This window comes from Phaseolus vulgaris, chromosome 7, assembly GCF_051622355.1.
Source record: "Phaseolus vulgaris cultivar YP4 chromosome 7, ASM5162235v1, whole genome shotgun sequence".
NCBI classification, from domain to species: Eukaryota; Viridiplantae; Streptophyta; class Magnoliopsida; order Fabales; family Fabaceae; genus Phaseolus; species Phaseolus vulgaris.
Window position 1 is genome coordinate 45,453,295 of NC_143504.1, and position 72,089 is coordinate 45,525,383.

The 72,089-nt window shown below is 31.7% G+C and overlaps 3 protein-coding genes, 1 non-coding gene and 1 pseudogene across 4 annotated transcripts in view; 1 reads left to right on the forward strand and 4 right to left on the reverse strand.

Annotated features, from left to right (window-relative positions):
* Positions 1-3,472: 3,472 nt before the first annotated feature.
* Positions 3,473-7,623, reverse strand: LOC137828931 (alpha carbonic anhydrase 1). The gene is made up of 6 exons (XM_068635696.2): positions 7,276-7,623; positions 6,986-7,194; positions 6,634-6,740; positions 4,958-5,063; positions 4,699-4,860; positions 3,473-3,823 (listed from the first exon to the last, which is right to left on the reverse strand). The coding sequence occupies exons 1-6, from the start codon at positions 7,346-7,348 to the stop codon at positions 3,659-3,661; spliced, it is 822 nt and encodes a 273-aa protein (XP_068491797.1). The 5' UTR covers positions 7,349-7,623; the 3' UTR covers positions 3,473-3,658.
* A 15,191-nt stretch (positions 7,624-22,814) lies between these two features.
* LOC137828933 (uncharacterized) lies at positions 22,815-24,173 on the forward strand. The gene has a single exon (XR_016523359.1). It is a non-coding gene; the product is annotated as an uncharacterized LOC137828933 (transcript).
* Positions 24,174-38,654: 14,481 nt separating this feature from the next.
* LOC137828935 (UDP-glycosyltransferase 73C1) lies at positions 38,655-40,581 on the reverse strand. The gene has a single exon (XM_068635701.2). It carries the CDS (start codon positions 40,462-40,464, stop codon positions 38,989-38,991), a length of 1,476 nt encoding a protein of 491 aa, XP_068491802.1. The 5' UTR covers positions 40,465-40,581; the 3' UTR covers positions 38,655-38,988.
* A 1,731-nt stretch (positions 40,582-42,312) lies between these two features.
* Positions 42,313-46,206, reverse strand: LOC137829764 (uncharacterized; annotated as a pseudogene).
* Positions 46,207-71,890: 25,684 nt separating this feature from the next.
* LOC137829315 (secreted RxLR effector protein 161-like) overlaps positions 71,891-72,089 on the reverse strand; it is a 438-nt gene continuing 239 nt past the window's right edge. The window contains exon 2 of the mRNA XM_068636122.1: positions 71,891-72,089. This exon is cut by the window's right edge and continues 76 nt beyond it. Within this exon, the coding sequence (XP_068492223.1) occupies positions 71,891-72,089 (199 nt within the window).

Genomic DNA, 72,089 nt, shown 5'->3' on the forward strand with positions numbered 1-72,089 from the left:
TTGGAGGAACCATTAACATGCAAATTCCATTGAGAGTCCTCCTTCTCGGTCGAACGAGAGCTTAACTCAGCTACAAAATCGACTAAAGCTTGCTTTAATTTCCCTTTTGAGCTGGTACTGAATTTGAAATTATGAGAACTCCACGACCCATCTTATCATTCGTTCATCGAAGTCTGGTTTTGCTAATATCTTCATTATGGGATAGTCTGTTTTGACTATGATGCGATAATTCTGGAAGTACATGCGCATTCGTCATGCTATTATCACTAAGGCTAAGGAAACCTTCTCAATCATTCGGTAGCGAACCTCGACACCGTGAAGTACTCGACTGATAAAATACATCAGTCGCTCCTCATTTTCAATCTTTTGAACCAATGTTGCGCTAATCGCATCCTCTAAGACAACGAGGTAAACTGTGATGGGTTTCATGGCGTTTGATTTATTGCTAATTTACATATAAAATAATCCCTAACTTATACATTTATACCTTTTTACATTTCTTATGATCTTTATTTGAATAAGAGCATTTTATTCTCAAATTTGGTCTTAATTGCAGGTTTATAGGAAAGATTGAATATTTGGATAAAAGATAAATGATTTCAGCTAAAAAGAGAAAGCTGGAAAGTCCCAAAATGGAGAAAAGTGCTGAAAAAGCCAATTTTGCAACAGGAGATTCTCGCTCAAGCGAGAATGCTCCAGAATAGTTTTTGGATATCGACGCCTTTCTCACTTAAGCAAGAATTCCTCGCTTGAGCGAGAATGCATAAGACATATTGGACCTTTTTTTATGTTTTATCACTTAACCCATCAGTGCGACACAGGAAACAACCTAACCCGAGAAAATTAGGTTAAATAGGGGCCCAGAGACTCAACCCTAGTGTACCAGATTGAGAGGAAACCACCATTGAGTGAATTGTAACCTAATTGGGAGAATGGAAGGTGCTAGAAGTATTCGTGGCTAACTTTACCCTTTGGGATTGGGAGTAATCTGCTCGAACTCTTATGTATTGAGGTGATATCTTATATATTAATATTCAGTTCTTGATTGATTATTGGTATTATTGTTTTACTTCTAAATTTTCGTGACAATTGAGAATCTTAAATCTGTCTGGAAAGTATTTTTAGGGTTCTAACCTAAACAACAATACTTAACATATTTGAGTTCTAGGAATAGACTTGAAATGTGAATTGTTATTAAAGTCTGAGCTTTGTTCTAAGTTGTTCTTATAATTATGCGAGGGATCGATAGTTAAGGAAAATTCTTAAGGATTTTATATGCGAGGAACCGATATAAATGACTTTTATACAGACATCAATTTCAATCATAGAACTTAATATTAACATGCTAATCAAAATACATGAGAGTGAGAGAGATGAAATCTAATCCCTCTTTTTCCAACTTGAAGCAATTAATTCTTTGTTTGTTTTCTTATTAATCATTTCCAACACAATCACTTCAACACTCTTTTTAATTGTTTTGTTTCATATTTAGTGATTATTGTACTTGATAATTCATTGTTCCTTGTGGGATCGATATCCGTCCTCAGGGACAAATTATTATTTCTGACAATACGGTGCACTTGTCGTAGAAAGTCAACAAGTTTTTGGCCCCGTTGTCGGGGAATAGGTTTGATTTATTGATATAATTTCCTAAATATTGTGAATATTTTTTTTATTGTTTTATTTTATTTCCAGATTTTTTTTTTTATTGTTTTATTTTTATTAGGTTTATTATGGATCGAGGGAAGTTCACATGTGCATCTTATGTTCATCGTCTCGGAGAGGTAAAGGGCGAAGGTCCTCACCCGGTTCAATGCGAGCTTCGTCGAGCTAAGGATCAAGATCAACGAGAGTTACCATGTGTTCTTTTGTTCTCCTTGTAGAAGAAGAGCTTTGATGACTCCAAATCTCCATGGATTGCTTCAAGGCTGATTGTAGCTTAGTTGTGTGTGTTCTAGGGTAGTTTGAATTTTTTAATTCACTCTTAGTTAGAATCTAAAGTTGGTTTAATTCAAATCTTTTTGAAAAGAGTGTTTTATGTATAAGCAGAAAAACAACCAGTTGTTTTATCGTTTCAATTGATTGTTTCATACTTAGCATTTTTGAAACTGGTTTTAGCAGGTTTAAATTTGGTTGACTTTGGTGTCAAACCAATTCAATCGGTTATTTCGAAAAAACAACCGACTTTTATTTTTAATTTTCTTAACAAAATTTGGTTAAGTTAGTTAAATCTGCTTTAAATGATTTGAAACTAATTTGGCTTTTACAATAAATGTTTTTCAATTGCTAATTGGAGTATAAATGTTTTGTTTTATGCTCCTAGAATTAACACTTACAAGATCAGTTTGTGAAATCAAGTTTTCTCCAAAATTGCTTAAGGCTTTGGATATTTTTCTAAGAGTGAAGTAGGACTTGTTGTGTACTTTGATTTGATTTGTACCAGGTGTGATCAATCCTATTTCTTTCTTCATTTGTAATTCTGTAAGTACTGGTTTTCACATAGTTAGAGGGTGTTCTGATCTGTGGTGTGATTGTGATGTGCCAAAGGAAGTGAGTGTACTTGAGAGGATCAAGATCACTTCTTTGGTGGTTGTGTGTTTGTAACATGGTTTTTTGTTACTTAGTGGATACCCAAATGTTTCTGGGAACTGGATGTAACTCTTGGTGTAAGAGTGAACCAATATGAAACTGTTTGTGTGATTCTTTCTCTCTCTTAACTCTTTTATATATTTTTTAGTTGTTTTTATATTCTGCTGATAAAAACAACCGATTGAATCACAGAAACAACCGGTTAAATTTTTGGAATTCAACTAAAACTGTTTTATAACTTGTGTTCTTTCATTCCTCTGACTGTGATTCTTCTTTGACTTTCTTCATACCTTCAAACTTTGTGAAAAACGTTTAAAAACAATTGACCCCCCTCTTGTTTAAGGCCTTCAATTCTAACACTCCTTTCTCGGGATCGTTCCCTGGTCGACTCCCTGTAGCCTAAAGCCTTGGCCTTGCTCCTCATGGTTGGGCTTGGCCTTCTTGGGCTTGTCCTTCTTGGGCTTGGGCTACTTGCGCTTGGGCTTTTTGGGCTTGGGCCTCATCTTTTGAAAAGACTAATAAGAAGAACTTTAGATGTTTTGGCCCTTGTCCATTCCTCCTATTAATAACATCTTTTTTATTTTCATCAATGAACAACTTCACTCATGAGTAAATGTAGCAACCAGAGCTACCATATTATAAATAAAGAGCTGAGATAAAACAAAGAGAAAAAAAAAGGAAGACAAAGGATATGAGAAGGAATATTCCTTCTATATTATTTTCCTTACTTAGATCAAAACAAAGAATTTGAATATATAAGCACTGCACTCATTATAGGTCTAGTTAAAGAAACATAATGTAAAATAAAAATCAATAAATACTAAAATAAGAAAAGATAAATTAAAAACTAGACATAAGTACAAAATGAAACAATTAAGAATTAAAAAAGACAAAATTATAGAGATCTTGTATCTTATATTTATAAAGTTTACATCCATAAAAAATTACAGAAAACAAAAATGAAGTAAAGCAACAGATATTGTCCAAATATTACTAGCTTTATCAAACCTAGTACAATCGTATTCTCTAATGGAAAAGCAGTGGATATGATGCATGAAGCATGAAGCATTTATTTATGATACTTGGATGGTGGTGTTACATGAGTTCCATGCAGGTGGTAGTACATCTCTATTTTACGTCCATTCATTTGCTGAAGAGGCCTTGCATTGTGCTTGAATTCTGGCTTCAATGGTGCCTTCAGAAGCTTCAGTTGTTCACTGGATAATGTCCTCAACTGCATATTACACATTTCACAAAATCAATACAAATTTTATCAACCATATATATACTCCCAAAATTTACATCAAAATTCGAAACAATATATACTCTTAAATATATTCCTTTGAATAAAATTTATTAGAACCATAAAATATTGTGATTCATTCTTTTTTTTAACTAGAAAGCATCCTATGCATTGCACATTTTTAAATATATATATATATATGTAATGTTACTAACTCCCTTAATATATTAAAGTTATTTTACTTTGTGAATCAATCATGATGTGAAATTTTTTTTACATAACTTTTATAGAGATGAATAAGTGTATAATGTAAGAAGATTTTAAATTAATTGAATGTAAAATAAAAAATATCACTACAAGAAAATCATGAAATAGAAATCAATTTGTAGAAACCAAAAAAATTAGCTGCAATAGTAACTAAATTAGAGACCATTTTAGAAACTAAAAAGAAATTTGGTTTCTAAATTAATTTATATTATTTTCTATTATTGTTAAATAGTTTCTAAATTGGTATCTAATTAGCAACCAAGATTTTTGCTACCAAATTTAGAAACTAAATAATTGATAGTTAAAACCTTAGTTGCTAATTAGATACCAATTTGAAACTATTTAACAATAATATAAAATAATAGAAACTAATTTAAAAACAATTTTTTTTTAGTTTTTAAAATGTTCTCTATTTTAGTTTCTATTGTAACTAATTATTTTGGTCTCTAAAAATTGGTTTATATTTCATGATTGTCTTGTAGTGTATGTGTATATTGTTGGAGATCAAATATCGATCATAAATAAAAATATTTTTTTACAAAAATGGATGGAAACTTTATTTGATAAGTCGGTATTTTAGTTTTTCCTTGTGTATATACCTTTCCAAGAATGATCCAATTGACACCCTCTTTGCATGGTGGAGTGGTGAGAGAGCCAACATATGTATAATACCTCCTGCTGCTTCCATTTATTTCTTCAAAATCAATGGTGCCAATTGCAATTTCCTTTTTCTTACCTAACTCAACCAACTTGTCTTGAAACTGTATCCAAGAGCCACATATTAGCACTAACTTCAAAATTGCATTATTATTGAACCACACGATTTTAAAAATCAAGTGAATGTGACTTGCACTGTACCTGGGATATGAAAGGATCTGGATCACCCAATTTGTAGAGCACTGCCATAACAGTTATATTGCTAAGATCTTGGGTGAGGTGGACTAAATGGAGCTCTGCATCATGTCTGTAGTGGATCCAAAATTTTGACAACCATCATATTTAATATAATCATTATAAAATCTATTTAAATTCCATAACAATATTTTTTTTACTATTTTATTTGCTTATTCAAATGAATAATATTTTATTTTAAAATAAGATTGTATTCTTTATAAGAAGGTTTGTTATTTATATAATTTTCCCTTTCAGAAAAATTTGTCAAAGATTGGACATTGACTATTAAAGTGAAAAATAATACTCTTTTTAGCACCTTTTAATAAAATTATAAAATAGTGAATATAATTCGCTAAAAAAATGAAATTTACCAAATTTTATAAAATAGAAAAAATGAGTTTAAAAGTGTGTGTATCCAACATTTTTAAGCTTATTTTATGAAGACCATATGTGCTAGCCCAAAATTAGGAATTTTTTTTTTATCTTTGATAAACTATTTTTTTTATTCAAAAACTTGATGGGTAGGCTTCTTATCTATTGCAAATATTTTTTTTAGTTTAATTTAATTAACATCCCTAAACACGCTGCACAACTCATTAATTAGGACATGGAAATAAAGTGAAGAGTTTTTTTTATCAGAAAAAATAATAAAAATTATGGAGTAAACCCCACCAATTGCTATAGAAAAACCTGTAGATAAATCATGATAAAAGAATTGTTACTGAAATTTTTAGAATTAAATAGCTTACAAAGATAGTTGTACAATCTTCAAAAATGAGTTATGTTTGGGGAACCAACATTTTTTTTCATTAAAGAGACATGTACTAAGCTTGGAAAATTTAAGCTAAAATTTGACATTCAAAAAGGTTGTATTAAATATAAACTACTTTTTCTTTTCAGAAAGATTAAAATAGAAAACAAAATCGCAATTATATACTTTTCTACATCTATTAATCCAAATTAATCCAAATTTTAGATGTCTGAGTACTTATAGTAAGAAAATTATTAAAATAAATTATTATAAAAAAATATGTGACAAATGAATTTTCAGTGTGAAAGAGGATGTTATACTTCATGTTTAAAATTTAATATAAAAAAATATTGGTAAGTAGTTATTCCAATATATTTTTCTTATTACAAATATCTAGAAGATTTAATGATCGAACTAGGACAACAACTAATTTTGCAATTATAATAAATATAAAAAAAAACATATTTAATCCTATAAAAAAATACATATTTTCTCTATATTTTAGTCATAGTATAGAAGCTCAATTAAAAATTGACATTTGCCGGAAAAAAAATTGACATGCATTGTGGTTAGATCAAATAGAATAACTTTTTCTTTTCAATTTGGTTGAACTTATATATCAAGTCATGTGATAGTAACACAAGCTAAAAAAGATACATTACGCAACTTTGTAGAGCTACCATAAGCCGAAGGTCCATAACCAACTATTTGGCATAAAAAAGTAAGTAATGTCTTATAACACTTAGATTGGTTTAGAGAGAAAATAATAAGATTTTGTAAAGCAAATTCTTTGAGAAAGCTTAATCTTTTTAAAAAGTGTTATGTTGAAAACACACTCTATCATGTAACAATTCTTATTCTTAATTTTAAAAACAACATGTGAACTTACATACTACCGTTTGCCTTGTGCTCTGATGGCGAATGCCAGTGCAGTTGTTTTAAGGAGTAGTTTTTTCCATTTACATTAATGTCTCCTACTTTTCCTTCAAAGTGCACCTATAAACCAAAATATACATATATTAGTTCACACCACAAATTCCTTAACCACCTAATAACTCTAATTTTGTACATCATTACAACAAAATGATTATCTTTACAACATAAACATAAACATAAGTGTGTATTGATTTATATGTAATAAGTGTAGGTTATATGATCCTCAAAATGCATATGATGAATATCCAATAATGCTTATATGAGGCTAAAACAGAAAGAAGTGATTTGGTAGTTGAAGAACAAACCCCAATGTGGAATTTGTTGTTAACCAATGTGGCATTGGTAGGAAGATAGTTTCTTGCAATATTCTTGAACTGCTTGTTGATGACAATGTCAGACTTGATAAGGTCCACAGGACTCTGTGCTTTCCCATTTGAACATGCTGCAAAAGATGGACTCAAGCTTCCCCAGTTGGCAGGACCATTTGGACCAGTATAACTAAAATTAGCCGAAACTAATGCAGAAAGAAAACAAACAAAAAGTTTGAGTGAAGCAAATGAAAGGTAGTTAAAGTGAATGATGAAGGAAATCTTACAGTAATCTGCAGAAGTGCATAGAGCCAAAAGAGCCATGGAAGTGATCGCCAAGTGAAACCTCATCATGGCCATTGTGAACAGCAAGCTAGCTGTGTTTGCTTTGATATGAGAGCCTTTGTTTTATTCCTTAGCTTTATATATTTGTAATAGTATAGTTAAAACTATAAACTATTGGTATGTGCTTAAGGTTGTGATGTGCGTTGCATATATATTATTGCTGCTATGAACTCGTGGGGTGCTCAACTGGGGCGGTGGTTGACCAATTGGTCGTTTCTTTTACGGAATTAATGAGTGGAGAAGCCATTCCTTTCTTGTCTATTTAGGTACATCAAACATATTCTCTTCTTCTTTATTTAATTATGCTTTCTGTGAACCACAATTAAAGGGAACCAATTTTATCACTTTGCTTCACTCTACAAAAATCTAACAATTTTGTTCCCTAGGAGATATCTATGGAAACTCTAGATTTTATTGAAAAAAGAAAAAAAAAATGTAGTTTCAGATGTGATGAATATAAAAAACAAACTAGCGTTTAAGTAATTTTTGGGATATAAATTTTACTGTTTACTGAGATTTGTTAAATTTTGTAGGATTGCTATGTTATTTAATAATCTCATTATACACTTTATTTTTCTAATAAAATAATAAAAAATATTGTAATAGAAAATTTGTGATCTATCATTAGGTCGAATGGTCCTAAGACATACTTATCCGGTACCGACCTACCATAAGAAGAATGTCTTTAAGTGAAAATATATTAATATAGACTAAATCGTACGAAAAATTAAGTGTTACACTTTTTTTTCAAGAGTAAGAGGGTTCAAAAGCCTATAAATAGGCACAACAACTAAGTCAAATATATATTATTATTATTATTATTATTATTATTATTATTATTATTATTATTATTATTATGTATTAAATACTCATCTGGATTCTAGTAAGAGAAGGAAAAGTGAGAAAGTGAGAAGAAATATATCAAAATTAATAATAACTAGTAAGAGATTCTTGTTTGTTGACACTTAATCTTTAAGTAAAATTTTGGACAAGTGTTCTTATAAAAAATAAATTTGTACCCATTTTTTACTATTTTTTTTAATTGTGTAAAGAGGTCCAATTTCCATTATTAGAATAAAATTTTCATTACGCCTAGCATATAGTTTTATTAAATTCATTTTATTTTATATTCCTATTTATTTCCTCCTATGTTAGGAAAAAATAAGATGAAATTACCCAAAAACGAAAAGATATTTCGTGTTCTTTAAATGACCATTCTCATATTTCGGAACATCTATAAACATTGAATCAAATACTTGATGATTAGCTTGTAATAATAGTCCAAACCAAATATAAATCTTATGTTTTTTCTTAGGAGAATTTATAACTTGTTAGAAAAAGCATAAGGACTTTTTAGAAGAAAAAAAAGAAAGAAATGAGTTTGTTATTTAAATTTAACTTATGCACAAGTTAAAAGATAAATTATATGAGACCTTCTATATATTAATTCATTGCATTAATCACTTTATATTAATGCATTTTATAAAATGTTAAAAACTATGGGACTTTCCGCTCCAAAGTTGAGAATACAATGGCCAGCATGGAAGTTAATTAACAATGAGTTCGTTGATTTTTCCGGCATATATAGTTGTAGTTTGTAGTTTCTTTCTATGAAAATTTTGTAATTTTCTTAGTTTGTCCTTTTAGGTTTAATTTTTGTTTTAATGAAGAAAAGTATTTAACGAAGTTCCTTAACTGTTACGGGGAATTTTCAATGCGGATGATTAATAATATTTTTATGAAATTACTTTAGTTAAGAATGCTTTTATGAAAGAGTTAACATTATAGGCAACATAATATATTAAATATTTTGTAAAATATTCTTAATTAAACCCACTTCTAATACTATATATATATATATATATTTCTTTAATATCATTGAATTTTATATTATGTTAAAATATATTATTATAATTTTTTTATATAGATTATATGTACATAATTTTATATTAATATAAAATTAATATGATTTATTTTTAAAAAATGTACTTAAATATAAACAATTTGATTTTCTTTTAATTTTAATAATCTATGAATTGTTTTCCGTTGTGAAGATAATATGATTGTGAAAGGAGAATAATTAATCCGTGTTTTAACAAAAAAAGAAAAGACAGTGCCCTCTTTGTTGTCCCCAGAAAGTGCTTTTTATGTGCGTCACAATCCAATTGTGGAATCTCAATCAGAATCACCCAAAGTGGCATACTTTTATACGCACATGCATTTCAATAATTTTTCTTCTACTAAAAGGATCTTCACTAAATGCTAGCCTCAAACAAAAAGTTTTCTTATATGGATAGGAAATTAGTGGTCTCCTCAAACATTTGTGGCTCCAATTTTTTATTACAGACGTCGATCTTAGTTGAAGAATTGGATATTTGTAAAAAATAATCTGATAGTCAAGTTAAAGAAATTGAAGTATTAATTACTATTAAATGTGTATCTCTGTATTTTTAACGTGTATTTATAAGGATACTGAAATATCTATGCAGGTAAATCATTGACACAGTTTATCAAGTTAATCTTGTAATTAATTTTTTTTATATGTGTATTACTTAATTGATTATCTAAATTAAAACATGATTTATTTTTGGTGACCAACTCGTCTTCGGTCTTTTAAAGAATTGGTGGCATGTATAAACTTTTCCACAACCATATAATTATTGTAATTAAGTGATATGTGGAGATGTCTCTTCAACCATTTAAGTAACTAAAGTTATTATTAGATAAATAATAACATAATCTTATTTGACACTAATTGAGTCTTACACTTACATATTTCGCTTGTATGTCTAGAACACACTCTTCCAAATTCAAAATTGAATGTGTTTGAGTGTTTGAAGTTTATAAAACTAAATATTTGCACGTCACAAACTTTGATATTATTTTACACCTACAAGAAAATCATTAAATAGAAACTAATTTTAGAGACCAAAATAATTAGTTACTATTTGACTAAATTATAAACCATTTTATAAACTACAAACATTATTGGTATCTAAAGTAATTTCTATTATTAATAAAAATTTATAAAATAATTTCTAAATTGATATCTAACCATTAGCTACCAAGGTTTTAACTACTTGTTACTTTATATTTTAAATTAGTATCTATTAGTCTTTTAGACTAATTTAGATTATCTACATATCGTTTTTGTTGATATATGGATTTTAGTGTAATTCTTCCATATTTTCTTGTATTTCCTTTCTTTTTACTTTAATAATATTTTTTTCATGTGGTGACAGATAATAGTTGTTACTTGAGGTGTCAGCCTAGCTGACATATAAAGTTTTATAGTGATGTCTAATATGAGAGCTTTTATAAAAAAAAAATAGAATCTAAAAGATTAGTAGTTAAAACCAAGATCGTTAATTTAGATACCAATTTAGAAACCATTTTATAAATTTTTATTAATAATAGAAATCAGTTTAGATACCAATAATTTTTTAGTCTCTAAATTAGTATCTAATTTAGTCAATATAGTGACTAATTATTTTTTGTCTCTAAATTTGATTGTTATTTAATAATTGTCTTGTAGTGATAATTTAGATTTAAAGTTTAATTTAATTCTATAAAATTAGTTTATAAAGATATTTTATTTTTCACATATATTAGTTTTGTTGTACTATATTAGTTGTATATTTAGTTATGGTAAGATTTAAAATAATTTATAAAAAATATTTTTTTTGAGAAATAAAAAAAAAAGTACTTTAAACTTATTGTGATTAAATATCAATAATGATATTAGTTGGGTAACGATGATGTTAAAGTACTTTAAACTTATTCGCATAAACTTCTTAAAAAAAAAAAAACTTAAAAAAATTATGCGTTAAAACTAATTTATACATTATAGTATGCAGTTCCAAAGAGTAAAAGTTGCTACTATGTTCCACAAAGATTACTCTTTTAATTTTATTATTGTAAAATTTTATGTAGATAATATTATATTTTGTACTACTAATAAATTATTTTGTTCGGAATTTTGGGTTAATGTAGAACAAATTCAAAATTTTAAGTTTCTTTGATCTAAAGATTAAATAAGTATACAATGTCATACTCATATATCAAACAAAATTTGTTAAGGAATTTCTAAAGATGTTTAAACTAAATGATGCAAAGGAGAAACGCTAATACATCCAACAATTTCTCTCCATTTAGAACGCTCATACATCCAACAATTTCTCTCCATTTAGAGTAGGATTCAAATAAAATAAGATCGTCAATTGATAGATTATTGGTTCATTTATGTATCTTACAACATTTAGTTTATACATGTTTAATGTGTTTATGTGCTTGTTTTTAATTTGACTTGAGAGAAATACACCTCAGTATGGTTAAACACATTTTTGTTACTTGAAAAGTAAAACTAATCTTGGTATATGCTATAAAGGATGAGATAACTTTAAGTTTCACAAATATTGTTACGTACATGAGAAAGAGTACAAGTGAAAGTTGTCACTTTATTACTCATAACTTAGTGTCTTGGATGAACAAGAGTAAGGAACAACTACACATTCTATAATTAAAGTTGAATACATATGAGTTTTGTACCTGTATGAAAAATAATAAGGGGCCTAGACAGTACTAGTAACTTGTCGTAAGATGGTTGGTGTGATGACGATGTTAGAATGTCCATGAGTCTCTTGCTCTTTAAGCTGGTAGTCGTTACTCATGATGCTCTTTAGGTTGTTACTTGTTTCAGACGGTCTGTGTCAGGTTTGTTCGGTAGCGACCAGTACACTTGCCCCTGACTCGAAGAGAGTATATTCTTGAAGAGTCAAACAACTAGTGGGAGTCCCGAGGCGAGATGTGACCGTTTTGGAGCATTCAATGCCTCGCAGAAAGTGACACTTGCTTTTGAGAAAAAACCCTCATCTTGGTATGCATTGTGGCATCAGATGAGATCGACGGTGGCAATCTTATGTCGCTTCGTATGCTGAGTCATGTGAGGCGTGGGATGATGTGGGATCTAACGGCGTAGGGCCCGTGTGTAGATAGCTATATATAAGAGCTCCTTGGGTTGTGAGGGGGTTTGCAAGTTGACAGGGTTCATTGAGTGCTCCGAGTGCCGACCTAACCATTATGTCTTCTCTATCTCGTATCCGCCCAAGGTTAGTAATGTCTTCGTCTTCCTCCAATTCTTCCGATAATATAATTCATGTTGAGTCTTCTGTTACACGTAGCATGTCTAACGGTGAGAGAGAGGGGGGTGATTCGGACGGTCCAAGCTATGATTGGGTTGATCCATCTGTTTTGAAAATTCCAACTAAGTTTAGGGATTCCAATATGTTAGATCAATTTTTATCTACCACCTTTTTTAACAAACCTGATTGTCCGACCGATGCGGTGATGGTGGACATTTGTGGTCATACCGACCGTGTGTGCCATGGTCAAGAAAATGCACCACAAGATTTTTGTCTTCGTATATAACACTTTCTTTTCTTACCTGCATATATTCTACGATTTTACCATGGGGGTCCTTCGGATCCTTAATGTAGCTCTTACCCAGTTACACCCTAACTCGTGGCGATCCTTCAAGCGTTCTGAGTCCTTTGCGACCTTTTCCAACTTATCCCCACGCCCCAATCTTTTCTTTTTTATTGTAGAACTCATCCTAGTATTCACGTGAATTGACTGTCGATGCTAAACCCACGGGAAATCGAAAGAGGGGTTGTCCTCCCAAGGCTCAAGCGGGCGCTGGGGTGGGGTATTCTTCCGTGAAGTGACTGTCGATGCTAAACCCATCACTTCAAGTGGCGTAAACTTTGGAGTTTGACCTGTTGCTCGAAGACGAGAGCGTCCTAGCAGTTGTCCTTACCAGCAACCTGATCGAGGAATTGTTTGAGTTGAAAAGCCGCACCACGTTGGCCGGAAAAACTCTTGGTGAGGAGATGAAGAGGACTAATACGACGTTGGTTTCGAATCTGAAGGCGGAGCTAGCCGAGTCAGCTAACTCTCTGAAGGCAGTCGTGCGACCGTGGAGATGTGCAAAGAAAAAATGTGCTAGGATCAGGTGGCGGCAGAGGCCGTTCAAGAGGCCTTGAGAGCAAGTTGTACCAAGGTTGAGGCCGAACGAGACCAACTTTTGAAGGGGAAAGTCGACGCGGAAGAGCAGGAGAAAACGCTTGCAGCAAAACTTGAGAAATGCCACTCGTTCCTTCTGCGAGTGAATGAGGAGATATTCTGGCAAGGTGTCTGGTAGGTGGCCTTTTATCACAGTGTGTCTGCCAATGACCCTAAACCTTAAAGCTTATGGATGGTGAGAAGTTGTCATGCCAATTGGAGGAGGGGATGCTCCAAGATGAGTGGTGAAGAGCCACCACTTGAGGTGTTCTGCACTCAAGATAAGACCCAAAGATAATAGAAGACTCAGCTCACTAAACACTCTAACAGAGTTTCTTTACTTTCAAAATTCAATGTGTCAAATACATGAGGCATGACACTCTAGTCATAGGAGAGAGTGTCTTGAAGAGCAAGATAGAGGGGTAGGGGTGTCATTTGAGAGAAACCTTCTAAAGGGGTAGGGTAGGGGTCCGATGATGTCCATTTCCCATTTCACGAATGGCCGCAAAGAGAGAATGTAGTGAAGGTTCTCGGGCTTCTGATGGTGTAGAGTGTCGTATTCCTGGCACTTTATACATTTTTGCACAAATTTTGTGCAGTCGCCATGTACCGTCGCCAATAGTAACCTGTCCGCACTACTTTAGCTACCATTGTCCTGACTCCTAAATGGGTGCCGCAAATTCCCAAGTGTAGTTCGCGTATGACATAAGTTGCCTGGTCGGGTGTGAGGCATTTGAGGAGTGGGCAAGTATAGCCTCCTCGGTAGAGTTCTTCACCTATTAGCACAAATCCGGTTGCTTGTTGCTTTATTGTCTTTTTGGAATGCTCTACGCATGTTCCATCGATCAAGAATTGTTTAATAGGTGTCATCCAGTTTGGCTCAATTTTGCTCGTCATGCATTCTTTTAAACCTACGCTAGGATTAGTCAAGGTGACATGAATGACTTATCGATAAAGTCCTTTTTTCTTAGTTGTTGCCAGCCGGGAGAGTGTATTTGCCGTGTGTTTTGTTCTCGTATGATGTGGTGGATAGTTACTTCGGAAAATTTCTGAAGTAAGTTCTTCATGTGGTGATAGTATCGTTGCAATAATGCTTCTCGGACTTCAAACTCGTCCTTCAGCTGGCCGACCACCAGTTGAGTGTCGCGCTTACATAACAACTGCTTTACGTCCAGATCAATAGCAAGGTTGAGACCAGCTATGATGGCTTCGTATTCTGCCTGATTATTCGAGGATTTGAAGTCAAATGTCAAAGCTTGTTCAATGAGGATGTCGCATGGCCCCTTGATGAACATATATTTATTCACACTCACTAGCCTTATTCATAGATTATTGAACTATAATAATAAATAAATTCATTGTTTTAATTAATATTCTTGTAATTGGGTTTATTTGGGCATTAACTATTATTTTATGTTTTTAGAGTAAATTATCCGGAGGAAGCATCTACCTTTGTGAATGGGCCAAATATGCAAAAGTCCAAGTTGCTTCTTGAACCAAAACAGGAAACAAATTCTAAGGAGAAGAAAGAGAAAATAAAATCTACAATTAATTCTAACAACTGCTTTACGTCCAGATCAATAGCAAGGTTGAGACCAGCTATGATGGCTTCGCATTCTGCCTGATTATTCGAGGATTTGAAGTCAAATGTCAAAGCTTGTTCAATGAGAATGTCGCATGGCCCCTTGATGAACATATATTTATTCACACTCACTAGCCTTATTCATAGATTATTGAACTATAATAATAAATAAATTCATTGTTTTAATTAATATTCTTGTAATTGGGTTTATTTGGGCATTAACTATTATTTTATGTTTTTAGAGTAAATTATCCGGAGGAAGCATCTACCTTTGTGAATGGGCCAAATATGCAAAAGTCCAAGTTGCTTCTTGAACCAAAACAGGAAACAAATTCTAAGGAGAAGAAAGAGAAAATAAAATCTACAATTAATTCTAACAACTGCTTTACGTCCAGATCAATAGCAAGGTTGAGACCAGCTATGATGGCTTCGTATTCTGCCTGATTATTCGAGGATTTGAAGTCAAATGTCAAAGCTTGTTCAATGAGGATGTCGCATGGCCCCTTGATGAACATATATTTATTCACACTCACTAGCCTTATTCATAGATTATTGAACTATAATAATAAATAAATTCATTGTTTTAATTAATATTCTTGTAATTGGGTTTATTTGGGCATTAACTATTATTTTATGTTTTTAGAGTAAATTATCCGGAGGAAGCATCTACCTTTGTGAATGGGCCAAATATGCAAAAGTCCAAGTTGCTTCTTGAACCAAAACAGGAAACAAATTCTAAGGAGAAGAAAGAGAAAATAAAATCTACAATATCTCAGAAACAGAATTGGAAGCAAATCTTCTGCAAAATACAAGAATTCTGGAAAATTGGAAACTTGGAAACTGTTAACAAAATATAAACTACAATATTTTCCCAAGATCCTTAGAGCAGAAAAGCCTATAAAAGGACACAAGCATCAAGGAGAAAAGGGAGAGTTTCATAGGGTTTTCTTAGTTTATTTTCTTCTTAGTAATTTTTTTTTTGCCTATGCATGGAAGGCTAAACCTTTTTGGTTGATTCCTTTGTATTTTTCCATTGAGTTCTGAGGTTTTGTTCAATAAAAGTTTCGATTTAAAAAAAAACATTATACTATGGTCAAGTCAGTGCTCAGTTTAGGGAGGTTATGGTGAGATCTGAAAACGTACTTTTCTCCTTTCTCCAGCCCCCTTTATATGAGTTTGTTTCATGTCTTCGTCTGTTACACCTTGGAGATGCTACATTCTTCCTAATCCAATGCTAATGGTCGCTTATTAATGATATTCGTTACTCATTTAACGCTCATGAAGGCTATTAATGATGCATGTTACTTATTCAATGCTGATGGTAATCGCCACTAACACCTGTTACTCATGATACTCTTTATGCTGTTACTTGTTTCAGACGATTGGTGTCAGGTTCGTCTGGTACCGACCGATACAAATTCCAAATTTTCTTTTCACGAATTTTATAAATTAAAGTCCTTAGAAACTATAATATCCACCATGGTAACATTCAAATTTTATATGATAACAATGTTGTTATAAGTCTTTCAATGATTCATATATTGTATTCTAAGGCAAAACATATTGAAATCAAGAACTACTTCATTATGGACCTTCAAAGGAGAACTGTGGACCTTCACTTCGTACTTGTAGGAGATTAGTTAATTGATATTTTCAAAAACCCCCTACTTAAGGAAAATTTATTTTTTCTTTTTGCAAACTTTATTAGACATGATTTTTTTTAAATATTGAATGGTTAAGATATGGTTAAGACATACTGCCTACAAGTTTTTTGTGACCATTAATGTTAGAGTAAAGTTCAAATAGACTTTGATTGATTTTAATTAAGTGTTGATAAACAATAAAGTGTGAAATGATTTTGCTTCGTTTGTAAGAAAAAAAGTCTTTAAACAGATCATGTGAGACGCAAACTATTTTATCTAACAGACGATATAATATATGTGTTCTCTTGCTTCTTATGATAAAGTTAAGCTCTTATTAGACAATATGCACATAGTCTCTAAGCTAAGTTTGTATATGAGCTTATTTTGTGTTGCAACTAATGTTCTCATTTTCATATCTAACAAGAAGATCTCTTAAAGGACGTGTTAAAGATGCTTCACTCCAACACACATTTTGAGGTCCCTCATGCCAACTATAGGAAGAATTTGGTTGAAATCTCTCTAACTGAGGCATAATAAGTCATGTCATCCATCAAGATGTTGCTTAAAGAATAGATAAGCATTTAATGTTACTTATAGCGCATTTAATGTATCTTAGTCATGCATGAGCAAACAAATGCTTGAAGATAGAGATCAAAAGTGAAGTTTCTCAACAAGCATAAAAGAATTTGTAACAATTCTTTTCTCAACTCTGTATATAAAGAAATATTCCAAGTTGAAGAGCATAACAAAGTGATCAAGAGTTGTCAAAACATTGCTAAATTTGTTGCTCAATGCTTCGGTACCCAAAACTTCACAAGAACATTTCGTATTCATGTTCCTATAGCAAACTAGTAGAATGTTCAAACCTTGTATTCATTAAAAGACGTGTTTTCTTTACCTAGTGAGCAAAACATTTTTTTATATTTTAGATCACTCCCTTTCTTCACAAAACCCTTAGTCAAAACTGGTTTTTTTCCAAACATTACTCGTATCTAGCAAGGAGTGGTTGTGTTCCAAAGAATACTATACGTTGTCCTGGTTGCGTTCAAAAAAATACTCAGGTTTTTAGCCAGGTGTGAAGAAGGTCTAACCAATACCATTTGTCTCTCCGTAATGTTAGTTTACTTAGTGATACTTGATCAAGTTGATTAGGAACTAGATGTAGTCTACCTTCACAAATGAACCAATATAAAAATTTATAGCGTAACCTCTCTTTCCTAAGCTTATTTAAATTGCATGTTATATAAATTGCACTGACAAAAATAAGGAGAGCTTTTAAAATGCCAAGCTTTTATAAACATTTTTTGTTAAATCATCTATCACTACAAGAAAATCATTAAATAGAAACTAATTTTAGAGACCAAAATAATTAGTTACTATTTAACTAGATTAGAGACCATTTTATAAACTGAAAAAATTATTAGTATATAAAATAGTTTCTATTATTAATAAAATTTTATAAAATAGTTTTTATATTGTTATCTAACCATTAGCAACCAATATTTTAACTACTTACTTCTTCATGTTCTAAATTAGTCTCTATTAGTCTTTTAGAGACCAATTTCAAATCTAATATATTAGTAACTAAATCCTAGGTAGCTAATTTAAATACCAATTTAGAAATCATTTTATAAATTTTTATTAATAATAGAAACCACTTTAGATACCAATCATTTTTTAGTTTCTAAAATAGTATCTAATTTAGTCAATATAGCGACTAATTATTATTGGTCTCTAAATTTGATTACTGTTTAATAGTTTTCTTATAGTGTCTAAAGATTAACGCTTGTCATCACCTCATCATATACAAACTTACGAAATTTGGGAATAGTTTTGATACACAGTCCAACCCTTGTTAAGACCTTAGACAATCTACACCCCACTAGACAATGTAATGCTAGTAGACCATGTTAGAATGTATGCCTTTAAACTAGAGGGGGACTGAATGGTTTAAAGAAGGTTTTCGCAAACTTTTTAAGATAGAATGAAATTCTTTGCAAGAAACCAGATTTAGGAATTCAGTTTGTCAAAAACAAAGTTCAAAACAGAAAAACAATCGGTTGTTTCGCAGAAACAATCAGTTGTTTATACAAGTAATATAACAACAACTAAAATTAAAGAGTTTAAGGAAGAGAGAATTGCACAAACAGTTTATACTAGTTCACTCTTAACCCAAGAGTTACATCCAGTTTCCCAGAAACCATTGGGGAATCCACTAGGTAATCAAATCTAGATTACATACACACACCACCAAAGAAGTGACCTTGATCCCCTCAAGACACACATTTCCTTTGGCTCAGCACATACACCACCAAGAATGTTGATCTTGACAACCTCAAGAGCACACAACCCTTCTTGGCTTTACAACACCAGAATGTTCACAAATCACATAACGAATTACACTGTTACAAAATCAACTGAAATCAATACAGAGTAATCCTATTCCACTTCTCTCTCGAATAATCAAAGCTCAAGTTTTAAACTCAAATGCTTCAAAACTCTTTGAAAAACTCAAATCTATTTTTCTGTCTTATTGTTTGTTATAAAACATTAACAAACTATTTATAGTATTCAAATCTTGGTCAAAGCATTTAAAGCAGGAGCGTATTCAGTTATGAAATCAATTAAAGCTCTTTTAACAAACAAAACTATTTTATGTTAGGATTCCAAACAAACAATCGGTTGAAATAACGAATCAATTGGTTGTTTGGGTTTGACAGCATGTCAACCATCCAAAACAGTTTTCAAACTTTTTCAAAAACACCTAAGTATAAAACAATCGGTTGTTTCGATAAAACAACAGATTGTTTTTCACTTAGCTTGAAAAACACTTTAATCTTAAAAGATTTGAAAACACTTAAGCTTTAGGTTCAACAAAGAGTGGATTACAAATATAATCTACCCCAGATCCTATTCTAAAGCACCTCAGCAACAACAAGCACATCCAGCCTTCCATCAAACACAAAGGATTTGGATTCTTCAAAGCTTGAACACACTTGATTCAACAGACCATTCATAATTTTTTTATGATAACAAATAATTTAAGTGTGTTACATACTTGTTTAAATGTGACTATTTTGTAGGAATATTTTAACCTATATTTCGTGTAGCTGAAGGATTATATAGATCACTCACTATCTATAAAAAGTATAACGATAAACAATCCAACAGATGATAATTTGAATCAAAGATGAATAAGTCGTAATGGTCAATTTTTCTAGATATATATTAATAGTTTGAAATATTTTTCCAATGTTTATAAAATTTGTAATTAAAAATGATCTCATGATCAATAGTCTAAAGTTAATTCTATAAGGAAACGATTTAACGTTTTTTCAATTTGAAATCTTATGTTTTCTTCTTAATGGATGACTTTATATAAGTGTTGAAGAAAATAGTCATTGTAGATCCTTTTCTACCATTAAGCAATTCATATTCACTTAAAGTTCTTTGATGGAAAACTAACCTCGTACATGATTGTTTCCAACAATTTCTACTAAACGATAAAAAAAATTAAAAATGTGAAAAATACCTTAAACCCTAAACTTCAATCTTCCTTAATTGATGCAACAATCAAGAGAAATTGATGAGTAGAGGGAGATCCACCATTTTGAATTGGACATTCAAAGATAAGGACCAAACGTTCTAATGAAGAACTAAGAGAGAATTATCACTTCAAGAAAATTATTCAAATTCCAAAATAAGAAATTGTGAGTGCAAGAGTCTTCAAAAAGGTTTTATATACTATGAACCTTATACTCTGGGTCCAAACACTATTAATGTCCATCTAATAAGCCTCTTAAAAACGAAGTCCAAAAGGTTTCTAATTACAAGAAAAAAAAAACACATACAAGGCCCAATAAAAATCAGTCACAAACAAATATACAAAATAAGTATAAAACCCAAAACAAAAAATTATACAAAAGTACACCAATTCTATTTTAGCTCCAAGCCTACTCTATAGTCCTTAGGAAGGTCTCATCTTTGATGCCATCATACCCTCTTTCTTGAAGAAAAAATTAATATCCAATTTAGCTCTTTATTACCTACGAGCAAACTACAAACATAAGTTCTAAAAAGAACTCAAATCTAAATAAAATAATCCAAAAGTAGAAATATATCTAAATTGATATTTGGATTCTATGAGAGACAAATCTCTTATTATCAATGTGCTTGACCATTTTCCTACAAGATCAAATACCAACATGAAATCAAATAATTTCAAAATAAATGTTCCATTTAAAAGTACACAAAGAGAAAAATCATCCTTAGAAGCAATAGAAATATAGATGAAATGTTCTTCAATATTTATACAATCAAATGAAAAAAAGATGACAAATTATTAAAAACATAATTATTTTTTTCGAGGTTTTTTTTTATCTACTTTTCTTCTCCAAATTGTATTTGTCATTGCTCCTGGACATGTTTTCTAGGCAAACAAAAGGGAACACGTTAGTAAGTTTTTACAATGAAAAGTTAGAATCATGATTTAAATGAGAAGAATCAAAGTTTTGCAATCCTCCTATAATAATTCTTTCTGGATCATACTTGTAAAGGTGTTATTAAAGACTCTCTTCTTTGGATTTTTCTTACTTTTTTTTCTTCTTTTTTTTTTCTTTTTTATCCTTTCTTTCTCTTCTTTCTTTCTCATACTTTTCTCTCTTTAAACTTTTTTCTCTTGTTTTGTTTTTTCTAACTTCTCTAGTTTTTGTGATGCCTTCTTTTCTACCTCTTTCAAGTATTTACAATAATTCTAAAAGCTTTTACCTTGGATTTCAATTAGGACACTGAGTTTCATATCCATAAACTTCACATTTAGAGCAACTAAGAGTATTTATTTTTATCCTTGAAATTGATTTTTTTTATACACTCGTATTCCTTTCTGTGATCATAAATTTTGTTGTTCAACTTTATTATTATTGAAAGAGTTGTATTGATATATTCTACCAAAATCAAACTCATACCTAAAGTAAAAGTTGGAAAAACAAGAACCAACACAAAACAAATAAAAAACAATTCACACAAATAATATAGAAAATTAAGATGGATCTCATCACTAAATCAGTAAGTGTTTACATTCAATCCACTTGTGTCACTCTTAGAAAATTATGCAATCCTACTCAAATTTCTCTTTAGTTCTTAATCAAATTCTCAATCAATCTATCAATAATTTTATATTTAAAGTGAAAGATGTAATAAATTCAAACTCAACAAAAAAAATTAAAAATCTAAGACAAAACTAAAGATAAGCTAAAAAGTAAACAAATAAAGTAAACCAAAGAGTAAAAATATGACAAAAATTAAGGATGTGACAAAGAGAAACACTTTAGAATCACTACTGGGAAATTATAAAACAAAGTAAGGTAAACAATAAAAAAAAAATCAAATTAAGATTATTTTAATAACTTATCTTACAACTATGTAAGAATCGAGAAAAATAAGAATTCAAAGGGATATTATATATATATATATATATATATATATATATATATATATATAAAAGTCAAATAAAAAAGCTAAAATTATAAAGATTTAAAATGACAAGAAATCCAATCCAGAATAATCGCCAATATGTGGATCACGATTAGGAGCAATAACAACACGTCTGAAGCCCAAAATTCCAATAAAATGTTGCTCGATTATGCAGTCATGTCAAATTCTACACCACGTTCCTCACTCAATCATAGCACCGTGAATTCAATAAATAGGTTCAATCTAGTACCTAGCGTCTTCTGCTTTCAATTCTTCAGCATCAAACTGTTTGATGAATTTCCAATCAGACAAAAACCACCAAATCAAAATAATTGCACTTCATCGAATAAAAGGTAGCACCGAAAATTGCTTTCAGAGAACTCACGAGAAATAACTCTTATTCACTTTGCAGTGATTCTCTGTTGTACAACCATTTAAAAATTTCATGAACAGTTCTTGAAATTTCAACACGCCAGTGCCTGCTTCAACCATCAACAATGGGAATGATTCATGTAATTTAGTTGGATAAAGGTTCAAGCAGTGTCACAATTTCAGCTGCTATATGTGAACATGTCACCATTTCAATTGTTTAATTTCCTCACAGAATTCTACAATTAACTTGCATATGCTTGTACGATTTTCACAAATCCAGTTACTTTTCTACGATTTCTCATGTATTTATAAATACTGAACGTTTGGTTTTACGCAGGAATGCGAAGTCATTTAAAATGTGAGTTTTATTTATAGTAGCATCCATTTTGCTATGACAGTGCTTTCTAACAATATAGCAAGAGACTCCAATATTCACCAATCCCTTCCTACGTATAAATAAATGAACCACACTCACTAGCCACCAACATTCAAACAAAAATATCTCTAAACAAACTTTTTTTTTCTCTCTCTCTCTCTCAAATTACTATTATGCCACAGCTCGATTTGGAGACGCTGGTTTCTGCATGCACCACCGGTTGCTCTGACCAAAAAATCGCCTGCGCCGATAACGACCATTCAGACTTGCCGCCGGAATCGTTCTGGCTCTCCGGTGACGCCGAGTACGACTGGTGGGACCGCCACGCCGTTTACCAGAGGAACGAATCCACTAAAGGAAACTCAATTTCCTCCAAGAACTTGAACGCCGGCTCCAACAACAACTCGCAGCGATTCTCCGAGAATCTGAAATCCAAAGCCGCGATTATCGGCTTGCCTAAGCCACGGAAAACCTCCTGCGCCGACGTAAAGAGCCGTCGCAATCGCCGACTTGAAAACGCCAGGCTCTTCCCGAAACGGAGCGCGTCTGTCAGCGGAAAATCGGAAAACTCCGTTGTGGAACCCTCGTCGCCGAAGGTCTCCTGCATAGGGAGAGTGAGATCCAAGCGCGACCGGAATCGGTCACTAAGAACTCGCCAGAGATCAATCTCCTCCACCGCCACCGGCACTACCTCCGTCACCGCCGTTACCGTCACGAGGCAAAAATCCAAGCGGAGCCAGAGGAAGAAACCTGGATTCTTCCAAAGCGTTCGCGCTATATTCCAAACTGGTCGCAGGGGAAAATCAGTTCAGAAACCGGACCTTCAGCCCGGGGATTCAGCTTCGAAGCAGAAACGGAGCTTTGGCAAGAAAGCGAGTGGGAGCACTGGTGGCAGCACGGAACGACGCGTTGTTTGAAGAATCGGCCTCGAGTGCGCCGCTCGGTTTGGGTTCCGTGAAGGGGTTCGTGTTAGGGAGAAGGTCGGAGTCGTGGGTAGTTGGTTAGTCTCAATCCACGTGTCTCATTAGGATTCGTTTTTCACTACCATACAATTTCGGTGACGGCGGTGGTGAGCGCTGACATTTTGAATATTTGTTAAAGGGATGACGTGGCAAATTGAATAACGGTCTGAACGCTATAATAAGCGTGGTTGATTTTGCTGCTTCTGTCTTTTTTGTTCCTTTCTGCTCCGGCGATGACAACGACGGCGTGTGTAAACATAGACACCTCTCTTTTCGCCCAAAGTTAATTTAAATATATCTTTACAAAATTTTAAATATAAAGAAATATGTATACAATTTTCACAATATTAATAAGAAGAATAAATTTCTAAAATTCTATTTTGAGAAGTAATAAAGTCTTTTTCTTTAAAACCTCATCTTCTTTTATCTTCTTATAATATGATTTTATTTTAAAAAAATCATCGCCCTGTTTTATTAACTACGTCCACTTTTATTAACTACGATTTCTGTATATCTATCATAGAAAAACGTTATACATCACTGATTTCTGTAGATTTATTATAGAAAAACTTTATAAATGACTTATTTTGGAGTAATGTTTTCTCTTACATATATTAATATGAACTATGCTTGCATAATTTTAAGAAAATAGAGAATATTTTAATTTTTTAAAATATTTTTGGTCATATTACTTTGGATAAAATTTTATTAAAGTCTCTATATTTTTAAATTGAAAAAAAGAGTCTTTCAATTCCAAAAACATATAATTCTATTAATGATAAATATAGACAAAATTCACATAAATTTAGAGGTTGGAAAAAATATTTCATCAATTAAAAAATAATGAGACTAAAATCAAATTTTTAATAAATAATATAGGTTCATAAGCATATTTTTCTAATAGATAAATATGGTTTTATTAATTTTAATTAATTATTACTATTATTATAAAACTACATGTTTACTTGATTTCCATTTATTATTTTCACTTTTCAATAAAACTCCACCATATTTTTAATTTTTATTTTATTTTCAAATATTTGTACGTTGTACATACACTTTAAAAACCATTTTTTCATTTTTAAATATTTTTTAAACTTAAAAATAATCTAACGATTTTGTAATTAGAAAATAAAATCATAAAATGAAGAAACAAGTAACTCTAATCTATTTGTTTACCATAAATGTCAATGTATTAAAAGATATAATATTTTATAACTATATTAAGAAGAAGATATTATTTAATTTACACATTTGTGAAAGTCATGTAGAGAAAGAAAGAAAAAAAAGTCTTACAATGTGTTTGCGTCCAGGTGAGTAGTAAGAGGACTGATATATCAAAAACTGTCACGTGGCACTTTACAACCAATTATATGACATAAAAATAATATTTTATTATAAAGGTTCGAAGTATTAGGGTTGAGAGCTTTCACCTTTAATTTGTATTTTCCGAAAGGTGATGTTAGGGTTGTTTGATTGCGTTTTCAATTCCATTTTTTGAAAACTAGTTTTAAGGTTGAAAGATTATGTCTTTAATTCGTATTTTTTTTAAATATTTGGAGTTTATTTTACGGTACGATTTGGGGTCTTCAAAAGGTTTGTTTTCGTTTGATTTAAAATTTTATTGCATTATGGTTGTGATTTTTTTATTTTTTATTTTATTAGTTGACATTCATTTTCGATTTCATGGTATGTATTTTGTATTTTCGTTTTGGATTGTGATTTTAAGGTTTTGATAGGATTTCAATTTGAGTTCTTATTTTAGGGTGGTATAGGATTTCGATTTGGGATTTAATTTTATGTGCAAAGTTGTTACAGCATTCACATGTCACCCACCCAGTCAAGAAATTCTTTGATTTAAGAGCAACAACAAAAATTCACTTCCCCCAGCTATTTAGTCACAGCATACATTGTATTTTACAACATATGTAACATATTTTAATGCATAAGACACTCGAATGTTAATTTTTCTTTACACTAAACCCTGTCTTCTTAAGATGAATATACATTAAACCAGTCAACATTCATAAACAAAGACATCATCAATGTATATTGACAAAACACACAATTCTTTGTGCTACTGGATAGCTTATTTATCATTGATTGTATAGTCTACCCAATCAAATTAGCTTACTCAACTATTTCTAATGTTCATTATTGAATAATGAAGACAACACGTCATTCTGAAACAAAACAGGGTTTTCATTATTGAATAATCAAGACACCACGTAGTAGGGTTGTATACAGATAAAAGATAATCAGTTATCCTTAATTAATACATAATCAAGTATGAATGTTTTCTTGAAAGATAATCAATTATTTTGGTTTCTTAAACGATTATGGGTCATTTTGTTCTAGTGTTATCTAAATGGAATTGCAAAACTTGAGAAATTTTAAAGCTGGTTATCATTCAACATGAAATTGATTTCAATTTTTTTAAAAGTCATCATTATTTATTTTTATTTTAAATTTTAATTAAATTAGTCATTTTATAAATATATAAAATAAATCATTTATATTATTAATTCAAATTTTATAATATTTTGTTAAATGTAAGTTTTATTCTAAAAAATATGTTTAAATATTGAATTAGTTTAAAAATATATTAACATAATAATAATAATACTATTATTATATATATAATATAATTGATTATATTATGTATATAATAATTATATTGATTATATATAAACAATCGATTATATAATATAATATAATGAAAATAAAAATATTAAATACTAGATAAGTTTATGAAATAAAAATATTTAATAATATTATGAATAAAAATATAATTATAATATAATAGAAATAAATATTTTTATTTATAAAAAAATTCTATAAAATAATACTAATTATAAAAACTATAAAAATAATATTATTATTTAAATTTAATATAAAAATATTTTTTATTATGAATATTTAAATATTATTTATTTTATGTAACAATTTTTCATATATTAACCATATTAAATAATTCATATTTTTTTTAAGTTAGATATTCGATCATATAGTGAGAATCATATTTTAATTCAAACATTCAAAAGTTACATAAAAGTATAAAAAGATAACGAACCTTAATATCAACACATATGTATTGATATGATCCAGGAAAAATTAACAAATTATAATATGAATTTCATGGCTTTCCGCAACTTTTTTTGTTGATAGATATTTGATTGTATAATTGTTATTATTCTTCAAAATATTATTTTAATATAAATTTTTTTTTCTATTCATACTATGCATTGTACCATACAGTTTAATATTTGTTACACATACTTTATGAATCAATTTTAATTTAATTATTAAAATTTATTGTATTTCTAAATTTTCACACACATTTTTTACAATTAAGAATATTAAAATTTTATTTTTAATTGAAACTATACTGGTCGGACATGCTTCAGTCCTCGGCTCAAACACTTAAGTGTAGTAAGCTCGGTTAGATGAGTTATACCCAGTTCGGCCTAAGAAAGGTATGGGTCCAAAGATGTGTTGAGAGGTCGACCTAGATGTTTGGTAGTCCATACGAAAAAGATATTTAAAGTAAAAATAGCAGAAGGAATAACTGAATTAATTAAAACATACATCTTTTAAATGTGAATAAAAGTTATTAGGGATGATGTGACATAACACCCAAAAATAAAGGTGCATGTTAATAGAATGTTCTACTGTTGAAATTATATTCTTGTTGTTGAGATTATATTCTTTTTGTTGAAACAATATTATGGTTGATGAAAATCATTGAACGAATGTCTATAAAAGGGGTTTAAGACCCTGAGTAAAGTAAGTAACTTTGAACCATATAGTGATACAGAATCATAGTTTGAATGCTCTCATTAACTTGATCGTCGAAGTGTGATCAACAGGTGGAGCCCCCTTCGTCCCAAAGCGTCCCCAACTCGGTTCGACACCCAAACAAGGACACTTCATATAGGAGTTCACCCTTGAAACCGACCGAGGTCAACCAACAAGAACATTTGGCGCCCACCATGGGACCCGATAAAACTTGATCTCACCCACATTCGCGACTGAGCATTCTACGAGATGAGAAACACGAGGCAAGTACCATTGGGGTCTGAAAGAAGTGAGGCCCCCACCTTGAAACAAATCATGGAGGCCATGAGGGCTCTCAATGAGGAAAATGAAGAATATGGACGAGGGCAAGAGCGAGTTCCAGAAGAAGCCAAGGCAAAGCAAGAACGGCTATGAGCAGAAACCCGAGCTGACCAAGAGCGCTTACAGGCTCGCCTTATGGCAGGGAGTGAGGCCTTTCAAATAACTTTGGAAGAGCATGCACAAGCGAATGAGGAGTTGCTTAAGACCAACGGGGAGCTGTGGAGTAGCTAGCGCCAATAGGGTCGACGTCTCGCTCGGGAACGATCTCTCAGCAAATCATGGACGAGTTTATGCCACCCCATTACATAACACCCAAGATCGCCTTTTTCTTTGGTGTAGAAGATCCTGAAAGTCATCTAAAGGCGTTCAGGACTCAAATGATCATCTATAGGGGGTCTGATGCAATTCAATGTAAGATGCTCATAGGAACATTCATAAGAACAGCCCTGCAATGGTTTAGTGGGATCCCAGATGGACACATAACCTCTTTCCCTCAGTTCTCTAAAATGTTTAAAGAGCATTACTCGGCTAATAAGGTTAACCCCCCACGACTATGTGATATGTTCAATGTCAGACAGAGTGAAAGGGAGTCTCTCAAAGGATACTTGAATAGATTTTGTGCAGTCTTAGTAAGACTTCGAACCCAAGAAAAAAGAGATGGTGGTTGCAGCTTTTGTACAAGGCATGATAGAAAGCCCGTTCAGTGATTCACTAATCTGGAATCTGGCAGAGATGTTATCCGAGGTGTGTAAACAAGCTATTGCCCATATCGAGGCTAAAGAGGTCGTGCTCAAGAAGAATGGAAGCTCAAGATCGAAGCAACCCAGGCACAAGGAAAGCAGTCGAGATCATTCCATGAGGAGGAATGAAGCACTCACCGGGAAGAGGACGAGTCTGAGGCATGTCCCGTATGTCGCCAAGAAGGATGAGCCTAAGGTGAAGGCCAGGGAGAAGATGACGATTAGACCCAGGTTCTGAGTATCCTGCAAAGAGCTCATAAATAAACATGCTAGGAGTAGCGGACAGGTTGAAATTTCCCAAAAGACAAATTGATTTTTGTGATCACGAAGAGATGCATGGTGCGACTTCCATAAGGCATTTTTGAGCATAGCATCAAACGATGCATAACCCTAAGTTACCAACTGTCTAGTTTAGTCAAATAGCGTTTCTTGAAGGAATACCTTGAGGCCAATGAGGAAGAACCAAAAAGAAGAGGCTACGACCACGGATCAGACACACGAAATCCCAATCCATGGGGACTTGAACACCATCGCCGAAGGATTCTCTGGAGGTGGAAACTCAACCTTCAAATGCAAACGATACGCGCGAGCGGTGATGTCCTTAGATACAAGGAGGTCTGACCACCCCACAGAGCAGCCCCCCCCCCCCCCCCCTTCTATGCTTTACCAATTTCGACTTGGAAGATGTGTTTCCCCATAAGGACGACCCAATAGTGATATTTGTTGTCACGGTAGGACGGAAGGTGCACAGAGTCCTGATCGACCAAGGAAGCTCAGCCGATGTGATGTTCTGGGAAACGTTTACAAATTTTCAAATATCCTCCAATCAGCTAAGGCCTTATGATAGTTGTCAGGTCGACTTTGCAGGAGACCAGGTGGAGGTACGAGGATATGTTGAGCTGAGGACAACTTTTTCAGATGAAAACATAGGCAAAACGATTACTGTCAAGTACATCGTCATCAATACATCCTCTGCATACAACTTGCTTTTGAGGCAACCTTTCTTGAATAGGTTGGGTGCAATAGTCTCAACCACCCACATGAAGATGAAGTTGCTCTCGTCGTAAGGAGGGGTAATTACTATAAAGGTCGATCAGAAGATGGCACGAAAATGTGCAGTTTGAAAAATCGTAGGAGAACCTACACAGTTACCATCCAGGCAGGAGAGCCAGGATGGATAGCAGAGGTGGATATTAGCGATGAAAGACGATTTGGGCCTACTGGAGAGGTTCAGGAGAGGGAGATAAAAGGGAAGAAATTCAAGCTCGACACCTCACTATGCAAATAGTTAGAGGATAAAATAGTTGATGTTATCTCGGTGAATATGGGCGTTTTCGCATGGTCGTTTGCAGACATGCTTGGAATATATTAAGACTTCTTGTGCCACCGACTTACCATGGATGAAAAAGTCAAGCCTATGGTCCAGAAATGAAGAGAAACACCTTGTTATTTGAGAAGAAATTCAGAAACTTTTTGATATTGGCCACATAAGGGAGATCCAATACCCTGAGTGGTTGGCGAATGTTGTATTGATGAAAAAGGCAAATGGGAAGTGGAGGATGTGTGTTGACTTCACTGATTTAAATAAGGCTTGTCCCAAGGACTCATACCCCTTACCGAGCATAAAATCCTTGGTAGACAGCGCCTCGGGATGTCGGCAATTAAGTTTTCTAGATGCATTTTTAGGGTACAATCAAATTCATATGCACCCTAAAGACGAGAGTAAGATAGCTTTCATGGTTGAGGTTGCCAGTTACTGCTACAAGGTCCCTTTGGCCTGAAAAATGTTGGGGCGACCTATCAAAGGCTCATGGATCAGATCCTTTCAAGCATATGTGGATGATATGGTTGTCCTGTCGGAAAGGGAATACCAGCATGTTGCCGACCTAGAGGATCTATTCGCAACTATGGCAAGGTACAATCTAAATCTTAATCCTGATAAATGCATATTTGGGGTAGAAGCTTGGAAATTTCTTGGTTTCTTGCTAACTGAAAGAGGTATAGAGGCAAACTCCGACAAATGCGCGACGATCATAAAGATGAGAAGCCCAACTAATGTTTAGGAAGTGTAGCAGTTAATTGGGCACATGGCCACCCTGTCTCGTTTCCTGTCAGCAATGGGGATAAGGGGTATCCTTATTTCCAGTGTCTTAAGAAGAATAACCGCTTTGTATGGACTAGGGAATGTGAAGAAGCCTTTACCAAGTTGAAGGAATATTTGGCTAGTCCCCCGTTCTTGGTAAACCAATCCCAGGAATTCCTGTTCATCTCTATTTTTCGATAACAGATCGGGCTATCAACTCAGTCATTTTGAAAGATCAGAGTAAGATCCAGAAGCCAGTCTATTATGTAAGCAAGGTGTTGTAGGGACCAGAGACCCAATATCAAGCTATTGAGAAAGATGCCCTAGTTGTGGTATTCACAGCTCGACGACTTCACCATTAATTTCAAAGATTCACTGTGATTGTGATGACCGACCTAACCATCCGTAAAGTCCTCCAAAAACTTGATATAGCAGGTCGGATGATCCGTTGGGCGGTTGAGTTGTCTGAGTTCGACGTACAGTATGAACCACAAGGGTCAATTAAAGGCCAGGTATATGTAGACTTTATGGTAGAGCTTTCATCCAAGGACTTTCAGCCCAATCCTAACAGTTTCCAATGGGTCCTCTCAGTTGATGGATCCTCCAACCAACAAGGAAGTAGAGCTGGGGCCATTTTAGAAAGACCAAACGGGTTCTTAATCAAGCAAGACCTCAAGTTCACGTTTAAGGCGAGCAACAATCAAACTGAGTATGAAGCCTTGATAGCGGGAATGTTGTTGGCCAAGGAGTTGGGTGCTCAAAGCTTGTTGGTGAAAAATGACTCATTGCTCGTAACCGAACAAGTCACAGGTGAGTATCAGGTCGAGGACCCACAGCTAGCCTTATACCTCAAGTATGTAAGGATCTTAAGAGTAGCTTTCTCTACGTTCGATCATTTCCATGTTTCCAGATAGCAGAACTCTCGAGCAGACCTATTGTCTAAGTTAGCTAGATTGGGGAAAGGAGGTCGACAAAGGTCGGTAATCCAAGAGACCATGAAATCACCCAGGACGACCACATAAGGGTTGTCCGAAGTTGACCATTTGGAGGTCTTAAAGATCAGCTTAGAGAAAGGGAGAAGGCATCGGTCGATGATTCAAGAAACCCTGAAAATCTCAAGAATAACCACATGAGCTACCTGAGGATGAATCTTTTGAGGTTTCGCAGATTAGTACCACAGAAACTTAGGTAACACCTTATAAGCGTCATCTTGCTAATGGATTACTTCCTACCGAGCATTTAGAGGCCAAGATTGTCAAGAGGAATGCGATTCAGCATACCCTGATAGATGGGAACTTATTTCGCCATGGTTATATCCACCTACTCCTCACCTGAGTAAGTGGAGACTAATGCATCCGTATAATGGTTGAGCTTCATGAGGGTGCTTGTGGCGGTCACATAGGCCGACAATGAAGGAAGATTGCACTGTGAGCAATGTCAGAAGCATGCTGATTGGTGCAATGCACCAACAGAGGAGTTGCGATCAATTTATAGCCCATGGCCTTTCCACACATGGGGAACATACATTTGGGCCTTTTCCCTCTGGTCATACGTCAGATGAAATACCTCATCATCTCCATTGAGTACTTTACCAAGTGGATTGAAGCTGAGTTGGTTGCGCAAATAACTGCTCACAAAGTTCAGCATTTTGTATGAAAGAATATTGTGTGTTGCTTTGGGATTCCGAGGCACTTAGTATCCGACAAGGAAACTCAATTTACTAGTTAACAATTGGGAAAGTAGTGCACATAGCTCATAATAAAGCAAATATTTGCGTCGGTAGAACACCCACAAGTGAATGGGTAGGCGAGTCGTCCAATAGGGTCCTATTGAGAGGACTGAAGAGAAGATTGGAAAAGGCAAAGAGAAATTGGTCAGAAGAAATTCCAAGAATTTTGTGGTCTTATCACACCACTCGACAATCGACAACGAAGGAGATGTCATTCAGTTTGGTATATGGGTCAGATGCCATGATACCAGTAGAAATACAAGAGAGTTCTCCTAGGTTCCAAAGTTTTGTCGTTGAAGAATCCAACGAGGGAAGAAAGGTGAATCTAGACTTGCTGGACGAGGTACATGATCACGCCCGTATAAACTTGAAAGCTTTAAAGAGAAGGATGGAATTAAAGCACAAGACCAAGACGAAACCTCGACAGTTCAGGGTTGTCGACTTGGTGATGCGGAAGACCCACCCCTACCAGATCGAAAACAAGTTGTCTCCAAAGTGGACTGGCTCGTGTCGCATAGTCGAGGTAGTAGGAAATGGTGCATATAAGTTGGAAACCCTGGAGGGAGGAGTTATCCCACGAAAGTAGAACACGACAAATCTCATGTTTTATTTCAGTTAAGACATTTGGATTTTTATTCTTTTCCTTTGAACGTTATGTGTTTTGGGGTGATGCTTTTTCCCCCAAAGGGGTTTTTAACGAGGTCACATAGTCATAAATTTTTTCTTGGAAGATGATGTATGAAATAAGTTAGCTCGAATAGAGTAGTGTAGATGGTACATGGTAAGACGACCTAGCTCGGTGCAAGTACGCCATGTGAGGTGAATTGATCTAATGAATTATTTGGTTTGGTGCATGGTAAGACGAGCTAGTTCGGTAAGTACGATTACTCGAGTATAGACGCCCTTTGGGACGAATTGACCTGGTGAATTATTTGATTTGGTGCATGGTAAGACGACCAACTCGGTGTAAGTGCGATTACCTGAGTATAGGCGCCATGTGAGATGAATTGATCTGATGAATTATTTGATTTGGTGCAAGGTAAGACGACCCAACTCGGTGTAACTGTGATTACCCGAGTATAGGCGCCCTGTGAGATGAGTTTACCAGATAAGTTATTTGATTTAGTGCAAGGTAAGACGACCTAACTCATGTAAAAGTGAATACTCGAGTATAGGCACCCTGCGATAAGTTAAACAAGTGAGTCATTCGAGATAACGCATGATAAGACAATCGATCTCGGAGTAGATGCAACTATCCAAGTAGGTGCCCTATAAAGTAAGGCATCATGGAATTGATGTAGTATTCATACTGCAAGACAGCCCGAAACGGAGGCCATGGTTGCTCGTCAAGTCAGAGTAAAAAGTTGTTCCGACCATGAGGATGACATTCATTAAAGGTTATACTGTCTATTAAGAGAAATATCTTGTTACTCTCTACACTTAGTTTCACCTAAGTTAGCAAAAACCGGTTAAGTTAATTATGCTATGTTTAGGGTTGGAAAGGGTGAGTTAGTTCAATCTGCCAAGTGTTGGTACATGCATTTGTAAGTGATGTAAATAAACCCTTTAAAATCCGAAAAACAGTATGCATCCAAAAACTTAAAAGTGCTAAATAAAGAAGGGCAAAAGGTTCAAAGTGTTAAATAATTTTGGTAGGCAAATAAATATTACAGTCCATAAAGAGTTCAAATTAATCCCCCCTTAGTTGGCCATCAACCACGATTTTACCCGAATCAAGTTCGGAAAGATCCATGGAAGGGTGAACAATCGCAGCTTGCTCCAAGGCAGCTTCAAATCCTACGAGGTAGGATGGAGAAGCATCTTGCTTGAAGGAATCAATGGCTTTGATGAGGTCTTCCCCTTTGCAGGTCAGCTTCTTCTTCAGCTCGTCAACTTCGGTCAAAAGCTTGTTGTTCTCTTCGGCTAAGTTTGATGCCTCTTGGGTTTTCTCTGCTCTGAGCTGCTTAGCCTCTTGGTGCAAACCACTCAAGCTCTCAACCGAGAGGCGTTCTACCTCCTTATGGAACTCCATGTTCTCCTTAACCTTTTGGTCATCAGCTTCCTTTCGACCTTTGCCTTAGCATCAACCAGGCAAGTCATGTCAAATGCCTGTCCAAATAGCTTCAAGGTATCATGATGAAGGTGATCTTCGTTATGAACCATAAGCCTAGCTCTATCCTTGCTAGGCAAGAAGAAGGCTTCACCATGGATTGGGACATCGAAATCAGGGTCCTACAGGCTTTTCCCCCTCATGCTCTCGGTCTCGCACTCTTGAATGGTGATGACTTCTTGGTGTGGTGCTCGACTGTCTGAGGGTGAATGCTCGGTAGAGGGAGTGGTAACTGGTCTTTTCCTTTTGAAAACGAGCCCTGAAGTGGTCTGCTCGTCCGAGTCAGTTGGAGTCTGGGTAACAAGAGCTTTCTTTTCTTGTGTCAAAGACTCCTTAGGCAGGCTAGCAGCTGCCCTCATCTTCCTAGTAAGCTCGGCTAACTTGATCTTATTGATGTTGGAAAGCATTCTTTCTGCAAAAACGAATGAATAATTAGTGACAATGATATAAGTTTTTTCATCAAAGGTAGGAAAGGAGGAGTGTCGATGTAGGCTTTCAAGGCATCAGAAAGGTATTCTTTGGTCAACAAAAAGGAGGTATCAAAGACGACTTTCAAGCTTGTCAAAAACTCGCAAATCCCTTGGTCCTTTGGAGAAAGATCTTCCAAGCACCGAACACTTTGGAATCTAGGTTCGGGTGTCTAATACAAGGGGAAAACCGTCCAGTAGGGATGAATCTCTTGTTGAAGCTCAGATTTTAAGGAACCGCCCTTTGAAGTTTTTGTAGGACGACTAAAAGAGGGTAAGTAAACCTCTCCCAGGGGCACCATTTAGGGAAACCCACAATTGGCAGCCTGAGTGCTTGGCCTAAAAAAATATAAGAAAACTTCCACAATTGGTGAAATGCCAAGCTGTGAACACAGGATTATGAAAGATCGGAAAAATGCCCAACTATTTGGATGTAAATGGGCAAAAACTACATTTAGCTCGGTTAGCAATTCCTTTTCAAAAATAGGCAAGGGTAAACGGAGAAGGACCTTTTAAAAAAAAGGCATAGAAAAAGTAAAATGGACCATTAGGGTCCTACGACTCATTACTGCATATGGGCTCATCCTCCCTACAAGCTACAACCTTTACTAAACCTTGGTCTTTCTTACTAAGTGCCATCGATTCTATTAACTCTCTAATACGCAAACGATTGGTATAATATAAGGTTTCTTTTAGGAGCTTCTTCTTAGCCCAATGGTATGCAGGACTATAATCCATTGTCGATGTAACTAAAACATAAAACAAAGATAAAATAACAAATGCAATCCAAAACAAGGCAGAGTGAATCGAATCGACGTAAGCCAAGATACTATTATCGAAATGCAATCAATAAGGCAGATAACAATCATTCAATGAAGACAGGTGGATAGAGCATACCTGATTTTCCGATGAGTAGCGGTGGTGCGTGGTGGCGCGAAAGAGGAAATGGGAATTTTTGAGAGAGCTCGAGCAGTGGTGGGCAGCGTGAGAAAGTGAAGAATGTGAGAACAAAAGGAGGGTATTTTGAAAAATGAAGAAGTTGAAACAGTAGGATTTTCCCACCATTGATGCAGACGCCACGTGGAAGCCCCTAGATTTAGTAAGGTGAAACGTCTTTTCATGGGACGCTTCGATAACCGCGCCCTAGCTACCCCCTGAGGAAACATCATGTCAATTGCCAGTACTAGAGATCCTCTTCGCCTTGTCAAGCTCGGCTCGAGCTTGAGAGGCTTGTGTACTAGTCAGACATGCTCAAGTCCTCGGCCCAAGCACTTAAGTGTAGTAAGCTCGTTTAGATGAGTTATACCCAGCTCGGCTTGGGGAAGGTGTGGGCCCAAAGACGTGTTGAGAGATCAGCCCAAATGTTTTGTAGTCCATAAGAAGAAGATATTTAAAGTAAAAATAATAGCAGTAGTTGAATTAATTAAAACATATATCTTTTAAATGCGAATAAAAGTTGTTAGGGGTGATGTGGCATAGCACCCGATAATAAAGGTGCACGTTAATAGAATATTCTACTGTTGAAATCATAGTTTCGTTGTTGAGATTATATTCTTGTTGTTGAAACAATATTATGGTTGATGAAAATCGTTGAAGGAATGTCTATAAAAGGGATTTAAGACCCCAAGTAAAAGGGAAGTAATTTTGAACCCTATACTGATACAAAATCATAGTATGAATGCTATCACCGACGTGATCGTCGAAGTGTGATCAACAGGTAGAACCCCTTTCGTCCCAAAGCGTTCCCAACTCGACACCCAAGCAAGGACACTTCAGATAGGAGCTCATCCTTGAACTGACCGAGGTCAGTCGGGAAGAACATAAACAAAAAAGTTTATGATTTTTTTTCCATATTTTGACAATTTTACTTATTTTGTAATTTATTTTCAAAATTAGTAAATTACTAGAAAAAAATTATAAATGTTTTTAGAGCATAAAAAAAAATAATATATTGAAAATAATTTTCTAGCTATAGGAAGGTACAGTGAAAAGAAATAGTAATATTATTGAAAAAGAAAACAAAGAACAAATATGGAGGCAAAACTTCTTTTCTTAGTAAATTTTTTTTTTACTTTACCTTTCAACTTAAAAAAAATTTAGGTCAAAAAAATCTTTAATAATGTCAAAGTATATTTTCTTCTAATTAGATTGATAAATTTAAGAGAAATGAGTATAGCATCTATTCAAAGAAGAGAATTAGGTGTAGATTTCAAAATCAGAAGAATTTTACTTTTCGAACTCAAGTAAAAATAAATAAAAAAAGTTAGAAAAAAATATTTTAACTACAAACAACTAAAATTACAGATAAATACATTATATATTTTTTAATTATTTGTAAACAAAGACAAATTTATAATCTTACTTTGATACAAAATTAATTTATTAATTATATTTATCACATTAGTAAAAAATTTATAATTTTTTTTTCATTTTCTATTTTATTTACTTTCCTCTTAACAATCTCATTTTTGCTTTAAATCAATTATTTTCCACTTCTCCGTTCTCTTGTGAATACAAACAAAACATTAGGTATGAAAAGAAGTGATATAAAATAAGTGTTTTTAGTATTTTCTTTTATTTAATGTTGGCTTCCGCAATTTACTATTAAGAGTAGTAGGTATAGAATTTCCGCGAAATTTCCTGGCAACGTCAAAATCTTATTCAATGTTTTGAAATTTTCAGAGCGCGCCTTTAGAATTGCGACAATCAACTACTAAATATTTTTAAAAGAAAATAAAATAAATTAATTTCTACATAAATTAAAATTAGCTAATGTGTAAATTAATTTCTAAAATTTATCTAATAAACTTCTTCCTAATAAGTATAAACAACAAAAAACAATTTGTTTTTGTAAAATTTAAAATTAATATTTATAAATAAAGAAGTTTATAAAAAGTATTTATTTTTATTCTATTTTCATTTCTAACAGCTTCTATGGAAAAAATTGTTCAAACATAACCTAATACTTCTCCAAAAATTGATTTTTAATAAATATATAATCTATTTTTAAGGTGTTAAAATGACTGGATCTACCGGTCCATTTTGATGGATCACCTATTAAAATTATTTTGACCAGTTTAAGATATATTTTAAAAGGTTGTTTTAGATTTAATTTTGTGTGGGACCAATTTAAAAATATACAATTTAAAACTACCAACGAACCATCTTGATCTATTTTACAATAATTTTAATTTAAAAAATTAACAATAAAATATATATGTTTAAAATTTTAATTATTTAGTCAAATTAATTTTAATTTTAAAATAATGTTTTGATAAATAAATTATAATACATCAATATGTTTTAATAAATTAATCTTAACAAAACCCAATTGTATAAAAGCTAATTGATTTTCCGTCACTGCTTAAACCCAATTGTATAAAGCTAATTTAATTGTTTTCTTCTTAAAAACCTAAACAAAATGTTTCCTCCAAACAAATTCTAAACATCTAATCCATATACTTTGTCCTGAAATTTTGTAATTTTAGTTTTTAATTTTTAAAATTAATCCTTTTTCTTTTTATTTGAATAAATTATATCAATATTTATAATACATCTATTAGAATTGTTTTCAATAAATAACATTTTTAGTTGATTTAAACAATATTTTAGTAAGAAGATAGTATATAAATAACGGAATCAAATCTTGGAAAGGAATGGTAGATACTACATACTAATACAACACAAAATATTCTTCCAGTTTCAGTGATTTTACTTTTAGGGCATTAAAATAAACAATTACTCACTGATTTAGGCAACATCACAAGTGTGTAGATGATTTGAGTAACATGGTGAACAGTGGAGGTTTTGTCGGTCTGGGGCACCCTGCATAAAGCACTACAAAAAAACTAAATAATTTTGTGCTGCATCATGAGCTAATGGAGTGGAATATACTTGATTCATTGGTGCTGAAAATCTAGGGAAGGAATGGAAAGATGGTTTATGCATCTCTCTTGGTTTGTTGCATGATATCTTGGATAAGGAATGTGACATTGGAGTGAGAAGATCCACCTTGTTCTACTGCTTTCTTAGCCTTATCTGCAAGTTCTTTAACCCTTTCTCTGATTTCTTCACTTTCCCTACTCTCATCCATCAACTCATTAATTGCTCTCTCAACATCTTCTTTCTTCACCAAAACGCCTTTTTCCTCTTCCTTACCCCATTCCACAGGAACCTCCACCCCAACCTTCACTCCCACTCTTAATATTTGCACAACAAGTTTCTCATTCAGAAACTGGTCCCCAAATAGAGGCCAAGTGACCATTGGCACACCAGCACATATTGCTTCCAAGGTTGAGTTCCAACCACAGTGAGTTAAAAACCCTCCAATTGCTGGGTGTGACAGAATTAGTACCTGAGGAGCCCAACCATGAATCACAAGACTTCGACCTTTGATCCTTTCCTCAAAGCCCTCTTCCTTCATCCACTTCTTCACTTCCTCTAATTCACTCCCTTCCCTCATAACCCAAATGAAGGGTCTATTTGAGGCCTCCAAGGCTAAACCCAGCTCTATCAGTTGCTGTGGAGTCATGTTACACATGCTTCCAAGGCAAGCGTAGATCACACCCCCTGCCTTCTGCAAACCAAGCCACTTCATGCAAAAATGTTCATCAATTGAGGCTTTCTTCCCTCTTTCAGCCTTGTCTAATTCATCCTTATTGCTGAGTGAAACAGGACCAATACACCACATTCTACCTTTTTTTGACTTCTTGTAAGCCCTGGCATAATCTGGTTCCAACTCCTCAAAGGAATTCATTACCACCCCAGAAGAAACCCCTTCAGCTGCACCTGTTCTGGCATAAAACTGTCTCCATCCTTCATCTGTTCTTTGTGCTGGAAGCTGTGCTTTGGTCATCTCAACCTGGTCAGGCAAACCAGGCAAAACGAAGTACTCAGTTTTTGAGGTTATGCCTGACAGAACTCTGGAGACTCCCAGGCTGTACATACAGAAGAGAGTGAAGCAACTTTGTCCCAAGAAAGAGATCCTAGGGATGTTGAATTTGGTAGCAACGTTGGCTGTGTAATGCAAACACATGTCTGAAACTATGCAGCTAGGTGGGGGCGTTAACTCTTGGAACAATTTTTCTACTTGTTCCCTTTGGGTGTCGCTGTTAGCAGCATTGAAGAAATTCAAGCTAGTGCCTAGTGTAGAAAACATGTCAAGATTCTCACACCCTTCTGGCAATCCAGCTTCTTGATATGGGAAATGGAGTTCAAGTAGTTTGATTTGAGACCCTGAATCGATGGAACGGGCCAAAGTTGCTTTGAAACGTGATGCGTTTTGGTGTGTGGTGATGACTGTGACAGTGACACCCTGCTGTGACAGAATTTTCGCTATGTCCATCATGGGGATCATGTGCCCTTGGGACATCAGAGGAAACAAGACGAAGTTGAGTTTCGATTTTTGGGAAGACATTTTGTGAGTGCTTTATGGAGATGATTGAACTTGTATGTAAAATGCTGAGATGAGATGGTGACTTTATTGGTGATGAAAGTGTCTCAACCAATTTATATAATACTATTATATTGACGCGTGCAACGCACGAGAATATTTTGAATATTTACTATTTAAATAATAATATTATAATAATAAATCTATATATCAAAATTAAGAATTATTAGAGTAAATTAAAATTATAAATCAAAATTACATTAATTATTTAAGTATTAGTAAAAAATTAAGAAAAATCAAATCAATCAATTATTCAATTTACATAAAAAAATAAAACTAAAAAATTGAACCAAATTACAAATAACATTGTGTATTATATTTATTGTCATAGCAATATATAAATATATTTAGATAGATCTTTTCTCAAATTTAAAAGGCAACGCAGACTTGATCCATAAATAGTAAAGTTTTGTTGTGAATCACTCTGCTTCAGCTTTTTCTTTATCAAATTGGCAAGGGGTGTTTTGTAGCTTGAGCATTTTCTTGTTCATCAAATTGAGAAGGGGTGTTTTGTAGCTGCAAAATATAAAACATACAGAATTTTTAGATACAATATCTATCTATGAGGTAGTCATATATTCATAATTTTATAAATCATATATTCATGTAACTGTCTTATACATGTTAACCACATAGAAAATGGTAAACACATTGTTCCAAAAACAGCAAGCCAGAACTTAAATGTATACACCTACATGTATGCATAATATTGTAACTCACTGTATTCTATTTTCATATTATTAAATAAAGACTTTTGACATAGTAAATTGTAACATAACGTAATATCTCATTAATTATAAGAAATACTATTATAGAATAAATATGAACTTCATTACTTGTGGCCAAGTGTATTTAAGGCTCAATTCAGACAACAATTTTTCAACAATTTCATGGGAAATGTAAATAAATTCCATAACAAAAGAAGTAAAATGTATTGTTAAATTTAAAGCTTTATAACAGAAAATATACTCAGTAAAAGAACAAAACATACTAAAATTAATACAAATGGACTACATAGTTGCTTTTCTTTAGGTGCTATAATATGAGGGTTGATCAATATTGTATTCAATGTCAACACATCTCATTTTGCATCTTATGTTAATTGCATCATTGCAAAAAATAATAAATAAAAGAGAAATGTCAATAAAAGAATGGACAATTAATAGAATTATGTAAATATTGAAAATGAATAAGAATGATTTTGTACATGTCATAGGTTTTTGTCTCAGTAGTTTAAAGAAATGTACTGCTAAAGTTAATAGTTATGAAACAAATAAGATAGAATAATATGATACAATAAATTTAATTAGCAAAAGTTCTATTGACTTTTGGTGATTATGCTGCTTGTTTTTGTAAACAAAGAATCATATACCTGTCTGAATGCAGCTGAAGTTTGATCACTTTATTTAGGAAGAATTATGTAACAACACATGTGTAAAATATTATAATATAGAACCTGTGTAAAGTATAATAGCTTCCTATTTTGTGTACTAAATATCCCCTTCTTTCTCACTAAGTACAATGGAGTTCTTGTATTAAAAACCTCCCAAGAAACAAATTCATCAAAACAAAATTATACACAATTTAAATTATGAATTTTTTTAAGAAGATATAGATGAATACCTTTCTTTGTAATGCATTATAGTCATGAAAGATTTACTATGGAAATTAAGAGGAAACCTGTAAATACCAAAAAAATATTAATTTACTTTTGCTATATTAGGAGATGTATTAGAAGAAAAATATGAGAAATAAAAATAGTTTTGTATTAAAGAATTTTCATACCTGATAAGTATTGCTGTAACAATATTTTCAAACATTTTCAAATATTTCTCTGTAAACCACATTAGTAGTTGAATTAGTAGTATTTCCATCATCATCCAAAATTAATATTTTCAACCCTTTCTTGGATTTTACTCTAGAAATAGCAACATATAACTGTCCATGTGTAAACACTAGACGTGGTAAATATAAACCAACTTTATTAAGGGTTTGTCCTTGGCTTTTGCTTATTGTCATAACAAAGCACAAAGATATTGAGAATTGTCTTCTTTGGAACTTAAAAGGCAAGCCTGAGTCAGAAGGAGTCAAATTCATTCTAGGAATTAATATGTTATCACCAATATTTTTTCCGGTAATAACTTTGGCAGCAATCACATTTTTCCCCAAGTGAATTACTTGTAATTTGGTTCCATTGCAAAGTCCATTGGCTTGATCAATGTTCCTTAGAAGCATTATTGGAACTCCAACTTTTAATTAAACACTGTGATTAGGAATTCCGGAACATTTGATATCGTTCAAAAATTCAGTTGTAAACCACTCAGCTTGAGCATTTTCTTGTTCATCAGATTGGCAAGGGGAGTCTGAACTTAAATAAGTAACTTCTTCTCCGGGGATTAAGGTTAGAATGAAGTCATTCACATGGTCCACACATTCAGTAGCAGGACACAATATTGCACCATCATCAAAAAATCCATCTGAGTTCAGATTCTGTATGTACCCTGGATAAACAAATTCAACCAAGTCCAATAAAGGTTGTTCAACATTTAGAATTAGAATGTCTTGTGGTATTTCAATAGTTGCTTGTCCCAACTCATTTAATTCCATATCTCCATCTCCAATGTGAAGTATCCAATCTGCAAAACCTTTTATTTTTGATGCAGTTTGCTTTGATTTTTCACTGTTTAATCTCATATTTTCTGTAAGTTTGAAGACTTTGCAATGTTTCCACAATTCTGAGTAGTTCACTATTGCCTTCACAATGTCATATCTTGATCCCTTTTTTACAACAGGCAATATCTGCCTAAAATCACCTCCCAAGACAATGACTTTGCCACCAAAAGGTTTAAGGGCATTTTCTTCACTTACAACCCTCATGATATCCCTTAGAGTTCTATCCAGAGCTTCAAAACAAAACCTATTGATCATTGGAGCTTCATCCCATATAATTAAATTAGTTTCAATCAACAATTTGGCCCGAAAACTTCCTTGAGGTATGTTGCAGGTTGAATGTTCATTTATTAACAAAGGAATGCAAAATGTAGAATGAGTTGTTTTTCCTCCAGGTAGTAACAAAGAAGCTATACCGCTAGAAGCTACATTTAACACAATCAACCCTTTTTATCTAATTGCAATAGACAAAGTTTTCCACATAAAGGTTTTTCTTGTGCCACCATAACCGTATAGGAAAAAAAAAACCTCCAACTTGTGACAGTACTGCTGTCATTATATTCTCATACACAACCAGTTGCTCTGCAGTTAGAGATTGAAAAAGAGAAAAATGAATTTCAGACATATTTATCTTGTCATAATTTAATTCATCAATAATGAATCTATTCTTATAAATAAAAGAATATGAATGAATAGGTTGTGGAAGACTGTTAAAGTCTTTTAAAGATTTACCATTAGAAATCAATAATTCTTGTAGTTGTAGAAGACAAAGGTTTTGTATTTGATCATCTTCAATTGTAAGACCTAGCAAAAGAACAACATTTCATATTTTGAACAAAATAATATGTTATAATGTTTGAAGAAAACAAAAAGTTATACTTGGTAGGTTAAACTCTTTCCTTTTTTGGTATACAATGTCATCAGATAACAATTTCCAAGTTTTGTTCCAAACTTCCTCAGGTCTAGACATAGCATTCATGAGTAGCAGTGTAACAAACAATCTTCTCAATTGAGTTCCTGAAGCAAGGGTGTTGGCCTCTATAATGGCATCAATAAATTCTTTATCCTCTGCCAACAGCCCCATGGCATAGCAAGCCTCTTTATAAGTTTTGTAAATAAACACCATTAATAGTCATGATGTTATCATAATTACAACAACCCTTTTTAAAATTCAACAATAACCTGAGATAATATAATTCCCCTGAGCAAGGAGGAATATATGTTAGCCTTCCAATACTAACTCCCCTTTTCCTTGGTTTCCATTCTCTTTGTTCTGCCATCCACACAAAATGGTTAGGGTATTCAGAATAAGTCAAAATTTTCCCCTCTGGATAGATTTTATTAGCTTCAAACCAAGCTAAAAACATTGTTCTTTTATGTTCATTTGTTTGCAATATTTCATCAATATCTTCATTGCCCTTAGATAGAATGGGTTGCTCGTATAACAGATGAAAAGTCAGCCTATGAACTGGAGGCCATCTATGATGAATGTCAAAGGCAAGTATTCTCCAAACAGCTTCACAGGGAGATATATATATCTACAATCATAATACTGTTTAATTTCATCTATAACCGGTGTCTCAGTAGAGTCTTTATGAGGATTAGTAATTTTCAAATTTGCTCTATCTGGACCTTTGTTGACATATTTAAACAAATACTTGATTGAATTTGATTTGTTGCAATATTCTGTGTTAACATGAGCCTGGTACCTCAGTAGTAGCAATGGGCTATATGGGACAACATTCCTATTGTCTAACTTAATTCCATTTTTAAGAATGAATATTCCTTTATCTCGACGTTTGTAACATGGATATCCATCCTCATCAATAGTAGTCAACAATTTAAATTTCTTTGGGTAAAATTTTGAACATTTACTGTTAGTCATGCAAGGTGAGGAAAACCAAGCGGCTCCGCCCATGTATCATGTACGTTGCAACTGCCTTTGACAATTTAGGATATAAATCTGCCTGCGGTAATTCTACTGAAATCACTCCATCAATGTCTGTTGGAGTTCTTAACTTTTTCTCTCCATCCAACCACAATAATATGTGAGCATGAGGCAAACCCCTTTTTTGAAATTCCACAGTGTACATACCTATAATAAGATAGAAATTGATTGAATTATAATGCAAAAAATCTGAACATAATTTTAAAATATGGATTAATGTCATTACCTGCATTAACTTTGCCAAAATATTCATCTTTTTTGAAGTCAACCATCATTTGATCTAATTTCATCTTGAATACTCTGCTAACTATATCTGGCCTATCAGCAGCAATTAATCCTCTTGATGTAACAAACTCACAGATTTCAGACCAATTTACGTTGCAGGTAATAGTGATAAATAAATCAGGATATCCAAACCTTTTACAAATTGCCATTGCATCTTGGTAATTGTTGAACATATACCTCATTCCTCCTGTGAATGATGCAGGTAAAACTATACGCTTCCCAACTGCAGAAGAATTTGTTTCTCCTCTATTCATTGCCTCTTGTACACCGTTGAGAATATCACAACGTATTGTTTTTTGGTTTCCTCTTATGAACGAAAATCTTTGAGCTTCAACCATAGTATATGCATCAACCAAGAATTGTTGAAACAGACGACGTAAATGAACTATATTTCCAAACTCAACACTTCTTTCTTGAATTCTAAATGCAATGAATTCTCTTAACGATATACGACTTCTTTTACGTTCTTTGCTATTACGTATTGGAATATCTTCTTGATAACCATCTTCTCCAAAGGGGAATATTAAAGGATACTATAATGGGATGAAGGTTGTATGTGTCTCATGCAACCTAAACAATTGTCTAGAAATTTTTTTCACTATGATATCTCGTCTTACATCCATGTTGCTCATATCACCTACAATTAACGTTGTTATCTCATCAGTTGTAGGGGTATTGTACACCCTTGGATCTTTGAAACGATGTCTAAATAACCTCAATCCAAAATCTGAATGTACCTTAGAATTTACAAAATCTTTGACCCTTCTAAAACTTTTTGCCAGAACATTGTTATCATCAATCATCTTGGTAAGATCTTGAATCAATGATTTATCAAACTTCAACTCTTTGAAATTGGACCTAAATAAAATTTATATAAATATTAATTCAAAATAATCTTATAAATGAATCTGCTGAAAAGAAACTAACCTAATGTAACACATACCCAAAGTGAGATACTCTGTTTGAGAGTTCATTTTGTGTATCATATATGTAAAGTTGTGCGAACTTGGGCATTTCTCCACTGTGAGGTAGTAAGCTTCCAATCCTATGATAGTTTTGTCCATGCATAATAAAATCCCAAACCCCTCATTTACGGAAGAGTGAACCTTTCCTCCAATTGAAGTAAATGAAAACATACTATTGTAACTTTTGATATGTTGTAAATAGTGTTGGCTTCGTCGATCTTGACCATTTAATAACTCTAGCATCAATTTAGGAGGTTGTTATAGGAAAGGTAGTTGTACTTTTCCTTTTTGGCAACATATAGAAAAATCAACCTTTAGGCAAGTCTTTGCTTTCAAGGATCTTTCTTCATACCACACCTCGGCCAAACAATATTCACATTGTATATTGGGTTGTCCAAATGAAACAATATCTATATTGAAATAGTAAATAAGGTTATATATTACATTTACATTAATGAATTTAATTTGAATACAGAAGTTAAAGTTAGAGACATGCACCTTCATTTTCAGCTTTTGAATACAATTCAGAAGTGTAAACTTCTATGCTCTCATCTGAACACGAAACACAGTAAATCAAAGTGCTTTTGAAGCAATTAACTAAATTAAAAATAACATTTAAACTCTTTTTTATCACCATTATTTGCTTCGTTTTCCTTGTCTTCTTCAAAATTCAAAGTCTTAGTAACTGATTGTAGGATTTGAACACTGTATGTACTGGAGCTTTTATCTAACCACATTGTGTTATTACCATTATTTGCTTCATTTTGCACATATTCAAAATTCAATCTCTTAGTCACTGATTGCAGGATTTCAGCACTGTATGCCCTGGACCTGTTATCTAAGCTCAATTGTTTTATTAACTACACTTCCACGATTGTAATTACCTGTAGAAAAGTGCATTTAATAAGTATTAAAACATTTGGTAAGTTACAAAGTCAATATCAATTTGTAATTACTTTTTGTCACAAATGTATCAAAAATAGTAATTTTTTAAATTTATAATTGTAGTACCTCTTCTTGGATGATATTTTTCGCGCAATCTAACAATTAAGTTTTTGTTATTTCCTCCTGTATTTTTGTTCACATATGGATTAATAGCAACAAAATAACATTTCCTATATTAGTATATGTTCTACTCTGTATTATCAGTATCAATTTTAATGAACCTAATTACATGAGGAGTTGTGAACTCACCATCAAGGTATTCTGTAAGGCTATTTTGTCCTTTAGTAATTGTTCCCATTGATGACACTACTTTTGTAGTTGAATGCATGGTGTTGACTTCTTTGTTTGTAGTCATGTTTTCAGAAACTGCGTAATCTCTTCCCGTAATAACCGATGATTGAGAAGAAACATAATGAATTGACTTGACAGTATTTTGACCTACAAAAAATAATTTCAAATAAGTTATTTGAATTATCTTCAGTACTGTAGTAGTATAATTAGTACACAATTCATTGTAAGAACATAATGTAATTAACAAATATAGGAGATAATTACATTCAATGACATAGTGTGTTAGTTAAACAAAAAACAAAATGTCATTGTTACAAATAAATTGATTCTATGGTTTAAATTAATTGTTCTTTTACAAAATTCAATTTAGTTGAACAATAATTTTAACTGTACTTGGAATACAGAGAGAGGTAGAGTACCTGTTCTTTTGATATTTGTATTGTGCAATTCAGACTGTATATTTTTTCTTTTTCTTGTGGCAGAGTTTGCATCATCAATATCCAAAACTAAAACATAAGTAATTAGTAAATATATATATATATATATAACATATGGTAGTTTGAAGTAAAAAAACAGATAAAATTAAGTTTACCATGGCTTCTCCCAGATAAGGATATTGTTTTCTAACTTTGATGATAAGATTTTGTTCTTCCATTTCTTGCATTTTCAGGATGACAACCTAAACAAAATAAATTATAAAATAAAGTTAAAAAATTTACACTAAGATTTCTCATTTAAAGCAAAACAAAAAATAAAATCAACTTACCATTACTTATCTCTGTTAGGAATGACTTGTTCTGCAAATAGCAATAAATTATATTATATACATATATGTGAATATGAAATAAAATAACATAGATTCAATTCAAGCTGAATTCCTTATCTGAGTTAATGTTATTCCATTTACAATTTCTGATGCTATAATTAAAAAAAAAAAAACTAGATTTATTTGGCGGAAACAGAAAAAAAACATATAAGAATATTTTCTCATTATTTTGGCTAACAAATAATATTTACGAATTCAAACTACACTGATGTGCATGTTCAGAAAAACAATGAAGAACATATATGACTCAAGAAACGTAAATATAAATATAGTTGTATTCCATGATTCATTACCGTTTGCTTGAGAATGGGAACCAACTCCATTTGTTGTAGTAAACTTTGGCCTCAGTTCCTCCATAACTTCAGAGAGTTTTGTACTCAGAAATAACTATTTTCAGGTATACAAATCCTATTGTTATAATTACTTAGTGTCTACACTATCTTTCTTTTGCTACCAAATTTTTTTAGAGATTTGGAGGAACATTAGTTCCTTATTTCTCATTACTTTTGCCATAATACATTTAATAAAAATACTTATCTTATTTGTTACTGTGCAAAATATATACATGTCAAAGTAAGAAGTAAATAAATTTTTAAAGGATATGAAGTTAAAACCAAAAATCAATTAAAAATTTAATTGAGTATAAGTAATACCTAAAATCAAATATAATATTCGATGTCATTGATCATTAATAAAAAAAAGGTTAAACAGACAACTCCTTTAAAAAGTTACCTTTCACCAGGGAATCGAGTTGTACTCTTGTCCTTCATTTGGAAATATAACCTAATTAAAAAATTATAATGACAACAAAAAAATTGAATTAGCAATTTAGGCAGTATAAGTTTTCAATGAAGAGAATGGAATGCATGAATGCAATGGATATCCAAAATGTGATGTTAACTTTTTAAATGTGGAAACAAATTTGCTTTTCTATTGAAAAGAATGTCTTTCTATTTTAAGCATTGTCATTAATGAAATTCTTGTTTGACTTTAGAAAGAAACCACATGCAAGTAAATATATATTTGTCAGGTTGAATACAGAACAAATTTAAAGTAGCAATTATTTGTAAAGAATAACCTTAAAGAATGTCCAAGTTAGAGGTCAAAAAGATGAAAGCACAACATTTAAACATGGATAGCATTATTTTGAGAATCGTTGTAAGCAAAAAAATGAAAACTTTATGTATGTTTGTTCTGCACAATTCAAAAAGCGGTCTTCTATTTAACACAAAAAAGGAAACCTTGCAAGAAACCCTAAAATTTGTCAACGACCCAAAAAAGCTCCCATTTTCTTACATTGTCGGTTTCAATGTGTTGTAATGCTTAATTCCATGAAAAAGATAAATGAACAAACAAAAATCATGCATAAGTAAATTGTTAATAAAAATGGGTTGATTTTTGAATGAAATTATTTAACCTTGAATTTGTGAACTGAATGCATGTAAAAAATAGAACTTTCATTAAAATTTGTATGCATAATCAACAAACAATGAAATTTACTTTCACTTCAGAAACCATGCATACCTCTAAAGTGGGTATGGCAAAATAAAAGAGAAATAGGGTCTTATGTTGTAGAGCTTAATAATAAAGCATTAACAAATTATAAATGTAAAACACAAAACCCACTAGATTCTGCTAATATGGAGAAAGGAAGAAAGCAAACCTAAAACAAAGGATGGAAGAGCAGACATTTGCAACAAAGGTTGTTTCTCTGCTAGAAAAAACATGGCTTTGCTTTGAAGATTGAAATTGAAAGAGATAAAAAGTGAATAATGAATTGGGAAGTAAGATTAGGAAACCCAATGGTTTATTTGGTGTGTCCAGAAAGTTCCAGTGCCTACCTTTTTTATTTATCATTATTATTTTACGTAAAATACTTTTGAAATTGATTTTTTTTTAATTTGAAAATTTTATTCAGTTTGATTATGATGATTAATTTTTTGACTTTTTAAAGTGTCTGTAATATTATTTTAATTTTGGCAAATAAATTTAAAAAGTAATTTGTTCAAATAATTCGAAATTTCGTACAATACTTCGATGGTATATAAAATTTCATAGATAAAAAAAATTTAAACTAAAATTTAATAGACAATTTACTATATTTAATTATCATTATTATAATTATAATTATGATAATTAATATTAATATAAATATAAATTACAAATTGTTAATAAAGACAAATTTACTTCAAATGTGAATAATTCAAATTCAAAATAAATATTAAATATAGTAGATAAACATTAAAGCATTCATGAGCATATTACATTAGTTTACACTGGAAATAGTACAGGTATTATAAAAGAAAAGGAGGAACTAATTAATTGTCCCCAAAACATTTAAATTATAATTACAATGATGGTCATTCAAAAAAATTTTAGATCCAATAAAAATAATATAGGTAAATTTGATTGTTGTCCACAAACTTCATCATGTTGGTACATTTCCAAAAAGATCTTGAACTAATATTTGCAATTAAAAAAATTATGTAAAAAGTATAATTAATTACATTATAGAAACACATTTAAATAAATTGTATAAAAGAATATGTTTGTTCCTTAAGGAACATGTTTTAGGTATGAAGCATATTGAATTATGTAACAACCTTCTTTGCTAGAAATTGAAATCAAATATATGAAATATATAATGACAAAGGATGAAATATTAATTAAAACATAGTGCTCATACAAACAAAAGAAATTTAAAAGTTCATATAACAGAAGTCTAACTGTATGCCAAAAGAGGTGAAAAAAAATCAAAATGTAATACGATGAACAATATAATAACAAACCGTATTGCAGACTATATTAAAACCTATTGAATACCAGATAAAAAATAATGAAAGATTTCTGAGTTTAATGTACTGACAAGGGTTATAGTGTTAAGCATATGTAACAATGCTAACACATTATAAACACGCTTGATAATGAATGAAAGTTTGAAGTAAAGCCTAGAATAAATAAAAACAAATATATTCAGATAAACATTAAACATAATAACAATAAAATAAACATAAATATTAATAATAATAAACTTTTCTGGTTTCCAACAAAGGGAAACTTAAGTAAACCACAAAAGGTAACTTTTTTCTCCTTTCAAAACAAAAGAAAGGATTATCCAAAAAACATTAAGAAATCTAATTATAGAGTTTGGGCTATCTTTTATAGTGACTTTTCATGAGTAGCAGAACTCTGATATCAGAAGAAGGCATCATCATATGACATTCAAATATAATTTTGTCATCTTCATGGAAGGAATGAAGACTACAAAAAATTTTCCAGCCACTCGCAAGCTTGATGTTAGTGGAAGAAAACCTTCCTCTTAACACTTTGCATTTAACATCATGTAGCAGTCCATGTAGCATAACGTTTATGAATTTCGTTTTCAAAAGATATTCCGCATAGCCACCGCGGAGATCCTTCAACAAAATAAGAGTAAGTATTGAAGAAAAGCAATAGAATATAAACAAAGCATTTAAAAGAAAGGATTCTTAAAGTTACCAGATAATTTCTTTTGATATTAAAAGAAGACAACGTAACATAAAAATTTTCAAAGGGACCCTTGGTCAGTGGTTCCCTTCCTTGAACTTCCTTCAAATAACGATTAACACCAATTTCACAAATCTCTCCCATAAAAACAATTATTTTGAAACAACTTTGACCCCGTAACAGAAGAGTATAGAGTGGTCGCCTTTAAAGTCATAAATGGAACTCAAAGTCGACCATCCATCCAAAATTTGGGGAGACAATATATCCTGGTTATAATATAATTATGGACGTTCCCTACACTATCTGCGAGGGTCCACTCCTTAGAAAGTTCTCCTTGAAACTCAACAGCGAAGGCACGATCAACATAACCATTGTATACATTGTGAAAAAATAAAATAAGTAAACAAAATGCATTGATAAAAAAGTAGGTATTGAAGAAAAAAAAAACTACATACTTGCCCGCGAATGTACATTGAACAAAAAAGACCTCGTGTATCAAGTTCATTAATTTCTTCAGCAGAAAAAGCCATCTAAGTTAATAATAAAAAGTGGAGATTGAATGACTTAGGAAACCGTAATATAGAAACGTAGATAGAAGAAAAGAGTAGGATTATGAGTAATGAAAAGGCAAGTTTCTTACGTATTTATAGCCAAATATGAGTCGTCACACTTTCATATCCATTGTCTCAAACAACATGTTGTTTCATTTCAAGAAAATCAATACATAATTAATAATGAATAATGAATAATAAGAGTACATAAAAAAATATTTATAAATAATAAAATAGTCAATCATGAATAGAAGATAAGTACGTTAACTGTAATTATTGCTACACCATTGTATTTGATGACCTTTCAACTTTCCATTGCATTATACAACAAAATACTTGTCTTTCAAGTATCTTATTAAACAAATATTGAAATAATAATTATTACAGTTTTCTAAATTTTATAACAAATGATAATAATATTAGTAAATGGTATAATTTTATTTACTAATAATTAGTATTTATATGAAAAAAACAAACAATTAACATAATTGAAAATAATAATATATTTATATAATTTTGACATATCTAATAATTTAATAGTAAAACGAATAGACTTATAATTTTTACCTACTTTATGTATATATTGAAATGATTAGTTGTTGCCATATCTAAGAGAAATCCTAGGAAAACTAAAAGTCTACATTGAGAAGAGTGTATAAGGGATAGAGAACGACCACAATTCTGACATCTATTTAATGCACATTATTAATTAAAAATAAAATAGTTTACACAAAAATGTGAGTACAATCAGAAATATAAAATAAGAATTAAAAAGGGTAAAATTAATATGACTTATAAAAAAAATATATATTAAAAACACATCAAACATAAATGTGAAAAATAATTGAATGGGAACAATAATTTTGAACCACGTATAAATAAATAATTGTTGTAAATCAATACACATACCTGTAATAATACCTCATCTGAAAGCATAATATTATTGTAATAATCTTTAAAAAAATGGAAGAACAAATAAGATATAGAATTTGATAAGTAATATCTTGAATAATTATAACACTATAACATAATTGACAAACCTGTAAGATTATCTGCCTAAATTCTTTCAAAAAATAAGCCATTATATTAATTACACACAAACTAAGTCAAATTCTTAAATAGAAGGAAAAATTAACTATAAAGTAATTACGTACCTTAAAGATAAGGTACAATGATGAATGATGAAATAAACAATGTTGTGAATAGAAATTAGAAAGAGTTAACAAAATTACAAATACAAACTAAAAATGCGCAAGAGTACAGAAATACATCAAAATTCATCTTTCATAGTACTCCTTTTTCAAGCTGAAATGGTTATCTGAATTAATGGTATTCCATTTGGAATGACATGTAGGGGAAATAACAACAAAAGTACAATTTATCATGCTATAATTAAAAAAAAAAGCTGGATTTATATAGGGAAAACAGAACAAAAACATATAAGAATGTTTCAAGTATTTTGTATCATAAACTGTTTGTTCATTATTGTGGCTAACAAATAATATTTAAGAACAAAGAACATATAAGACTCAAGAACCATAAATATAAATGTAGATGAATTTCTTGATACATTACAGTTTTCCTGAGAATGGGAACGAAATTCGTTTCTTGTAGTAACCTTTGGCATCACTTCCTCCATAACTTCAGAGAGTATTGTACTCAGAACAAACTATTTTTGGGCATACAAATCCTATATTATTATAATTATTAAAAAAAGGTACCTTTCAACAGGGAAAAAAGTTGTATTCTTCTCCATCATTTCCAAATATAACATAATTATAAAATAATAATAAGAAAAGGAAGTCGTGCAAGAAACCCTAAAATTTGACAACGATCCACAAAAGCTCACCTTTTACTTACATTGTCTGTTTCCATAAATGTGCATTCATTGTCTGTAATGACTAATTCCAGAAAAGAGATATCAACAAACAAAAATCATTGATAAGTAAATCGTAAATAAAATATGGATGATTTTTTTGAATAAAATGCTTTAACCTGAAATCTGTGAACTAAATGCATGTCAAAAACAGAACTTTAATTATCATTTCTGTGCATAATCAACAAAGAAGGAAAATTACTTTCAGTTTCGAATTCATGAATACCGAATACTAAATTCCTTATTCTCATGTAAAAATAAAAGAGAAATAGAGTTCTTATGTTCTAGAGCTCAAGAATAAAGAAATAAGAAAGTACATATGAAAAAAAAACTCACCAGATTCTGCCAAAATGGAGAAAGGAAGTAAAGCAATATGAAGAAAAGGACGAAAGCAAAGACATTTGCAACTAAGGGTCTTTCTCTGTTGGAAAAAACATAACTTTGCATTGAATATGGACATTCCAAGAGATGAAAACTGAACAATGAATTGGGAAGTAGGCTTAGGAGACCCACCCTTAGTTTATTTGGTGTTTCCAGAGAGTTCTAGAGATTAATTTTATTTTAATTTGTAAATTTGAAAATTGTATTGATTTTGATTTGATGTTGATGGTAAGTTTTGATAATTTTTATACTGTTTGTAATATTATTATAATTTTTGGAAATAAATTTAAAAACTAATTTCTTCATCTAATTCAAATTCGAATTTCAGACAATAATTCAAGATTTAAACAATAACATTTCATACACAATTTACTATATTTAATAATCATAATAACAATTAAAATTAAGATATATTAGAAATGGTTGATAAAGACAATTTGACTTCAAATGTGAATAATTGAAATTCAAATTAAATATAGTACATAAACATTAAAAAAATTGATGATTAGACTACATTAGCTTACAATGTAAAGAGTACAGGTACTATAAAAGAAAAAAAGGAACTAATTTATTGTCCCATCTAACATTTACATTACAGCAATTTCCTAATTTGAGATTCCAATGAAAATGATATGTGTAAATTTGATTGTTGCCACAAACTTCACAATGTAGGTACATCTTCACTTAAAAGATCTTGCACTACTTTCTGCAAGTAAAAAAAATATGTAAAAAGTATAATTAATGACATAATAGAAATAGAAATAAAAATACATTTAAAGTAAAACTGATAAAAGGGAAAGGTGTGTTTCTTAACAGAAACATGTTTTAGGTGAAAAGCATATTAAATTATGCAACCACCTTCTTTGAAATAATTTGAAATCAAATATATGAAATATATAATGACAAGTGAACAAATATTAATACAATGAAATAATGCTTATAGATAGAAAAAAAAAATTAAAAAACCATATAACAAAAGTCCAAATGTATGCCCAAACAGTTCAATATAATAATGAACAATATAATAACAATCACCATTCCACAATATATTAAAAAAAATAATAACAAAAAATAATGAAAGTTTTTTGAGTTTAATGTACTGGCAACTATTTTAATGTTAAGCATATGTAACAATGCTAACACATTACACACAGGCTTGATAATGAATGAAAGTTTAAAGTAAAGCATAGAACAAATTTAAATATAAATAAGAAACAAAACAGATAAACCTTAAACATAATAACATTCAAATAAAGATAAACATTAATAACAATAAATTGTTCTGGTTTCCAAAAAAGAGAAACCTTAAAACCAACTGGGAAAGATAAAAAGTAAAAATGTTAACTAAACAACAAAAAGTAAATAGTTCTTATCCTTTCAAAACAACAGAAAGTAGTATCCCAAAACATTAACAAATCTAATTATAGAGTGTGGCCTGTCTTTTGTAGTGACATATCTTGACTTGCAGAACCCTAATATCAGAAAGAGGCATCATCATATGACATTCAAATATAATTTTTTCATCTTCACGGAATGAATGAATACTACAAAATTTTTTCCAGCCCATGCCAAGCTTGATGTTTGTGCAAGGAAACCTTCCTCTTAGGACTTTGCATTTAACATCGTGTAGTGGTCCATGTAGCGTAACGTATTTGAATCTCGTTTTGCGAAGATATTCTGCAAGTCCACCACGCAAATCCTTCAACAACATGAGAGACAATATTGAAAAAAAGCAATACAATATAAAACAAAACATTTAAAATAAAAGATTCTTAAACTGACCACATAATTTATTTTGATCTGAAAAGAAGACAACTCCATGTAAAAATGTTCAAAGGGACCCTTGGTCAGCGGTTCCCTTCCTTGAACTTCCTTCAAATAACGCTTAACACCACTTTCACAGATCTCTCCCATAAAAACAGTTATTTTGAAACAACTTTGACCCCCGTAACGGAAGAGTATAGAGTGGTCGCCTTTAAAGCTGTAAATGGAACTCAAAGACAACCATCCATCCAAAATTTGGGGAGACAATATATCCTGGTTATAATATACTTTATGGATGTTCCCTGCACTATCTGTGAGGGTCCACTCCTTAGAAAGTTCTGATTGAAACTCAACAACGAATGCACGATCAACATAACCATTCTATCCATTATGAAAAATAAAAGTCAATAAAATGCATTGATAAAAAAAAGTAGGTATTGAAGAAAAGAAATGAACTTCTTACTTTCTCGCGGATGTACATTGATGAAAAAAGACCTCGTGTATCAAGTTTCATAATTTCTTCAACACTAAAATCCATCGCAGTGAATAATAGATAGTGGACAATGAAGGAAGTAGGGAATAGTAAGATAGGAACATTGAAAGAACAAAAGAGTAGGATTCTGAGTGAACAAAAGCCAAGTGTCTTACGTATTTATAGCCAAATATCAGTCGTGACCCTTTGATATCCATTGTCTCAAACAACATGACGTTTCAGTTGAAACACAATATTCAATAATAAGGAGAGGAATAGATAATTAATAATTAATAATGAATAATAATACTAAATAATAATAAAAAAATAATTAATCCTACACCATTCTATTTTATGACCTTTCAATTTTCCATTGCCATATACAACAAGAATTTTTGCGTTCAAGTATCTTATTAAAAATAATTATATGATTAGTAAAATTAATCATAATAATTAATAAATAAGAAATTAATAATAAAACAAAAAAGACTTATAATTTTTACCTACTTTATATATATATATATATATATTATTACATATATTACACTATATAATATTACATATATTACACTATATATATACTATATATTATATATTATATTGAAATGATAAATTGCTGCCATATCTAAGAGAAATATCTAGGAAGATTAAAAGACGACATTGAAAAGAGTGTATAAGGGATAGAGAACGGCCACATTTCTGACAGCTATTTAATGCACCTTATTAATTAAAAATAAGTTAGTTTAAACAAATTTAGGTGAGTACAATGAGAAATATATTATATGGTTTAAAAAACCTAAAATGATATGACTTCTCCCAAAAAAACTATTAAAAACACATATATAAAAAGGGTGTTAAAAAAATATACATACTTGTAATAATACGTCATCTGAAAGCAAAAAATTATTGTAATAACCTTAAAAAAAATAGAAAAACAGATCAGTTATAGAAGTTGATAAGTAATATCTGGAATAATTATAAAATTATAAAATAATTCACAAACATGTAAGTTTTGTGCCCAACATTCTTCCAAAAAATAAGCCATTATATTAATTACACAAAAACTCTTTAACATTCTTAAGTAGAAGGCCAAAATTAACTATAACGTAATTACGTACCAGAAGCATAACGTCGAATGATGAAATCAACAATATTAAATAAACAGAATCAAAATGTACTGATACATCATAAAATATTCTGAATAGAAATTAAAAACAGTCAACAAAATTACAAATACAAAGTAAAAATGTCCAACAGTGATAGAAATACATCAAAAATCATCATTCATAAAACTCCCTTTTCGATCTTGATATTTTTCCTTAATACCCTTAATGGAACATCATCATCGGCTGTGTGTGATGGTCAAGCAAAATCTCTTTTAAGTCTTAGAGGAACAACTTCAGCATTTAACTGGCTGTCACTCGCTAAGTCAACAGTTTCAGAATGCAATTCAACAACTTCATTGGCAATTTTTTTAAACAAATCCTGCAACATGAAGTACAAATATTAGTAAGATTTATATTTTTAAACTAATTATTTAAATATAAAATACCTGAGGAACTTCTACAGAGGAATCGTCTTGTTCGACATCTTTAATACTGCATAGTCTTTTCTTCTGAGTTTGAAGTTCCTTGACAACATAAAAATTAAAGTAAAAGATATAAATAATTAATTTAGAAATAAAATGCAACACAAAATATAAAAAAATAAAAAATAAAAATACATACCACACTTTCAGAACCACCATTAGAAAATATTTGGATAATACTATCACCAGTACAAATTTTTTTGACACAGAATGATTGGTCAAACCTGTTAGTTGATCTTTAACACAACCGACTTTAAACAACACAACTTTGTCTATCAAAGACCAAATTCTTTGGGTAGTACACCAGAGTCAGAGTTCTAGAAATTAAAAAAAAAGAGTAAATATTACTATATATTAATTTATACAATAACATTTTCATATATGCATCAATAGACATAAGCACTATTAGAAAATTACCTTGTCATTACTTTCAAATAATTCCGCACAAGATTTATTGATCAGTGTAGTTGCATCTCTGTCAAAAAGAACAAAAGTGGTGGAGTCTGTTTCATCCATTACTCGCACCTTCAACTTATACCTGAAATATAAAATATAAAGAAAATGTTAAGAAATATAATATAATAGATTTTACTAATATAGAAAGTAATGAAAAGAAAATTATGGTGTTTACAAAGAATACTTTGGTTGCACTTTCATAACATGGTTATTACATTTTTCACAAAAAAACATCTTCGAATTCGGGTAAACGGCTTTATTGCATAAGCAAGCCGTGTACCACCATTCATCATTAGCTACAATATGTTTTATAGTAGCTAAAACAACAAAAGTGCTTTCCTGAAAACAAAAACAGGTTCTGCAGTTGAGGATACATAATTGATTTAATTAAATTTTGCTAAAAAAATATAATTATACCTCCTTGCAATCTTTCAGGCCTTGAATAGTGTTTCTTGGAATGAAGTGGATAAATTCATCATCAACATTCTGTTTTCCAGAATCACACAACTGACTGAGTCCTTAAGTAGGAGAATCTGTATTTTCCATCATCCTACAAATTTTAAATTTGTAGTTAGAATGTGTCATAATTTTCAAGTAATGAGTGACAAAACTACGTATTGAAGTAACCTTTTCTTAAGTTCATTTGCCTCTTTAGAATGTAAGTTATATTTTAATTTCGTACAATCCAAGCAGTTTTGTAGACAAACCTTGTCTACAATCAAAATAAAATACATTAGGTTATAAGTACATAAATTTAAGTAGAATAATAAAAAAATAAGTTATAGTTGCATGAGTAAACATACCTTGGAAAATCTTGACTTTAGCAAACTGCACACTGATGACCACATTTTGCAACTCTCCAGATGACAAAAATGCATTGAGCTCATCAACGTAATTGCCAAATAATGTACACTCCATGTGCAAGCTGTTGTAAATAAAATTTGAATTGTTTAAAACAAATTTTCGAATGGTTGAACTACAAAATTTTAGCTTACCCATCAACTTAAATGGAAATCACATTTAACTTAGTTGATGAGCCTATTCTATTACTCTCCCTCTTAGTGCCTACACAAACCAACAACATCTGAAAGAAGAAAATTATGTAAGCACATATGGAAACAAATATGTTGAACCAAAACTATTATAAGTAAACTTACCAACTAAATAATCAGTATCAAAACCAGGGGCTCTTATCACAGACATTGGGGTGTACTGAGGTATTGCACATGATACCAGTTCATTACCTACACAGGTTACCTTAGTTCCAAACTGGAAATTAATCTTGTACTTGTGACGGGTTGTTCTATAAGATCCTGAATTAGTATTCACACTAAAGAAATTAAAGGAATAAACCTATCCTCAAAAATATGATTTTGAAATTTATAAATTAGTGTTTTTCTAACAGAAACATGAATTCTATCACCCTGGAAAAGAAGAATCAAGATTAAACATGATTAGAATAATTGATATTAATATTTAGTACAAAACAATAAGAAAGGAAATGATAAAACAGTTCACCTCTTTATCTTGAATCACCATTTCCATTGAGAATGGAAACTTGCTTTTCTTGAAGTCCGACACAAACCACAATCGAATCACTCTTGCTATCAGAATCCAATTTTCATTCTCTGGATTAATATCTTTGATTGAATTTGTATTTTGTCTTAACAAAGACATTGTGAGATATTCCTTTTAAGAAAAAGGAAAATGAAGACTGCAAATGTTGATGCTAAATGAGATTCCAAATAACATACCACGCATCTATTTATATAGAAGAATTGGTGCTTAATTATTTTGAAAAAGTAAAAAATAAGTAAAATCTATATTTTAAAATGAGTACGAATAGTAAGAAAAAGAATGAGTGATGATTGATTTATAGAATGTTTCACGAAAAGGAAAAGATTTTTGAAAGAATCAAACCATAAAATTGCTTTTCCAATCAAAAGAATATCATTCTACTTTAAGCATTAACATTAATGAAAATGTTGTTTGACTTTAGAAAGAGAAAATGCTGCGAAGAGACTTTCACAGAAATCTATCTATAAAAAATGGCGTTATACAAACTGACGTACATGCAATATGCAAAACAGATGAAAACCAAAGTTCAAAAATTGGTCCATTTACAGAAAGATGTTCCAAAAATAGAAACTTCACATGCGTTTTTTGCAGATTTGCAAAAGACCTTTTCTAGTTTACAAAAAAAAGGAACCCTTGCTTTGGAAACCTATCTATAAAACACAGATTGAAAGCTTACAAAATTGATACTACGAAGATTGAGAATGTAAGTTTCATGAAGAAGGTAAAATGTCATAAATCTATACATAATCGTACAAAAGAACGAAAAAATCGTACCTCGGGTTTCATATACAGTGCAATCAGTTTCACAAAAATGGAAAAAAGGGAACCCTATGAAAAGGTTTAACACAGTTTGGAGAAAAAATCACTATGTTAAGCAAAACATCACAATAAAAATTCTAACAAAAGGTAATGTGGGGTTTAGGAAATGACGAAGTTCTTACCAATTTCATTTCATGATACAGTATTGCTTTCCCATGCATACAAAAGAACGAAAAAATCTTACCTTGGGGTTCATATACCGTGGATTCAGATTCACAAACATGGAAAAAAAGGAAAAACTATCAAAGTAGCGGTGGCTGGGGCAGAGCAAATGTGATGAACAAATAACACAAAATGGAAGAGAGGCGGTGAGTTTAGGTAATTGCATCTTTTAAGAAAATCCTTGTATCAGCTGCAATAAAAATAAATTCTTTAAATTTCTTTAATATTTTTTAAATATTATTAAAGAATTTATTATAAAATAATTTAAAAATGAAAAAAATAGGCCCTTTGTGAAGAATGAAAAAAACCATCCACCTTCTCCCCCATCCACTCCCCCACTCTCAAAACCATGGAAAGAAACAGCAAAAAAAATCCTTCCCTCCTCAAACTTGATTGTTGATGGACTTTTAGACAAAATTGATTTGACATTAACTTTACAGACTTAATCCTTCATTTGTTTAAATAGCATTACAATTACATTATTTTTTTTATTTGAATTCATTTTCAAGTTTAATATTTTCATTAATTTAAAAAATGGAATATTGCTATTTTCAACTTTGTTAAATAATTATTTAATACTATTAAACAATTTTCAATTTGTCTTATTTTACAATCTTTTCTATTTGAATTCATTTTCAAGTTTAATATTCTTTATGTTTATATTATTTAATATTATTAATATTATTATACTTAATTTTTCATTGTTTTAAATATTAAAAATATGGAATATTGCGATTTTCAAAATTGATAAATAATTATTTCATGCTTTTCAACATTTTTCAAATTGTATTTTTTTAAATAAAGTACAAAAAAATCTTTTGTATTTGAATTAATTTTCAATGATAATATTTCCAAATTCTATTATTTTTAAGTAAAGAAATGATAAACATGTAATTTACAATATTTTAGAATAAAAAATATATAGATTTGCAGCTCTGAATTATTTGATTTGTTAAACATGTAATTTACAATATTTGACTCTTACGCATTCTGATGAAAAAATTTGGGATAATGAATGAACAATCTAAGACGTTATTTATGCATACTGTAGGGAATGAATACAACGAAAAATAAAGTAAATTAACAAAAATTAAGTAATACTTAACAAATAACAAACAAAATTAAATATTTGTCTTCGTTTAAAAACAACGACTGGAAAGGTTTAGCCTAAAAGCATAACAAAAAACTTAAAAGACTTGTTAACATAAAAAATTGTCCTCAAAACTTGTCATCAACAACAAACCCTGATATCAGAAGATGGGTTCCTCCTATCGCATTCAAAGATAATTTTCTAGCCTGGACGAAAAGAATGACGACGACAAAAATTCTTCCAACCGCTACCAATTTTGATGGTTCTATAAGGAAACCTTCCTTTTAAAACCTTGCATTCAACATCCTTCAATAGTCCATGCAGCGTAACCGTTTTGAATCTACCTTGGCGAAGATATTCAGAAAATGCAGGAGGTATACCCTTCAATAAAATCAAAATAGTAAGTAAACAAAAAGAATACAATATAGCAGTCATTTGAAAAAAAATCAATGATAAACTCACCAGAGAACTTGCATTTACGTCTACTAGAGTCAAATTAATGGAAAAATGGTGAAAGGGACCAATGGTCAACGGTTTCCTCCCTTCAACTTCTTCCAAATAACGTTTGAAATAAATTTCAGGGACATCTTCCATATAAACGATCATATGGAAAGCATTTTGGCCTACATAACGGAATAAGATAGTGTGATCCCCTTCAAACCCATAAAATTCAGCCAAAGTCCACCACCCTGTAATGATTTCTGGCGACAACAAATCTTGGTTATATTCTACTATATGTACATTCCCTGTGCTATCTGCAAGGTCCACTCTTCACTAAGTTCTTTTTGAAACTCAATAGCAAATGCACGATCAACATACCCAAGCTAGAAATTTTGAAAAAAAAGAAAAAAATTAAGCAACTGTAGAAAATGTATAAAAATAAAAAGTTAAGAAAATACACACAAAAAATACATACTTCACCACGGATGTTCATTAAACAAAACAGACCTCGTGTGTCAAGTTTAACAATTTCTTCAGCAGTGAGCGCCATGGCAGTGAATAATAGAACAATAGAAGTAAGGAAGTGGGAAAGAAAGTAGGACTCTGAATAATAAATGAATGGGTTTAAATCAGAGTTTAAAGAATAGAAAAAGGCTACAATATAATATATATAATATAATATAATATATAATGATTACTTGCTGCAGTAAATCTGGAAAGAAGATATTATGTTCTTGAAAGTAGTGTATAAAGCACAGTACTGTCACAATATATGGGAAAACCAAAACGGGCACAGTATATATTAAAAATTACTCATAATCCCAATACTTTAATATGTTGAAGGCAGTGTATAAAGAAAAGAGAAGCATCAAGAATATAATTAATAATAATAATAATACTATATGATAATGATAATGATTACTTGACAAAGAATAAAGAATACAAAACGGTGTCAGTATAAAATAATATATAAAAAATTTAAATTTATCAGAATCGCTTTACTTTAATGTTCTCATAATGATTACTTACTGCAAGAAATATATAAAAAAACAGCATTGAAAAAATAAATTAATATGTTGAAGGCAGTGTATATCTAAGAAATGTGAAAGAGAAGAAGAACTGCAGATGTTATAAATGTCTAAGAAAAACTCCTATCTAAGAAACCTTCATATCAACAAAACTCAAAAAATAATAAGAAATAGATAACAAAGACCGTGGAAGTAGTTAAATGCATCAAGAAAGCAAAAAGAAATTACATGCCATAAGCATATAACATTCTTACCATAATCAATATCAACATCAATATGAAAGAGAACAAAATCAGAATGAACATCAATATGAATTAAATTAACAATGCAATCAGAATAGCAGGAAACAAACCTAAAAATTTTGAACTGAGAAGCCTAGAAACAAATAAACAAAAAAAGCCTTGGCATAAATATTAGAGTTTACCAAAAAATGTTTATGAACATCAATATGAAAGAGGACAAAATCAAAATGAAAATAGCATCGAAAGAGGAGGTAAAAAATTAGTACCTTTTAGGATTAAACCCTCGAAAACCCTAGAATGCAAAAAAGAACAAATATCTTCAATCGGTGACTGAATGTAACCATAAAAAGGAGATATCTTTCAATGAAACATGGAATTCAGAAGAGGACGCAACAAAAAATTATCAAATGCATCCAAAGAGAAGGTAAAAAATCAATACCTTTTAGATTAAACCCTCGAAAACCCTAGAATGTAAAAAAGAACAAATATCTTCAATCGGTTACTCAATGTAACCGTAAAAATGAGATATCTTTTAATGAACCATGGAATCAAGAGGACGCAACAACAAAATTATCAAAAATAACCAAAAGAGGAGGTCAAAAACATTACCTTTTACGTGCTTTGTTAATCTTGAGGTTTTCAACCATAAAACTATATACTGAAATATACTGAAAAAACAACAACGTCATTAACGATTAAAACATCGAAAACCCTAGAATGCAAAAAAGGAAAAAAATCTTCAATCGGTGAATGAATATACGGTGGATTTGCAGCAAAATAAAAATTAACCGTAAAAAGGAAATATCTTTTAAACACAAAACCTTAAAAACATAACATGCACATGATAATGAGACGAACAAAAATATATAAAGCATTACCTAGTCCATGGAGAATGAAGAGAAGAAAATGAAAAAGAAATGAAAAAGAATGAAAAAGCGTTGGATACAACACAATATATAGTGATAAAAAATCACCATTACCATTTCAAATTTCAAAAGAAGGCGCCATTTCTGAAGATGGGTAATGGTTTTTTTAGGCAAAACTACTTTCCAATAGAGCAGCTTTGCAGTTGCCGAAATGGTGAAAAGAGTAAAGGAAAAAAGGAGAGAAGGGGGCAAAAGATGAAGAGGAGTTTAGGGTTTCAGAGAAAAATAGGATGAAAGAGAAAAAAAGTGTTAAAGAAAGAGAACAAAAAGAAAGCGAAATGAGGAAGAATGGGGAAACCAAACGGGAAAGTGAGTTTTAAAACGTGGCACGTGTCACGTTTTGGTTTGTCCAGGTGTGTTGTGTTGATTGGTTGAAGTTTTACTACTTTTGGTATATTAAAGGATACATATACCAGAGTTATAGAAGGATCCTAATATTAATTGGGTGTCTTTTCTAATTATCAGTTGTTTCTCTTTATAGAGGAGAATAATTTGGTGTCTTTTCTAATTATCAGTTGTTTCTCTTTATAGAGGTGAATAACCTTTATTTTGTCTTGTGTGTTATGATTCTAGTATTTAATTATTGATTCTTTTCCTCTTTAGTTAAACCTAGAATGAGTGCGCTACTTGTATATATTCAGACCATTTGTTTTGATTTGAATAACAAGAAAAAAGAGATATTCATTCTCATATCCTTTGTCTTTAGTTTACTCTTTTGTTCATCTTTGTTCTCTTTTGTAATTTGGTATCAAAGCTCTGATTAGAGCTCTGGTTGCTACATTTATCTATGGGTGAAGTTGTTGATCCCTCACAAGATCTTTGTTCACCTTACCATGTTAGTTTATCAGATAATTCATCCTTGAATAGAGTTTACTCTCTCATTACACAACAAGAGAGGCAAGTTTTTGGTGATCAATCCAAGGCAATGATTGCTACTAGCAAAGGAGGTTATAATAACAATGCTACGACCTATGGCATGGGTGGTGGATATGGAAGAGGAAGCTATGGAGGAGGATATACTTCCAAAATTTGCAGTTATTGTGGAAAGACAGGGCATATCATTGATACATGTTATAAAAAGCGTGGTTTTCCACCTTATTTCAAATTTAAAAATCAGAACCATCATCAAAGTCATGTGGCCTTTCACAATACAAATTTTATCAATAATGAGCAGAGTCATGAAGGTTCAAAGTCAGAAGTGGAGTCTCAACAAATTGGTTTTACTCCTGAGCAGTATCAAACATTGTTAGCTCTTTTACAACAGGTCAAATCCAGTGACAATGTTTCTAGTCAAGTCTCTGTTATTCCTTGACAACACAAACTGGTAATAACTCTATTTCTTCTTCTAGTTCTTGGATTATTGATAGTGGTGCTACTGATCACATTTGTTCATCCTTAACTTACTTCACTTTGTATCATCAAATTGATCCTATTTTTGTCAAATTACCAAATGGAAATCAAGTCATTGCCAATTATTCTGGAAGTGTTTTTCTCAATCAAAATCATGTCATAAACAATGTTTTGTATATTCCTTGCTTCACTTTTAATCTTCTTTCAGTAACAAAATTGGTTGATAGACTATCTTGTGTTCTTACCTTTGATTCTAATGGTTGTCACATTCAAGACAAAAACTCCTTGAAAATAATTGGTTCTGCTAAGATGCAAGATAGACTTTATATACTCAGGATCCCATCTTACCAGAAATTTCAAATTAAACCCCTTGAATCTACACATATCATCAATATTGTTAATGTCAGTGCTAGTGATCTAAAAACCCTTTGGCATTTTCGATTAGGTCATATTTCAAATAAATGTATTGATGTTATCAAGAATAAATTTCATTTTGTTAAATATAACAAATCTTTTGTTTGTGATGTTTGTAATTTTGCAAAGCAAAAAAGACTTTCTTTTCCTACTAGTACATCTAAATCGGAAAAATGTTTTGATTTGATTCATGTGGATATTTGGGGACCATACTCAATACCGTCAATTCATGGCCATAAATATTTTTTGACCATAGTTGATGACTATTCGAGGTACACATGGATTTTTCTTTTGAAACAAAAATCTGAAGTTGTTAAGGTTTTGGAACATTTTGTTATTTTTGTTCAAACACAGTTTGAGACAACAATAAAAATAATAAGAAGTGATAATGGAACTGAGTTTGTCATGACTAATTTTTTTGTCAGTAAAGGAATAATACATTAAACATCATGTGTCAATACTCCACAACAAAATAGTATAGTTGAAAGGAAACATGGTCATTTATTAGATGTAGCAAGAGCTCTTATGATACAATCTCATTTACCCAAAATTTATTGGTCATATTCTGTGATACATGTTACGCATATTATAAACATGCTTCCCACACCTGTTTTAAACTATTCTTCTCCTCATGAAATGCTTTTCAAAACTGATGCAGATTTTAATGGATTAAAAGTGTTTGGTTCTTTATGTTATGCTAGCACTTTGTCAACAAATAGAAGAAAATTTAATCCAAGAGCATCAAAATGTGTTTTTATTGGTTGTCCAAGGGGGACAAAAGGATATATTTTGTTGAATATTCAATCAAGAGAAATTTTTGTGTCTAGGGATGTTGTCTTTTATGAACATGTTTTCCCATACCAAAGGATTCAAGATACTAGTAATGAAACTAACAGTCCCGATATTGATGATCAAATTTTGTTTGCTGAAGATCAATCTGTCTTAAGTCAGCCATCACAAGTCATTCTTGCACCTTGTGATAATACACATTGTGATAATGTTGAAAATAGCAGTGATAATAATTGTAAGTCACAAATTGAGGTTTTAGACGTAGATTGTTCCCATATAGACCAAAACCTCAATGAAAATCATGATATAAAACAAAGTTCTGAATCAGATCCATCTGTCCGAATGAGCACAAGAATAAAAAGACCACCTGAGTATTTAAAGGATTATCATTGTAATCTTAATGTTTCTAGTACATCTTCAAGAGTTAAATATCCTTTGAATTCTATTTTGGCTTATAGCAATTTATAACCTTCTTACAAATCTTTTGTTATGTCTCTTTCTTCACATGTTGAGCCAAACACTTATTCTGAAGCTGTGAAACATGACTGTTGGAGAAAAGCTATACAATGTGAGATATCTGCTTTAGAGTCAAATCAAACTTGGGAGACTGCTCTTCTGCCTAAGAACAAAGCTGCCATAGGTTGCAAATGGGTATTCAAAATAAAATATAAGGCTGATTGGACAATTGAAAGGTATAAAGCAAGGTTAGTGGCAAAGGGATATACACAAACAGAAGGCATTGACTACCTTGATACGTTCTCTCCAGTAGCAAAGATGACCACCATAAGGTTGCTTCTTTCTTTAGCTTCTATTTATAATTGGGAATTGAAACAATTAGACATAAACAATGCCTTTTTACATGGAGATTTGAAAGAAGATGTATACATGGTTGCTCCTCTTGGATTGACTTCTATTCCACCAGGAAAAGTTTGTAAACTAAAAAAGGCTTTATATGGTCTTAAGCAAGCTAGCAGAGAATGGTTTGCCAAACTGTCATCATTTTTTCTTTCTATGGGATATACTCAATCTATGAATGATCATTCCTTGTTTATTAATTCTTCTGAAGGATCTTTTACAGCATTATTGGTATACGTGGATGATATAATATTGACAGGAAATGATATAATCTCACACACGAGTTGGCAGTCTAGGCGTGAGGGGGTGTGTTGGAGATCCCACATCGACTAGAGATTAGAGCCTTTCATTGTATATAAGTGGGTGCAAACCTCAACCTCATGAGCCGGTTTTATGATGTTGAGTTAGGCTTAAAGCCCACTTCTTAATATGGTATCAGAACCATTTCGAGCCTATCCTAGCGAGTGTTTGTTGGGCTTATCAGGTCACCCGCTATCGGGCCGTTATCGGACCACCCATAATATGTTATCCCAGGCACGAGCTGTCACTCTCGGTGTGAGGGGGTGTGTTGGAGATCCCACATCGACTAGAGATTAGGACATTTCATTGTATATAAGTGGGTGCAAACCTCACCCCATGAGCCAGTTTTATGGGGTTGAGTTAGGCTTAAAGTCCACTTCGTAATACGATATTAAATTTTTTTGGTTTTTTTTTCAATATTTTCTGGAGAGGACACGTGTTTAAACTTACCCTGAGAGTCCTCTCCATTTGTATTATCTATAAATAATAAAGTAAAAGAGAAAAAAAATAATAATTATGAGTGGTAATCACATGTTTGGTATGGAAGAGTGTTTTTATATTATCTATACTTAAATTTTTTATTATAACCTCAAAAGTACATATAAATCTGCATAAAATTTTATTTTAAAGTAACAGTGAAAGTATATTCTTTACTATACCATACGTATATCTCGAAAGATCGACTTTCTTGAACGCATCAAAAGCAAAAAAGAAAAATGTGGAAGCAAACTCTTATAATACCTTAAAAGGGAAGCAAAGAATTAATTATTGATACCAAGAAAGTGTGAAGATTAAGTAACATGCAAATATTTAGTGATAAAGTATTATATTACGGAAATAATATTTAGTTAAATTTTAAGTTATTCATTAATTTTGATACTTTCGATACGATTTTTATTAAAAAAAATTCTTTCGATTAATTGATTAAAATATTATTTATGTTTGTTTAAGTATTTTTTGTTTGGTTTTATTATCAATGGAAAAATATAGTCGTTATTTTTGTCGTCTTCAACTTTCTCATCAACTTGTGTTTTTTCTTTCTAATTTTTTTAACTCTCCATCAACTTGTTAGGCGAAATAATCGTCATTGCATTAAAGAAAAAATTCAAAAGACAAAGTACTTAAAAAAAAAAATACTTTAAACAGTCAACAAAATCAAATTTTTAATAAACACTCAATTAAAATATTCAAATTAATAAGTTAACCAAAACTTAAATATATTAAAAATAAAATTAATGCCTATTGTACATATAAATAATATAAGTTTATAAAAAGTTTTTCACCCCCAATTCTCCTTATATGTTTTTGGTGACACCACATCTCCTAGGTTTGGACAAAATCACAAAGTGAGATTTTCACTTCAAAAGTTACATTAAGACTTGGAGGTGATATTTGTAGTAAAACAGAATTTAAAATATGAATAAAATTGATTTCTCAATATATGAGTAATCACTGTCCATAAGGACTTATCCATAATGTATTGCGCAAGTCCTCTAGGATATTACAAGAACTTTATGGAAATTTTTTAGGATCAGAACTATTCTTAGAAGAGTAAGAACTCAATAAATCCATAAAAAATATTTATAATAAAATAAAAGAATAAATGAAGAGAGAGAAAGAGAGGAGTGCACAATGAGTGTTGTGAGGAAGATGAAGAACACAGTAAGGAGATGTGTGTGAAAATGAGAACAAAGCCCCTCTTTATATAGGGAGAGGATAAAAGGATCTCTTGCATCTTCACAACTGAAATCGTGACACGTTCCATTGACTGGCCGCTGGAAATAGAGCAACTGTCGGAAGAGAGAGGAAAACCGCGAAGAATAAGGAACGCAGCGAGAGTGAAGGGAATGAACCTTCCCTGGACGTGTGACCACGATCCTGGGTGTAGAGGGCAACGATGCGCGTCAAACTTGTAATAGATCCAGTATCCGCTGCACTTCCGCGATCTCCTCCAATGGCACTGAAATATTGATAGGGTTTTCTCAAACGCTCTGTTTTCCGTTTCTACACACACTTTGTTTTTCGTTTCTGCACACACTCTGTTTTTTCATTTCTGCAATATATACGGTTTTACAACAATCCCCCACATATTCGAAAAGATAAAACATAGAGATAAAGAAAGAAATTAATTCTAGGTTCATGTAAGATATAATGCATCAGAGTTGGTATAATAAGCTATATGAACCAATCTTAGATTGATGAACTTAACACATAGTGTAGTTGGTATAGTAAGTTTGAACCAAGACACTTAGTATGTGTTAGAGGTTTATCAATCACAATACACCCCCACAATACTTGTTGTTATCGCTATGTTGGGCGTATAAGGCCATGCGTGTGCCCGGTATTCATGAGTGTTATAGAGATCTCGCCAATATCTCATGCAAGCGGCCCCACTTGACACTCATATAGGTAATTTCATCAAGTGTATGCTGCAAATCATACACCACCCATAAGGGATATGAAAATTATTAAAACTTTGCAAATCATTAAAAATATTTTACCTCATAATTTTAACCACAAAGTTTATCCTCTCGATAATGCAGTGTCTAGCACTTTCACACACACCATAGGAATGGACAAAATTGATCTTAAATCAATATTAGTGTTAGCATAACTAACAAGTGACTTGTTTTTACCCATATGAACCTTATTCATGGGTTCTCCAATCATAAAGGTTGAGTTTCCATCACTTGTTTGTTTGCAAGTGGCTTAAGTCTCATTCTGCTCGATGTTTTTAAAATCAGTTTTCTCCCAAGGGGTTTTGTTAGAGGATCTGCCAAATTCCGTTCTGACTTGACATAGTTAGCAAAAATCGTTCTACTCTTTAACAGTTCCTTCACCAAATTATGTCTCAATTGTATATGTCTCTTCTTTCCATTGTAAGTTTTATTTTTAGCTATAGCTATTGTCGATTGGCAAAGAATGCATTGATATAGATGGGGTTGGTTTCATTCCTAACGGAATGTTTGCTAAGAAATTTTTCAACCACTCAGCTTCACTACCAATCATCTCGAGAGCAAAAAACTCATATTCCATTGTTGATCTTGCAATAATATTTTGTCTGGCTGATCTCCATGTAACTGCACCACCC

What these genes read in the sequence shown, in the direction of transcription:
- LOC137828935 (XM_068635701.2), bottom strand. Translation starts at nt 40,464, where the DNA reads ATGTCTTCCCAAAAATCGAAACTCAACTTCGTCTTGTTTCCTCTGATG.
- LOC137828931 (XM_068635696.2), bottom strand. Translation starts at nt 7,348, where the DNA reads ATGGCCATGATGAGGTTTCACTTGGCGATCACTTCCATGGCTCTTTTG. An exon ending in ACAACAAATTCCACATTGGG is followed by an intron (nt 6,741 to 6,985) that starts GTTTGTTCTTCA and finishes TTTGGTTTATAG; the next exon opens with GTGCACTTTGAAGGAAAAGT. An exon ending in CACAAGGCAAACGGTAGTAT is followed by an intron (nt 5,064 to 6,633) that starts GTAAGTTCACAT and finishes GATCCACTACAG; the next exon opens with ACATGATGCAGAGCTCCATT.